Here is a 72,089-nt window from a genome sequence, read left to right as displayed (position 1 = left end):
GCTTCCTAGAATTTATAAATGTATGGCTTCAATTTATGTTTCTTAATTTGTCACCTCAGTGACTTCTATTCCAAATAAGCAACTTTCTATTGCTGTATCTCTCTGCATGTACCTGTCTGTCTAAATTTTGGCTGTTGTTGTTTTTTTTGATCCTGTAACCTCAGTTCTCCAATAGATCTACATAGTCATTGATTTTCAGTTTGCCCAACTTTCTCTTGTTTTAAGGATGGGCAGGAAGAGTTCCAAGCTCTTTACATGTCAGAGCTAAAAGCTGAAAGCCGAAGAGGTATTTTAAATTGGTAATAGCAGAAGCTTTCTCTAAAAGTGTATGCTTGGGGAAAATTTTAATTTTTCTCTCTAGAATTATTCATTTTATGTAACCATCAGTGACAACTTGAGTTTTACTTTATTTCTATTTCAAAGCAGTGCTTCTTCATAATGTGCTGATATGGTTTGGCTGATGGAGCTGGTTATGAAAGATTGATCGTGTGCATATGAGATTAGGAGATGTGCTGGGACCCACGTCTCTGTTTGACAGAAACCTAGATAATACTTAGTTTAGCAATCTTTACTCTCAAACTGGATTATCCCTGAGATGTTTTTATTACTGCACATTCTCTCTTTTATCTAAATATTGGACAGATAATTGTTTGCTATTCTGTGCTGCCTGCTCATAGAGATTTTTATGTCTGCAGTGAAGCTGAGCCACATAATGAGAGTGATATTGTTGGTAATTTTCAATCTCTTCTAGCTATTGTCATTCTTCTTTCCCCAGGCTTGTGCTTGTTTGTACCTTCAGCTGGGGTTTGCTGAGATTTAAGCCTAAGCCCTTCTTTTCTTTCTTACTTCACCTCTTTCTGCTTTCACCAATGCCCCCCTTTTTCCTTTCATACCCAATGCTGTACAACTACACCAAATAAATCATTATTGTGCTTGGCACTCTCCTCTTTCACAACTGCTTGGAGTTTGATTACCCGTCTCTCCCTCTTTCTCACTCATTTTTTTCTAGCAAACCCATGTTCCCCTTTCAAACCTTCCCTCCACCTGGAAGCTGTCCCTGATTCCTGAAGGCAGAGCAGTATGTCCCACCTTGCCCTTTCCCAGCAAGGGCACCACCATCCCACAACTTCATCCTCAGGGCAACTGTTGAAATATTTCCATTATTTCCATGCTACAAAAGAATGTGGGCTCCTCGGCACCAGAGTGGTGTCTCTCATTTTCTTTTCACTGAAGCTTAGCACAGAGTGTGGAGCTTATATGTGCTCAGCTCACATATGTAAAACAGTGAATGACAAATAGTGACATCAAGAATTGGTGCCTTCTTCTCACTTTGTTTCCAGCTCTACTTTCAAGTTTCATATAAATTCCTCCTCTTCGCCCAGCCAGTGTGGCTCATTGGTTGAGTGTCGACCCCTGCACCAAGAGGTTGCTGGTTCGATTCCTGGTCAGGGCACATGCCCAGGTTGTGGGCCTGATCCCCAGTGGGGGGCATACAGGAGGCAGCCAATCTATGTTCTCTCTCATCGATATTTCTATCTCTTTCTCCTTCTCTCTCCCTCTCTCTCTAAAATCAATAAAGAAAAAAAAAAATTAAACTCTTCCTTTTTTTCTTTCTCTTTGTCCTTTAAAGTCCAATTAAAATATTTGCAGTATTAGAAATGTAGGAGTCTTTATTTTATTGTATGTCCCCCACAGACTGCTTATCATAGAATGTAGGCTTAAAGAGTTCGCTTGGCTTAGGTTCAAGGTGGGCGTGGCATCAAGGGCTCTAGCCTCAAATTCCACTTCTATCTCTGCTCTCAGATTAAATGGACATGATGAGAGCTCACTTCATCTATAAAACAATTCCTTCACATTTATTGGGCAGACTCTCTGGACTTTCAGTAAGCAAATACAGTTTTCTTTATTGCACTTAAACCATAGTTTGCAATTTCCGCTTGCAGCGGAAGTTCCTGGCCAGAATCGGAGTGCTGCCTGTTTGCTGCGGGCACTTGTATTCTTAACATCACATCGTAGGAAACAACAGACGTTGCAGGAACAAGACTGGATAATTGAGAAGTGAACTGGTTAATGCCTATATTGATAGCAGGGATAACAACTTCCATTTCTCATATGACAAAGTGTGCTGGGTTCTTTTTTTTTAGGTAAGCACATGTTAACATTTTCTTATTTAATTTTCATATTTTGAAATAGATGGCAGTATGATCCCCAGTTTACTGAGGAGGAAACCCAGCTCTGACTCCAGGAGAGGATGTAAATTGTTCATTTCACAGACTACGATCACCCGCCACCTAAAGATGGCTGCGCAGAAATTCTCTTGGCTTAATTTGTAATTTGTGATCCTGCCTAAACTTCTCTAATGGCACAATTCGTCTCCCTCACCCAAGCTGCAAATGCTGCTGCAGAGACCGCAAATCTCAGCATGGAGTTTTAGACCAGAGACACAGAAAGAAAATTCTTTACTGACAGCAAAAAAACACAATTTTTTTCCCTCACTCTTTGTCAGTATACCCAAATGTACCATAACATGTCTGGATCAATAGTACTGAGATTGAGAACCCAACTGGCCACGAAATCTTTGGGGATGAAGAAATAGCCTTTAAAGATAGGTCTCTGCAAGTGGCCATTCCCAACCACCTGTGACAGAAACAATTTTTCATTTGCAGCACAGAAAGACATGAGTTCTCTGTCAAAAGCGTTATCAGTCAGAAATCCAATTCTCATTTTAAATGAAGGCGTGTCTCTGCCACTCCAGCATGTCTATAAACAATGAGACCTGTGTCTGATTGTAACGTTTATAATTCATTTGTCCTTTGGCGAATTAAAATGTTTGACGTTACCGCATCAGGCTGTAAAACGCAGGAGGGTATTAAGTGGATGGTATAAAACTCTGTGATTCATGACAGAGAGGAGTGAATGTACCGTGTTATCTGATCATCATTGCAGCCAGTGTAGAGCCACTTATCTGCTTTCTTCCTGTCTGGGGTATAGAGATAAACTATCTTCAACATCATATCCTGAAAGTGGTGATGAATTGTTCTCAACGTTTTCTGATTGACAGTTTCTGAGGCTTTGCATTGTAATGTTTTAACATATCCAGTTGGGATTATAACACTGGGGTTTTTCAATGGCCAAATAATTAGATTTCTGGAAATGATCTGACCGTAAAGAATAGAGATTTTTTTCCCCTTATTGATAGCACCTCGGTTATCTTTTAAAAAATCTAAATGCTATTGATTTGGTGGATTAAATTGATGACTGTGCAGCATAATTCTTTGTAAATGAATCTCTGCCTTTCCCAAGGGTGCCAAACATACCAGCTGACAGAAAATCACTTAGTAGGAAAGAGAATGTTTAATATTGCCTTGGGGCACAGCTCAGGTGCTCACTTTCTGCATGATTTTCACGCTGGAAGGAATGATAAGTGATGTCTCCAGAAGTGAAATATTCTGTTGTGAACTGAGCCTGGGATCTCAGAGATAAGAGTTTGTAGGAACAGATAAGGGCTGCTGGAGGTTTTCCCTGAGGGGGGTTTGTATTATTTGGGGAAGTGGAAAATAGGAAAGGGATTTTCCTGATTCACATAATCAGGTTCCCATCGGGCCTTTTGCAGGTGAGCCACAAATAGCTGCCTGAAAGGCTGCTCTCTGGTCAGGCCTCTGCTCCTGCTGGACTCACTCTCCTTCCAATTACATCAGAAATGGTGAAAATCAATGTGAAGCGAGTCCTCTAAAGGTCAAGAGTGAAAAGGAGTTGAGCATTACAATGATTCACAGCCCTTACAGAAGATAGGTCATCGGCTATTAAAAGATCAGTTGAACCATTATTTTTTTAAGGCTGTCCTTGATGAGTCTCAGCGCCGAGGGTGAGAAGGCCCAGCCACTGGGGCAGAAGGAAGGGAGGGTTCTCCAGAAGATTACCCTGACTGGGAGCCAGTGTGGGCGGCAGCGCTGTGGGCTGCAGTTCGGTGAGGAGGAACAATGAGAATTTAACACCTTCCCTAGCCAGATCCTGTCCTCATGCTGCCTCCTCCCTGCAAGGAGTTAGTTTGTGTGTCATGGCAAATTAAAATGCTGTCATCTGCCCTTTTACCTTTATTTATTATTTTTAAATTCTCACCTGAGGATATGTTTTCATTCATTTGAGAGAGAGAGAGAGAGAGACATCTATCGGTTGCCTCCCATACGCACCCCAACTGGGATTGAACCCGTAACCTACGTGTGTACCCTGACAGGGAATCGAACCCACAACCTTTTTGGTGTATAGGTCAACACTGCAACCAGTTGAGCCCCCCAGCCAGGGCTGTTGTCTGCTTTTGATGACTTCCTACTCTCTTATTCCCTTGTAATTATACCAATGTGCATTAGCCAGATAACAGAAAACCCTACACATTTTAATCTATATATTGCCTTTCATTTGTAGACTTAGTCTATTAGAGCAGTAAAGCATAATTCTTTTAATTTTTCTTTCAATTATCACCTCCCACCTGGTATAAAAATGCTTAAAAAATTAATAACTAAAAATTTGGTAGAAAGATTTATTGTCTCCTGTAACTTTGTATAATCTGCTACCTTTAGGTTGATTAGCAGGTAAACTGTAAGAGTAAACACAGTTCTTGAGCAAAAACATTTTCACACTGATACATCCTTGAGAACTAGAATGGTCTTCTAAAATGTCTTTAGTTTTTCACAGGCTCATTTATTCTTTGAAAATCATATGCAAAGAAATGGTTTTATGTTTTTCCTTTGGAAGTGGTTTTATATTTTTCCAATGGGACTGCCCTTTGTCTTCTGCTATGGGCCTATTTCCTCTGTAGGTTTTAGGATATCCTGCTTTCTGTCTTGACCTCACTCTCCATTATCTCCATCACTGTTTTTAGGGTTCTTGGTTTTGAGTATTCTTGGGTGTCAAAGGCTTTGATCTTAATGGAGCAAGCATTGGTGTTTTATTTTGCTATATTGATACCATCAATTTTACTCTTCTAGCTATTCTGAGGCATTTAGAGAAGCTATCACCACACCTCTGGCCTCAAAGGCTTAAAGAAGTGAGAAAAAAGTTGGCAAATTGTGTTCATAAATAATTATGGAAGAACTAAAGGAAAGAAAGACCCTTTTAGTAAGATAACGGCATGTTCTGGTTTGCTTATGCCAGTCCTGTTATAATTATTAATAGCATCCTTATTCACTCTGAAATGTATTGTGATTTGGAAGATTAATTAATTAGACTCCCTAAATTTAAAAATAACATGTTCAAACAGATACTTTGTTAAATTTAGATCAGCCAATGCCTTTTGTAAGCTATTTCAATCAAAACTCAAAACATCTAAATATACCCAGATAATAAGAATACAGCTTACCGAAAAGGATTTACCTGGATGACTAGCACCCGTAACGAAAATTAGAACATGATTACACTCCAGAAGCCTCTTCATGCAATCTCCTAATCTTTCCCTTCCATCAGGGTAACCACCATCCCAACCTCTGGAGAGTAGTTCTTGCAGAATTATTTTCTTTCTTGCATCCTTCACTCAGCATTATGTTTGTGATATTTATCTATGTTGTGCATGAAGCTTGTTTTCATTATACAAATATGCCACAATGTATTTATTTATTCTACAGTTAATAAACTTTTGAATTGTTACTAATTTTTTAAATTTAAATTGGAGATGGTAAACAGCTCACCTTGAACTAACTATAATGATATTGATTAGTCATTCCAAATATTTTGGCTGTGCACCTTTTCACTTTCAGAAACTGTTTAGAGCCTCATGCGCGATTATACTTGATCTTTTAATATACACTACAAGAGCATAATGTCAAAAATTTATAAATTAAGTAATGATTTGGGTAAGCTTGTATCAGTATTAGTTATAACCATATATATTTGGCTCTTGCAATAACTCCAAGCCTGATGGCTTGCACATAGCATCATTAGAACTCAAATGAGGGTGATAGCAGAGCCGTTAAAATGATGTTTTAAATGTTACTTAGAAATATCAATATAGTTTCATGATAAATTAGATGCTGAGGTGATTATAAGTAGATCACTTTAATTGAAACATGTCTTCTTTATAATCTTCTTTAATAGGAAAAAAACAGCATTTTTGGAAAATGATCCAGGAAAAACATATGGATAAAATAACAATGTCAAAAATTTCATTATCTTGCTTTTTATGAAAAATATCTTCTCATATTTCAACATATACAGACTTGTGATTGATGACTAAAGTCAGATTTATAAACTGACATGTCAAAAATTTAAAATATAGTCTTTTGATGAAGTCAGAAAAGAAAAGAGATTTATTTATTTGCTCTATTTTTAGTCATGACCACTAATGCTTAGAACCTTGTGAAATTAACATGGGCTAGCTAGGCTGGGTGAACATAATTCTTTGTTTAGTTTGTTGTGACTCATTTGTGAGTATATGAATCTTTTTCCACTGATTTGGCATCCAAGGAACCTGAGCTATAATTTAAATCCCATCTCTAACCTTGGACAGAGTAAAATAGTATGAAGTCAGACACAGAGTAAAAGACATGCCGTGTAAAGAATTGGGTGATTTGGGATACTTACTTCTCAGAGTCTCAGTTTCTTCACAGAATTGGAACATAGGGGTTTAAATAATATATAATACTTAAAAAAATAGAATGGGGCTATATTAAACCAAAAATACCTAATTAGAAGTTTGAAGGATACACCAAAGGTAACAGCAAGAGAAACTGCACATATCACCCCAGAAGAAAGTGGGGGAGGTAGGTGGGCTATTCTGTACCCCAAGTAAGAGATTTGGAGTGTGCTATCGTCCCATGCCCACTGTTCCATACCCATCAGATCAGCAGTGTCTTGGGATAGTTGGATAATATAGAGAGGGAATGTGTAGATTCTAGGAACTCGGTGGCTACTAGAGAAAAAAACTCACTCAGTAGGTGAAGGAGGGATAAATAAATTTCATCATAAACATGAAAGTTGCTGTTATAGATCAAATGTTTGTGTCCCCCGCAATATTCATATATTCAAATCCTAACTCCAACTGTAATGGCATTAGGAGGTGGGGCCTTGAGGAGACAATTAGGTCATGAAGGTAGAGCCCTGATAAATGGGATAAGTGCTCTTACAAGGAGAGACATGTGAGCTTTTTCCTCTCTCTGCTCTCTGCCATGTGAGGGTACAACAAGAAGTCAGCCTTCTGAATGTCAGAAAGGGAGCTCTCACCAGACACTGAGTCTGCTGGTGCCCTGACCTTGGACTTCCCAGCCTACAGAACTGTGAGAAGTACGTGTTTGTTGTTTATAAGCCACTCAATCTCTGGTATTCCATGATAGCAGCCAAGCTGACTCAACAGTTGGCTTCACTCTGGGCCACCAAAACCTACTTCTGTGGTGGGTCAGAAGGATACACCTCAAATAAAACTCATTACATGAAATGTCTCGTTTCTTTGTATCTTGTTCTGGTTACCCAAAAGGAGAAGCATAAATATTCCTGGAAGGATCTATATGCTAATGTGCACGGTTGTCATGAGGAGTAATAACTAAAATGTTTGTATTTAACATCCTTATTATGATGCTTGATACAGAAGGAGAATTCCCTAGTTTCCAGGTACATGCAATGAGAGGGAGCCTAGCTCTCTTTAGGTCTAAAATGCCATGATTCTGTGTATCATATATTTAGAAGTTAAAAATTGTAATTGAGTATGATACATAATTTCAAAAGAGGAAATGTTTTCTCCCATTCTAATTATTATGCACACAGGAGGTTAAATTTAGAGTGAAATTTATTAGAGCATAATCCCAAATCACATCATTAATGTAATGGGAAATTATTCAAAATGAGAGACAAAGAGCGGTCAGATTACATGAAAGAAAAAACTAAGTCAGAGGAAATTGTTCCCTTTTTATATCCATAGGGTTGGTAGCTAGTAATTAAACCTGCTAGGTAGAATATACTGGTTATTATTCCTTACCATCATAGTACTTTACTTAATACATATAAGATATTCATAAAATAAATTTTCACTGTAATTATGCATTTATCCCCTCCATTAAGTTAAAATACTTTTGACAAAAAAGTCTTATTAATTAATTAATTAATTCATGGATTCTCTCTTTTAACATGTATTTACTTAGTTCCTACTATGTGCAAGAATTTGCTCTAAGGCCTAAAGATACAATAATGAAAAAAGATATAATGCTGCTATCATAAAGAAACATCACATTCTAGTGGGAAATGACCTTATACTTTTGTAGGAATAAAAAACTAACAATATACAAATATATATATATATATATAAACTGGTAATAAGATCTATAAAACAATAAAACAGGCAAAAGAAAATAAAGAATGGTAGAGATATACTTTTATAGATGTTTTTCAGGAAATATACATGTGATAAGTTCAAATTTGAGCAAAAAATGATGACAAAATAGAAAACCATGCAGAATAGCATGAATGAGCTTGGATAAGGTTGCTCTAAGTAGAGGAAACAGCAAATATAAAGGTGTCGGTATTCCTGTTGTTATGTTAGGGCTGCCATAAAAATATAGACTGGGTGGCTTAAAGAGAAATTTATTTTCTCATAATTCTAGAGGTTAGAAGTCTAAGATCAAGGTCTTTGGTTTCTCCCCAGGCCTTGGTCTTTATCTTGCAGATGGCTACCTTCTCTCTGTGTCCTCACATGGCCTTTTCTCAGAGTATATACCTGGTGTATTTCTTTCTCAGAAGGACAGCAGTTTTTTGGATTAGGGCCCTGTCTTTATGACCTCTTTTAGCCTTGATTAGTTAAGCCTTCAACATCTGAATTTTGAAGGGGACAAAATTCAGTCCATAACAGTATGTTTGAGGTATTTCAAAGAAAGGATGTTGCTGGATCAGAGTGAGCAAGGGAGAGATAGAAAGAGATGAGATCAGAGAGGTAGCGAGTTCAACTTATGTGTAGTATGATGCAATATAATAAAGATATTGAATTTTGCTTCTAATAAAATGCAAAACCATTGGACAGTTTCTTAACTGAGGAGAGACATGATCAATTTTTTTAAAGGATAACTCTGGTCTCTGGGAGAAAAAATATGAGAGCAAAGACAGAAATGGGGAACAAATAAAGAAGTTGGTATAGAAAATAGTGATGGTTGCTTGAACCAAGAGACTAAATTTTACCCAGTATTTTGTAAGATTCATTAAAGATGATCTTTTCTTTCTAATTTGTATTAAATTAATGGCTAGTTAAACAAAGAGCATAAATATACTGAAAGAAGTTAATGTCATTAACTATATTTTATTTAAAAACTGATCAATCCATTTATGAATAAAAAATGATGTACCTTTGTCCTTATGAAGAAAATAAATTTGATTAAGTGATTAAATATTTCATTGGTAATTATTTGTCTTGGAATAATTTTGTAAGATGAGTTCCAGAAACATCTATTGAGTGCCTGTTAAGTATGTTAGAAGCTGAGGATAAAAGAGATAAATAGCAAACATTCTCTGAAGAAGTTGGTAATCAGCTTGAAAGTTTGAAAAACCTTGTATATATTGACACCTGAATGAAAATTTAAAGTTTGAGTAGAAGTTATTAAGTGAAATAATAGAAGAGTGACAATTCAAGACAGAGATAACAGTATGGACAAAGGTATAAAAGCATAAATTGTGTGAATATAAAAAATAAGCATCCTGACCTTGGCTGGTGTAGCTCAATAGGCTGGAGTGTCATTCCATACACCAAAGGGCATGTTCAATCCCTGGTCAGGGCATAGGCCCAGGTTGCAGGTTAGATACCTGATCTGGCTCATAAGGGAGGCAACTGATCCATACTTCTCTCTCTTTCTTAACCTCTGTCTCTCTCAAATCAATAAAAAACATATTCTTGAATGAGAATTTAAAAAAATTAAAAATAAGCATTTAGTATATTAGTATACAGAGTGAAGGTACTGAGCACAAGCAATGAGCAGAAGACTCAATTGAAAGTCCTTTTTAATCCTCACCTGAGGACATTTTTCCCCCCATTTTTTGTTCAGATAGAGTGGGAGGGAGAAAAAGAGAGCAAAACATCGACATGAAAGGGACACAATAAGTGGTTGCCACCCGCACAACCAACCAGGGCCGGGGACAAACTGCAACCTAGGTACATGCCCTTAGCAGGAACTGAAACCAGGTCTCTTGGGACTGCAGGCTGATGCTCTAACCGCTGAGCAAAACTGGCCAGGGTGAAAGTCCTTCTTTTGCTATGTAAGATGTTTAGACCATACTTCAAGAATAGTCAGAGAACTAGTGCAGGATTTTCTGTAGGAGAGTGACATGATCAAAATTCTGTTAAGATGTTTTGTCAGTCATACTAGGCTGTTAAGCCAAGGTAACAAATTAATCTCCAAATTTGTGTGGCTTTGGCTGGGGATTCAGACCTAAATATTTACTGAGGAACCCTGGTGAACAGGTCTTTACCACCTTTTTGGTGGACAATTCAGGGGATTAGAGACTGGAAATTCACATATAGACTTTTCTCACCTTTACCTGGAAAAAATCTCTTTCCTACATAAACCATTGTCCAAAGAAGTCTCATGGCCCTACTCAAGTGTAAGAGGTCTGTGAAGGCTGAAGGAGTTTTGTTTTTTAAATCATGGAAGAAAAACTTGAAATGTTTGGGAGCAGTAGTCATTTGATGGGGATTCAATGCAATCCCAATCAAAATACCAATGACATATTTCACAGAACTAGAACAAATACTTAAAAAGTTCATATGGAACTACAAAAGACCCCAAATAGCCACAGCAATCTTAAAAAAGAAGGACAAAGTAGGTGGGATCACAATACCAGATATCAGGTTATACTACAAAGCTACTGTAGTCAAATCAGCCTGGTACTGGCACAAGAACAGGCATATAGACCAGTGGAACAGAACAGAGAACCCAGAAATGAACCCAAGACGTTATGCTAAATTAATATTTGACAAAGGAGGCAAGAGCATACAGTAGAGTAAAGAGAGCCTCTTTAATAAATGGTGTTGGGAAAATTGGACAGCTACATGCAAAAAAACAAAATTAGACCATCAACTTGTATCTTACACAAAAATAAACTTAAAATGGATAGAACACTTAAATGTGACTCATGAATCCATAAAAATCCCAGAAGAAATTGTAGGGAACAAAATTTCAAACACCATACACAGCAGAATTTTCACTAATACATCACCGAAGGCAACAGAAACAAAGGAGCACATGGGACTACATCAAACTCAAAAGCTTCTGCACAGCAAAAGATATAGTCTTCAAAATGGAAAGGCCACCCATTTTATGGGGGAGCATAATTGCCAATGATATATCAGATAAGGGGTTAATTTCCAATTCATATAGAGTACTCATACAAGTCAACAAAAGGAACACAAAAAACCCAATTAAAAAATAGGAAGAGGAGCTAAATAGACACCTCTCCAAACAGGACATACAAATGGCCAAAAGACATGTGTAGAAATGCTCAACATCACTAATCATCAGAGCGATGCAAATTAAAACAACAATGAGGATCACTTCACACCTGTCAGAATGGCCCCCATCAACAAATCATCAAACAACAAGTGTTGGCGAAGGTGTAGAGAAACGGGGACCCTAGTACACTGTTGGTGGGAATGGAGACTGGTGCAGCCACTATGGAAAACAATATGGTGTTACCTCAAAAAATTAAAGATCTAATTGCCATTTGACCCAGTGATCCCGCTTCTAGGAATATACCCTAAGAAACCTGAAACACAAATCAGAAAGAATATATGTACCCCCATGTTTGTAGCAGCACTATTTACAATAGCTAAGATCTGGAAACAGTCCAAATGTCCATCAGTAGACAGATGGATAAAATGTGGTGGTACATATACACAATAGAGTACTATGCAGCTGTAAGGAAGAAAGATCTCTTATCCTTTGAGATGACATGGAGAGACCTGGAAAGTATTATCCCCAGTGAAACAAGCCAAGCAGTGAAAGACAAATATCACATGATCTCACTTATTTTTGGAATGTAATGAACATAACAGTCTGAGGAATTGGGTAGACCCAGAGACATGGAAGTAGGGTACAGACTGACAACCCTCAGAAGAGGGGATGGTGGGGGGAGGGAAGAGATAAACCACAGAATTTATATGCATGTAAGCATAACTGATGGACATGGGCAACAAAGCTGGGGACAGGGTGGGGGTATGGGGAGGAGGGTGACAATGGGGAAAAAAGGAGAAACATCTGTAACAGAAATAAATTAATAATAATAAAAAAAAAAACTAAAGGAGAAAAAGTAAAAAGAGATAAAGTATTAGAATACACATACCTTGAAAGCTAATTTAAATATTAGAACTATGTTCTTTGTTGAGAGGAATATATATTTATTAAAAGAGGACTTTGTGTAATAGAGGCATCAGCGCTTGTTCAGATTGCTTTGGAATGGCCTGCTGCCTGATCTCAAGTCCATAAAAAGAATGATAATTTAGGCCAGAGCAACATGGAGCCAGTATGTGGGTTTGGGTATTTCTAGAAGTAGACCTCAAGCAAGGATTTGAGTTTAATCTGGGAGATAATCCTAGAAGTCATTGATGGGAAGTGGGAAAGTATAACAGAGAGGGTAGGCACCCCCAAAAGATGTGCATTGTTAGGCCAGATATTACTGTGGGCAATTGGAGCTTAACTCCACTAGAAAGTTCTGGGAAATGGTATAGAAAGAAGCCTCATAGATATCTCAGTCCAGGAGTGAGGAAGCTGGAGTGTTTATCCAACAAATCCTTGTCCATTAGTTGTTGAGAGCCCTCCCTGGAGCATTCACTCTTCAGTGCGTTGTGTGTACTCTATTCAGGCTGAGACGGAACCCCCAGTCACAAAGCAAACCCTGACACAAAATCTTAGGTGTCAGCATTCCTGCATAGAGGTGACTCTCAGGAGGCTAAGGGGAGGCACTGACAGCTACAGGTGTGCAGCCCAGGAAATGATTCCAGAAGTACAATAATGGACAAGTGTACCATTTGGGGCCTTAGGCACATTCTTTCACTTTTCTGGATTAATTTATAAAATGAGTGGTTTCTTATTATGCTAGGGCTGCTATAATAAAGTACCACACTCCGGGAAGCTTAAAAAACAGAATCTTATTTTCTCCTAGTTCTGGAGGCGTTAAGTCCATGGTCAAGGTGCTGGCAGCGTAGTTTCTCTCCAGGCCTCCCTCCATTGCACGCAGATGGCCGTCCTCTTGCTGCCTGTTCACATGGTTGCCCCTCTGTGTGTTCAAATTGTCTCTCTTATAAGGATACCAGTCAGATTGGATTAAGGCTCACCCTGAAGGCTCCATTTTAACTTAATCAGAAGAAATTGCAGACCCTATCTGCAAACATAGTCATATTCTGAAGCACTGGGGGTCTGGGCTTCAACATAGAATTTTAATGGGACACAGTAACAGGTGGGTTAGTTTGACAGTCCCTGAAATATGTTATAATATCAGTTTTGCTTTTTGTTGTTGTTCATCCTCACTTGAGGACATTTTTTCCACTGATCTTTGAGAGAGAGAGGGAGGGGGAGAGGGAGAAAACAGAGAAAGAGAACCATTGGTGTGAGAGAGACTCACTGATTGGTTGTGTCCTGCATGCACCCTGATTGGGGCTGGGGACTGGACCTGCAATCCAGGTATATACCCTTGACCAGGAATCACACCCATGACCCTTTGTTTACATGCTGATATGCTAACCACTTAAAAATACTGGCCAGGACTGTTTTCCTTTAAAACAATTCTTAAAATTGATTTTAGAGAGAAGAAGGGAGAGGGAGAGAGAGATAGAAACATCGATGAGAGAGCACATCAATTGGCTGCCTCCTGCATACCCTCCACTGGGGATTGGGCCCATAATCTGGGCATTTGCCCTGACCAGGAGTTGAACCGACAACCTCTTGGTGCATGGGTTGATGCTCAACCACTGAGCCACACCAGCCAGGCTCAGTTTTGCTTTTAAGCTCCTTTTTCATAGCTTTATAGCAAGTTTCTGACTATTTTGATCTTTAGGCCTCCTCTCCCAAATACTGTTTTCTTCTGACTGTGATTAATTTTCTTTTATCTACACTGCAGTTAACTCTTAAATGCACAGCCCCATTGGAGATCAATATTTCTAACTTGAGAGAGTCATCAAGCGCAAACCCTATTGTCAAAAGACATGCTCCCAGCATGCTAACATTTCTCCTTGTATACCTTCAGCTGCCTTGGAGGGGCAGTGCTCTCTCATGTATCAGACAAGAAGCTGCCAGTCAGGGCATTTGGAATTTTCAGCTATCTCTTCCGAAAGCTATCTCTGCCTGAAGCAGGTCACTTAACCTCTCTTTCTCTCAGTATCCACAATTAGAAAATGAGGTAACTAGTATCTATCGGAGAGGTGTGTGATAAGAACAAATTAAAAGACGTTGTATAAAGTTTGAGTATTTACATATTGCAATAAGAAGAGTAGACTATTATATAATGACTTTTCAACTAATGTCCCAATGATTTTTAACTGACACCAAAGATTACATTTTTCAACTTGGACCATATTCTCCTGAGAAATGGCTATGTTGCATCTTCAGATACCTGGAAAAAGCAAGAAGAAATATTCTAAGTACTCAGAGAATTTCTAGGTGGACCACCTTATAAACTACAGATTGAATAAATATGCTTTTCTCTCACATACACTTATATACACATACATTTTTTCAAATATATATAGGTATGTCAAGCAAGTAAAACTTTGAAAAAGGTTATTATATTAATAATAACTTAGTTATTACATATAATTCAATTAGTGTCTAAGAAAACCACAATTATTAGGGTCAGTCAAATTTTTTGACAGTAAGAAGGGCACCCATACATGAGAACCATAGCTGTAAAATTTAATTTTTACTTTAGTAATTAGTTACCACCATCTGAAGCATCTTTTGTTTTGTTCAGAAACTCTTCTAATTGAATATAGGCTATATAATGATTATTCCCTAAAGGGTTTATGGTCACAATCATATGGCAACAAGTTCAAATTCTTATTACTTCTCAGTTTCTGCTAAGGGAGAGTTTTTAAACTACAGATTATTCTGCCCTGCTTCCAGGGATTCTGATTAATAAGCATAGCATCTGGAGTAATTATATCGTCTATCAACGTTTGGTAGCCAATGTGCTGGACTGCTTGCTCATCGGTTAATCAGTAAGTATTCACTTTCTATTTAAATTCTCCTGGTTTGCAAAGAAGACTTGCTTCTTGTCCTAAAGAAGCTGACCTCAGTTTAAGTTACTTGTTATTTTAAACAAAGATTTACTTAGTACTCTCTAATAATAAAATATTGTTATACACTGTAGCAAATAAAGTTAGTCGATTTGTGCTTTTAGCATCAATGAGCCACAGGCATGTTCCAAAAATAAGTTAACCAAGTCAGAGTTGAAGATTGTGAAGCACAAATGCTGAGTATGATTGACGGTTTGTAGGCCTAATCAGCTGTATCCTCCAAGAGCACAGGCTGCTACTTGTAAGTATTGTTGAGAAGATAGAAGAAAGGAAGTCCTTTTTCAATCAACCAGTTAGACTGAAAGTGAGAAACCTGAGCTGGTCAAGGGTAAGAATCATGGTTTTTAATTTACAAAGGGACAGTAGAGCAGGAGCATCATTCTTGATAAAAAGAAGTTGCTGTTCATGGTTATTTTCTGTGTCTGGATGTTTATGGTGTTAGGGCCAAACATGCAGCTAGTTAACTAAGGGTTCTTCGTGGTGATCTGTGAATGGAAACTACTCAGGAATTCCTCTTCTCCGTCTCCGTCTCCGTCTCCGTCTCCGTCTCCGTCTCCGTCTCCTTCTCCTTCTCCTTCTCCTTCTCCTTCTCCTTCTCCTTCTCCTTCTCCTTCTCCTTCTCCTTCTCCTTCTCCTTCTCCTTCTCCTTCTCCTTCTCCTTCTCCTTCTCCTTCTCCTTCTCCTGCAGAATAAGCTTTGGCATAGCAATCTGGTTTGAAGGGTAGTGTTGATATTAAAGTGACTCTTAAGAACTGTGGTGGGCCTGAGAATGTATCCCACCACCCTCTAGTAAGTTAGCTTGCTATAGTGTTTCATGGATGCTGGAAGAGGGAATAAGACACCTAGTGTAAGACAAAGAGTTTTGTTACCCACAGCACAGCCAGCCACATGAAATATGTGTTTGTATGATTTCCTCTTGTCCTCCATGGAAGTGATTGGAAAGGCCCCAGAAAGATGCTGCCTATGTGGTGGATTTCATCACACCTGAGGTGACTCAAGCTTAGGGAACTCAGATATTTTATAATGGACTGTAAGCAAACCTGCCTTTTGTTCTGAAGAGAGATCTGGGCAGTAGACAAGCTTACCTTTTGCCTCCAGCAGGACACTCTCTCTCTCTTTTCCATGGCTGTTCATGACACAAATGCCCTGGAAAGATAGTTTGGAGCAAAGATTGTCGGTGTCTCTGCTCATGGGAAGTGTAAAAGCAAGAGAGAGACCCATAAAGAATTGTCTTCCAACAGCTGTAATTTTAATGAAGCATAATATTTTCACTTAGTCTATGTTTACTTTAGGATGACTTTGAGGGGCTAATGGTATGGGTAGAAGAAAAGTAATCCCCCACCAAGCAAGTACTTAGCACTGAAAATACTAAATACATTCACACTGTTTTGGTAATTTTGTTGATTGAGTTACATATGTGTAATAGAATTTAAATGTTCTAAACAGATTTGCTCCTGTTCAACCTCGTCTATCTTCTTGATAGGTGGAAATTCAGGCCGGCTTAAATGATTGTGGGGCAAGAACACCTTATCTTATATATTCGTTTTTTGAGGGCTTATTTTGAATGGACATTGTATTAAGTGCTGTAGACACATGTATGGAAGAAGAAGGCCTTTTTGTCAAGATTTTTCTTTAATAAAGGAAAAGGAGTAAGCACAGGTTCCAATAAAATCAGATAGAAGAATACCCAGTTTACTGCTATGTTTTAGGAAAATCTTGTTTGGGAGAGGTGGATTTTTAATTGAGTCTTGAAGGATGTGCATTATCAAGGGAGGAGTAGAGAAGATAGTCTAAGAAGAGGGAATAAGTGGGCAGAAAAGTGCACAGGAGAGAGAGAGGTAAATTCAGGGATCGTGTAGTCATTCAGAGCTGCCGCCATGTGGAATGCGTGTGGGTGAGAGGTGGGAGGTGAAAGTGCAGAGCAGGCATCACAATATGGAGACTTGCGTGTCAAGCCAAAAAGTTTCAAAAATCTATGGTTAGGCTTTTTAAAAGTTTGATGATAAAATCAGATCTAAATTTTAGAATGATCCTTCTGATAGCTTTAAAGAGAATTGATTAAGGAAGGGCTAGCTGTTTAGATCAGAAGATTAGAAGCAGGAAAGAAACCTTGGAGTGCTATTGTAGTAATCAAGATCTAAATTAAGGGTGTGTCGATGGGAATGGGGAAAGATGGATTAAAGGGATATTTAGGGAGTAGAATCAATAGGACTTGGTGACAGATTCAATGTGGGGACATAGCAAGTCTAGGATGACTTTATTGTTTGTAACAGGGCGAATGTTCAAGAAAACAATTTTGGGAGAAGAGCTGGTGTGTGTGTGTGTGTGTGTGTGTGTGTGTGATGGTAAAAAAAAGTATGAGTTTATTTTTAACACATTGAGTTTGTGCTGTGTGGAATATACATAAGATCACCACAGAGAAGAGAAACAGAGGGTTACAAATGGAATTCTAGATAACATCAACATTTAAGGGACAGCTACAGTTAAAAATTCTATATTATTTTAACTCATAGAAAATAGATATGTTACATGTATGACTATCATCTTTCCTAGAAATAAAAAGTAAAACAAATAATAAGGCTTTTTAAACAGCAGAAGAACAATGTTTTCTCTTCACTTTTTGAAATAATATCTTTGAGGACATGTCATTGTATGTAAATAATATTGTCACAGTGTGTTTTCTTTAACACATTTTGCCAAAAGTGGATGAAGGCTTGAACATTCTAGAAAAGGAAAAACGAGATGAATTGTTTAAAAGTTTTTTTTCTATTGATTTTAGAGAGAAAGTAAGGGAGAGGGAGAGAGAGATAGAAACATTGATGAGAGAGAACATAGATTGGTCGCCTCCTACATGCCCCCCACTGAGGATTGGGCCCACAACTTGGGCATATGCCCTGACCGGGAATTGAACCCATGACCTCTTGATGCATGGATCAATGCTCAACCACTGAGCCATACCAGCTGGGCTAGGTGAATTGTTTTTACAGTGAAAAGTATTAGAAAAGTATTTACTTTTATGTAATTGCCGTATTAAAAGCAGTGGACTTTAAAGACTATAAAATAGAACTGTTTGTTAAAAGGATATATTAGAAGCATTTATTTTGTGCCCTATGAAAAAAGTAGGTTCTTTTCAAAATATAGCTCTTTGAACTTCAAGGAAATCTACTTTGATAATGATTACTATAGTATTTTTTCTTCATAGATACTCATTTAAGCAGGTTTTATTATTCTGGTAAAAATGATTTAATGTATAAAAAGCATTCTCTTAATAGAGCTATTCCTCTGGAAATGTTAGCGATCTATTAGACTTTATTGTGCTCTGTAGTACATTCTTCTAACTATGTTATTTTAACCAGGTTTTCATTTAAACTATTTAAGCAAATGATAAAAATAAGAATAATTTCTAGAATTGCAATGAGAATTATTGGCCTTTTCAGTGCATCTTAATGCCAATGATATTTCTTGGTCAATAAAATTATAATAAGATGTCCTGTGCCATTATCAAGCAATGACATTAAAAAATATTTATCACTGCTGTTGTTTTCCAACCCTATGAGCACATTAAAAATAAAATTGATGGTAACTGCACTGATGTGGGTATGAGAAACTTAACCCTCTCACTCGTGGTTTATGGGAATGTACCATCTTTTTGGAGGATGATTAATTAACATGTATCAAAAGATCAAATAAATTTATTACCGTTGACTCATAAATTGTACTTCTAGAAAATAGCAAAATCATTGGGATAGTAATACAGTTTGTATATAAAATTGTTTATTGTGTATACTTTTTGAAAATTGGAAACATCTTAAAATTGTGTCAAAAGAGGGGTATTTATCCCTGGCTGGTTTTCTCAGTGGTTAGAGCATTGGCCCGCAGACTGAAGAGTCATGGGTTTGATTCTGGTCAAGGGCACATACCTCAGTTGTGGTTTGTTCCCGGCCCTGGTCAGGGTTGAGAGGGAGGCAACCAGTTGATGTGTCCCTCTCACATCAATGTTTCTCTCTCTCTCTCTCTCTCTCTCCTCCTCCCACTCTATCTGAACAAAGATGGAGAAATGTCCTTGTGTGAGGATTAAAAAAAAAAGAAGATAGGTGTTTAAATAATTTTTAGTATGTGCATAATAGAATACTGTGTATCTTTTATAGATGATAAGGATTATGTTTATTGACAAGGTGTTATGTTATCTAAAAAAGATAACATTTAAAGTAATTTAAATAGACGGGTTTCAATTGATTCTATTTTGAGCCCTGTTGCTTCAAAATACAGAAGTCCAATAGAAGACTTATAATTTAATTACAACATGGAATGCACATTCTCAATGTACAGCAACGTATCTTCAAAGTCCTACCTCAGCACCCTTACTATCCTCCAACTGAATGGTACTTGGTCCCTGGTCCTGGAGGATGACTGGTTTCTCAGTTCCTTTCAGCTTCACATAGGTATTTGGGATTTCCTTGAAGTAAATCACTTGTTTTGTTCTTTCAACTTTGCTTCTCTCTACTCATTTTCCTTTTTCTGTGTCATAAAAGGCTCAAAAAGACTGAGGAAGCTTAGTGTCTATGATAACAAATGTCTTTCGGTTTTGGTGGAGTGTGGAGTGGAGCATGAGTTGTGAACACTCTAGAGCTAATTTTGTATGATCTTATGTAATTTAAATACCACTTATAAATAATCACACATTATGTATAGTGTAAAAGGACATGTATCAGAATATTAAGAGCTCTTGTTGCATAGAGGTAGAATTTCAATTAGTTTCTATTTTTTATATGTTTTTCTCTAAGTTCTGAATTTCTTACAATAAGCAGTATTGCTATTACAATCAAAAGATACAATAATGTTTCAAAACTGTTTACTACAAATATATGAAAGATTATTTATTTTGAAATTGGCTTGGTGTTACCTTTGTTCAATGCTGAGCGTGTGCACTGGGTCTCAAATGTTAGATCAGCAGTTCTGCATTGGCTTCACTGCTAGAAACTGTAACCTTGAGCTCAAGCATTTGACAGTTTCAGCACACAGACAACAGTGTGGTGAAGGCAGGGGGAGGGCAGAACGGGGAGGTGGGGCAATGGGGAAAATGGGGGGACATCTGTAACAGTTTCTACAATAACAATAAATTTAAAAATTATTAAGTGTATTTTTCTAATTAAAAATACTTTAATATAGGAAAAAACCACATCATATTTTCATTTCAAAAATCGATTTTGTAGAATTAAATTAATTTTATTAAAGAAAAGGGGGCTACAGTGATTTTTTGCAAGGAAAAAACTAGGCAGAATGAAGTCCTTAACCTGCTCTGTTTCAATACAAAACAAAAGGCAAATCCTCTTGACCCCTCATTTTGATATGGGACAAAATATGGCAGTTTTTAATGAGGCGATGAAAATTTTCGATGATCTAACTCATTTAAACTACAAGTATCCTGTTTGAAACATGTTTGTGGATGCCAAAAAAGATCTGGGTAACGAGGCTCTTTCATAAATAGACTCAATCACTTATATAGCCTTATATTTGTAGAAAAGTAGAGGAAATTTTACATTTCGTCTGAAAACTTAATGAAGAGTGACAAATGTGCCAATGATAAAATCTGGGAACTAGTTGTAGAAGCGTCTTCTGGTCTAGGAGATTCAGCAAAGATTCAAGTGAAGGATTCTGGTTCCTCTTAGTTGAGGCCACTGTGGTCAGGAGGCAGGGAATGGCGGCTAGTCTTGAAATTTACACTTTCTCAGACACTGGAAACTTAGCTATGGAGTTAGTCCATGGCTTTTTAAAGAAAGGTGCATAAAGTTTAGAGTAAACTACGATTTCTCCTGAAATTGACTGACGGACAGCCTAAAATTAAAACTCATTCCTTGGGTAAAAGCAATACTATTTCTAAAATATATCAATGTGCTTTTTTTTTTTTTTCAATCTTTGTTCCTGATCTTTCTCTCTTCAGCTAAAGGCATATGTTTAACTCAGAGACTGATGGGGATTGTATTAACAAGGATACTAAGTAAAGTCAATATTTAGTTCTTATCATCCAGGGTAGAATTTTGAGTCCTCAAGATGATGAGTTATGAAAATCAACTGAATTGGGGGGAGAGGAGGTTTTTCTAATTTCATTTAGCTTTCCCAAGTATATCAAGAACTATCCCTGAGAGACTCCATCAGAAAATCCTACAATAAACCAGGGATAGAAAAAACTGAGACTATGACTTAGGAATTTTCCCACATAAGGATGAGTGAAGAGCCCACCTAGTCTGGTCCTGGGGGGCTGTGAAAAGAAGGGCAGTGAAGTATGGTGGTAGGATTGGGGGTCAATGGCTCTGCTTTCTCCTCTCAGGATGAATGCTGAGGCCATCTTCCGAGGCACAATCTGGGAGAGACTTCCGGCTTCTAGATCCTCCTGCACATCAAGAGGCCGTAACTTACAACAGGTGCAAGAGTGAGAACAGAGCTTTGGGGAACAGGAACAGAGGTGATAGATAACTGAGGACAGTGGCCCCCAAGCAGAGCTCTCTTCTGCTGTATGACTGTGTGGGTCATGGTGAATTTAGAAGTCTCCTGGTGACCAGGTAGGCCATTCAGGAGCTGGGAGACTCTGCAGTTTCATGCTGCCTAGGGTAAGCATAAAAGTGTCAAAATGTTACAGACCCCTGAACTCAAGGTGGTGACCTCCAGAAGCATAGCTTTAAAATACCAGTTTTAGGAGCAGAACAGCCCCTGTAGTTAAGATGGTTAAGGTCTTCAGAAAACACAGCAAGAACCCCAGCATCTGTGATGGAACAGAGTGTTTTACAGTCCAAATACCATCTTACACCATTTGGGAGAAAGATAGGGGAGAGGAAAGAAAACAACAGAACTACTAATTTACCAAAAAGTGACTGACCAGAGAAGATTCTTTAAACTGCAACAGATGAGATGCTGTTTTCCACCAAATTTAATGGTTAGCTTCCCTCTGTGTGCCCCTGACTCCATTGTGTTGAAGGCTTAGGAGGAAGATTAGATCACTTAGTAAAAAACAATAAGTCAGAGAAAGATAAATACCATATGATTTCACTTATATGTGGAAACTGAAAAAAACATAACAGAAACAGACCTTTAAATACAGAGAGCAAGCTGATGGTTGCCAAGGGGAGAAGGGTGTGGGGCCAGATGAAATAAAAAGAAACATTTTCATCAGACATTAAAGTGTAATGTGTTAAAATTTTCAGACCCTTGTGTTTGTCTACGCTAAGGTTGTCCAGAGTAGAGAGTGTTTTGTAGGATCAAGCCTTATCTTTTTATTTTTATTTTTTGGTAATCCTTACCCAAGCATATTTTTCTACTGATATTAGGTGTGGGAGGGAGTGAGGAAGGGAGGGGGGGGGAGAGAGAGAGAGAGAGAGAGAGAGAGAGAAGCATTGATGTGAGATACACATTGATTGGTTGCCTCCCAAACAGTGCTGGGGATCAAACCTGCAACCCAGGTACGTGCCTTGACCAGGAATCAAATCCATGACCCTTCAGTCCATGGGCTGACACTCTCACCACTGAGCCAAACTGGCCAGGGCTCAAGCTGTGTCTTGATTATTAGAAGTGGGGGCATGGATATTAAGCTCTCTAGGGATCCCTCACAGTATGGGGGTGGGGTCCATGATTCTCTATTGTAAAAATTCTTTCAACATCACAGCCAACAGGAGCAGCTAATGATTAATTTAGAAACCATAGGGTCATTGATAAATAACTGAGTGCCACATTGGATTCTGTACAAAGGCCCATGGAGACCTGAAAATAGTGATTAAATTGACTGTCATCTGCCCTTAGCTCTGAGTTCCAGGATGACCACCAACTTGCTCTAGGACAGAGGTTTTCAATTGTTTCCATCTCATGACACACATTAACTAATTACTAAAATTCTACAGCACACCAAAAAATATATTCTTTGTGATCTGGAAAAAAAAAAAAGTATCATTTTGATTCATTCACACGTAGGGCTGTTGTGTTGGCAATTGTCATTTTTAGAAAATTATTTTTTCTTTATTGATTTTAGAGAGAGAGGAAGGGAGAGGGAGAGAGATAGAAACATCCATCAGAGAGAACATCAGTTGGCTGCCTCCTGCACGCCCTCCACTGGGGGTTGAGCCCACAACCTGGGCATGTGTCCTAACCAGGAATGAAACTATCGACCTCTTGGTGCATGGGTTGATGCTCAACCATTAAGCCACATCAGTTGGGCGGCTATTGTCATTTTTTAATTTAACAATCTAAGGGAAAATAGGTCAGTGTCCCTGCCTAAATAGTCAGGTATTGCATGTTTTAAATATTCTTATGGCACACTGGTTGAAAATTGCTGGTCTAGGACAGTAACAAGCAGCTTAATTTTTCTGAGGCTCTTTGCTCTTTTATACAATGGCTCCAAAATAGATGTTGGTAGGTCTGGACTAGATGATACCTGAGATCATTTTCAACATTCCAATATTTTCTGAGTAGACTTTGTTCTTTAAAAATTATTCAAAACCCTTAGAGCTATCCCTCATTTTTTCCCTTAAGGGAGCATTAGGCGAGCTTAAACAATTCAGCCAATAAGAGAAGAATCAACAACAAGACAGGGTAAGCAGTAGTTAAGAATATAGACTTTGGGGTTGGGCCACCTGAGTTCACATTCTGAATCTTTCACTTAAAGCTGGGTGACTTTACTCACCTTCCACAAGCCTCAGGGTAGTCATATGTAAATTGAATATATTAATAACATTTATCTTCTCAATTTCCTTTCTGTCTCTTAAGAAGTCAATGAAATCTTTCACTCAAGAATGTAACTAATATTTATTGAACACCTACCATAATGGAAACATTCTTCTAGATGCTCCACTTTCTTGTTGAAAACTTAGAGGAGAAAATTTTTTTGTGAAAAAATATACTGCCCGGGACGTGCCCAGGTTTTTGAAGACAGATGGTAATCTGCAATGAGGAGGAGAGACTCTTCTCTTTAACTAGGCTGAATATTGTTGTTCTTGTTATTTATTCCTTATATCAAAAGTATAGCTTTGAGCTATTTTTGTGGTTCTTTTTTAAGTGCTTAACTTAAACATTAAGTGGACATATGAGGCCATATCAGGGCAACAGTTTTCTACATACATGTGGACATACATGTGGAAGACCCCTTAGGATAGGTTTGATCTGGGACAGCTGCAGTTCTCTCCACTCTAACTGCATATCTGCTTTGCTTCTGCAAATAAAGAAAACATATGTAATTGAGACTGCCATTATAATAGAAATAAGATGGAATCTGACATAATATATTTAAGAAGTAAATTATTCATAAAATTCATTCATGCTAGCAGGTTATACTTTTGTACTTAAGAACTATTGCTTTAGGTGTTTAGAAATTTCTAGATCTTGAATTGGGCATTTCCAGTAAAATACAAAGCTGGAAAATCTAGATGTAATTTCCTGTTCTTCCTCTTACTAGCTATGTGCTAATAAGCCAAGTCCCTGATCTCTGTGAGCTTCAGTTTATCATAGATTAAGAAACAAATGTTTCCATCATCACACAACTAGTCAGACTCGAATAGGTCATGTATAAATTCTGCTGCACAAATAGTATTTATAGCTTTTGTTCTTTGGAAATCTGTTTAGATGGTTATTGTCTTTATACTGGGTTTTGGCCCTGCCCCACAAAAGCTTTATTGTTTCCATTTGGGCCAATGCGTGAGAGGGGGCTCCAGGGCATGCCTAGTGGTTTCCAGGAGAGGCTCAGGCAAAAGACACCAGGGGAATGTAGAAGGGCCCCTCAAAGGCCTCTGGGCTCTAAAGGCTCCTGGTCGTGCTTGGGAGTGAGCCTTTCAAAGAGACTTAGAGACACTGGCCCAGCCCAGCCTGGGAGCCACCAGCCTACAGAGGTGAGTCAGGTGGTTGCCCATTTTCTTGATGAGTTTCACCTCTTCACCTCTTCACCCAGGAAACGGTTCTCCAGGAAGTCACAGAGATGAGGGTGGGTCTTTTAAGGATATTATTACCTACTGTTTTTTGCTAATTTAAATGGAATAGTTTTTTCTTTTAACTGCTTTTTATGATCTATTAGATAGAATGTAGGTAGTAGACATCATGGGGCCATTTTAATCCTAGATTTTCTTATAGTCCATGGCTCCACTTTATCTGAAAAACACCATTTTTCACATTGGGGTGGGTACAGAAGGCTGGAAAGTGTCTTTAAAGCAGCATGATGTTCATGGCTGCATCTGCTTTTTCTGAGTATGTTTTCATGGTGACATCAATCAAATTGCCATCTTTTGGGTAGTACACCTAACTGGGCAAGTTCAATACAAAGCCTTTTCATGGTAAGTAAGCAGAATTGTATATAGATTCTTCTACATATTGGAACTTATTTCTCTTTATTCTCTCAGCATTGAGGAGTTTGTAGAGATAGTATAAGCCTCGAAAATTCTGAAAAGTGTCTATTGGCACTTTTCTGCATTAAATCTATATTTACAAATAGCCAGTACCTAAGAGCTGCTCTTCATAAATGTTTCTCAATGTATTTGACATAGACACTCATTTAAAAGGGATTGTTTTAAAATTTTTCTAGACCTACACTTTAGACAACCACATCAAAATCTCTGACTATGGAGCTCAGCAAGCCATATTCTTAACAGGTAACCTCAGTTGATTTTATGGATACTAGGAGTTGTAAAGGATTTGTCTTCATTGAAATACTTGCCAATTAGCTTCAGTCAATAGTCTGCGAGGAAACAAGTATAAAAACATAGGTCAGAGGAGGATACAAATTCTAATTAGGTTTTAATAATGTTCAATCCCTTTAATTCCAGTGAGAAAAATGGTAGGTAGTAAATTTGGGTCAAGGCTAAAACTTAACATTTTGTTTCTGTTAATGATCAGTGGATTACTGATTGTCCCTTTCTTTCCTGTTTCAAACTGTTCTGAGACTCTATGTACAGCCAAATAAATCTTGACTTACATGGCAGATGTTTAATCATTATTATAATTATAAGTAATCACTCTAATAACTCTCTGATTATATTTATTTTACCACAGATAACTGGCTTCATTGCTTTCTTGAGATAAAGTTATGTTAGTTTTATTGGAAATATGTTCTAAAAAATAGTTATTCTTCCTTGCAAATAAAACTATTAAACAAATATGTAAGGGGCAAAGGACAGAGATAGGTTTCCTGGGAGATAAATAAAATATGATCTCTACCTTCTGGAAATTTAATAAAATTAAAGAATTTAGTTTTCATCAAATATTATTCAACTTCCTGACATTTGATATTCACCAATTCTGACCATCTTGCACGGTACTATCTGCCAATCAAAAAATCAGTTAGAGCATTTATGAGGCAATTTATATTCTGATGAATAAACTTGGTATGTCAAATTCCTGTATGTCTTATTTCTGTTGAAGTAAGGCCAGAGCAAGACAATTTTCTAAAGAGAGAATGAGCTATACATTGCTTCCTATGCAATAATAAAGGCATTGCTTCATCTTTTATAATATAAACCTGGGGTAGTATGAAACATTTTATCACCATTGGTAAAAAGAAAAAAAAGAGAGAGCAAGAGAATCAATTACCTTTGGAAAATCATTGTATGTTTCATAATAATATTTGGGAAATCACCTAACTATAATTTTTTTTTACTCATCTTCTTCACATAATGAGATTATTAACACATACTTTTGGTGTTGGTGTCATTTGAACTGACATTAAGATTCTTTTCAGAGCTAAGAACTAATACTTCTCCACATAGCATAAAACATAGCATATGCATAATTTGGATATGAAAAATTACTTTCTATTTTAAGTACTTCTCGAGAACATCTAGCTGCCTAGATTTTACAGTCTTTGCTATAAGTACTTGTTTATATAGTGATTATTACTCACCATGGATGCAGCCTTGACTATCATAAGGAACAATGAGGTGTGATGTCAAGTCCTTGTTTGAAAGCTGTCTCCTGTCACCCAGAATACTTTCCTTGGGGCCCTCGCTCATGCTTTAGAATGGGCTTCCTTTTGTCTTTCGGTGGGTTGAGTAGACAAAGGAAGTAACACAGTTCTGAGCAAGAAGTAGCCCTGGGATGAATCCTGCAAGGGAAGTGTTAATAAAGTGTTCTGGGAGTTCAGAAAAGGGCTCAGAGAGGAAGAAAATTTTCAGAGTCACTTTTATTAGAATCTTTCCAATTTGCAAACCACACTTCCTAGTTTGGAATCAGAATTAAAATGTTACCAAGCCATATCTAGTTAAGAGTATCACCAATAGTCTAATGAAAGTGAATTGGAAGCTATGACCAAAAATATGTTTATGTCTATATAATGATATATGTCTGTTACTGTTAACATATTAAAATAATGTTTATAATAAGTAATGCTAACCAAGTTCTGACATCTAGCTGTTTAGGTAAATTCTAAGTAAAATTTTCTTCTGATTTCAGTAAGAGTGTTTGACCTAATAGACCTGGTTAATCAGTGTTTTACTGTCAATATCTTCATGATCAGTGTGGACAGAACACACATCGTGCAGGGATGATACCTGAGCAACACAGTTACTGGTCAGATACGGGATTTTTCACAGTGATGGATTCAAAACATCCTCATTTCTAGTGACCTCCTCAGTTATTCTTCCAACTTCTCTCAAATAGGTATGTTGCTCGAACACTTAACGACTTTTTTAACTTTGAGGACTTTGAGGTAACATTTTAAATGAAACGCTTCTAAAATTGCTCCACTCTAAATCAGCCCTGCGCCCCCTCTTAAGTTCTCGATACTTGTTCAGGACACATGTTCTATTATCATTCCCAGATCCCTCATTACATTAATATGGTTTTTTTCTTCTTCTAATTTTCCTTTATTAATTTTAGAGAGAAAGAAAGGGAGAGGAAGAGAGAGATAGAAACATCAATGAGAAAGAACATCAATTGGCTGCCTCCTGCATGCCCCCCACTGGGGTTTTGGCCTACAACCTGGTCATGTGCCCTGACCGGGAATTGAACCTGTGACCTGTTGGTGCATGGGTGGACGCTCAACCAGTGGGCCCATTACCTAATCTTTGTGTAATACTCTGTACAGCTGTGGCAGACTGTGACTGTGTTTCTACGTCTGTAGGTATGTACTTATATTTCTACTGGTTTTGTCCATCCCACCTCCTCTTGGCAACCTGATTGTAAAAATGCCAAAGGGCAGAAATAACATTTTTTACTCCCGTTTCTAACTCCATGGAGTGCCCTGCACATGGTGGGAATGCAGTCAAAGGCAAATGCTAACCAGGTGTAAGGCCTTGCCTTTGACGTAGCATATATACAAACCAGAAGGTGTGCACTTTATGGGTCGTTTCAGTAAGTGGCTTGATATTGGCCATGCGGAAGGGGATGGTGGCCTGCTTACTGTTTTGTAAGAAATTAGAGCACTGAGAATAGTTTTGGCAGTGAGCTGGTAGAGAATATGAATTGGCATTACCAAATACAATGTCCACTGAATGAGTATCTTTGGTGAGTTAATTGAATAAAATGAGTAGTGGCTAAGTCTCTGTTTGCTGGCTGTGTTACTGAATTACTGGCAGACTAATCCATTTTATTCAAGTGGCCAGATTTCTTACCTAAGAACATACCATATACTATACTATAGGCAACATGGTAGCACTGAGATGTCCACTTCGTTACGTGAAGAAAGCAACTGTAATAGAAAATTCAATAGCTTTATTTAGCACCGTTCCTTCAAATACAACAAATCACATTTACTGCTCTTATGCTGCAAACGCGGAGAGAAGCTTTATAATATTTATGTGGACCTGTTAGATTAGGGATTCTTAAATTGGGATTTATATCCATGAGTGGTTTAGGGAGTTTGTGAATCCTTTGAAACTCTATTACCAAATTTGGATATATGCGCCTCTTTCTGGAAACAGTGGGCTGCTCTTCGTGGACATAGAAGAAGCAAGGAGCTCTAAAAGGATCAGTGGGAAATGCAGGGAAATAAGTATTAATTTAGCTGCTGCCCAAACAACCAGTGGATTAAATATTAAAAAATTGGTTTCTAAAATTCTGGGATGCTAAGAAAATAAGTAAACATTTCACTCATTGGTTTAACAAAACATGTATATATTTTAAATCTTTTATACAATTTGGCCTCAGCAAAAATTCACAGACAGTTGTTTCTAAGTTTTAAAATGGGTATCAGTTGAATGTATTATTGCCTGATGCTGCAAGCAAAGTGGTTCCTTTCCTTTTTTTCTCCCCATCAGCAACAAATGAACTAACCCTCTATAGCAAAAAAAAGAAAGCTATAGGATCCAGGTAGAAAGTGGCAGATTAGAATTTAAAGGCACAGCTACCATTAACATCTGTGAGAGTCAAGCAGCTAAATTGCATGCACACTGCATTGAAAATATACCCCAGAGAGTTAATACATTTCTGTACTTGCAGAGTTTGTCAGAGCTCCTGTGTCTATGGAAAGCTATCATTTAATTTCAAGTTCCTTCAAGGAAGGTGGGCAGTCCTGAGGTGTTGCCCTGTATACCTGCAGTTTCTCTGATGACCGAGATCACCTGTTCCTCAGAAACTCCCAAGGGGCTGCAGAATAGACATGAGCTTCATTGTTTATCATCATTTACTTATCTATTTATTTTTGCTGAATACTAAATATTTTTTTTCTTCTGATGTTTATAGAAGATCCTTTGCAGTCAGGAGTGTTGAAAGGTGACCAGGCTGTCTTGCTTCTTGCCTCCCAATCCCATTGGGAAGACAATGCATATTTACTGCAAATAAAATAGTGGGGAGAAATTTCTCTCTAGAGAAATCTGTGACTGCGAAACACAAGGGACTTGTCTAAAGAAGTAGTTCAAGTCAGGCTGGATTGAAAAAATCTAATTTTCCCCATTTACCTATTTGTTTGTGTTGATCTGGAATTCCCTGTGTTATATCCAAATGTTTCTGGGCAAAACACATAAAACAGATGCATGTGCCCCCCCCCCCCCCCCCCGCTTTTTGCTTTTTGCTGAGTTAATGTATTTTTCTTTATGTGAGTTTTTAGATGAGAATTGTGTGTGTGTGTGTGTTTGTGTGTGTGTTTCACTTTTAAAACACTCTCCCCCATGAATTTAGTGAGTTTTTCTGACTACAGATGTTATTTTATTTTTTTCCAGCCAACCTTTGTGTTCTTCAAAAATATGCTTTCAAACATTTGATTTAGTTTTACTTTGTGAAATTAAAATCAGCATCAAGCTTGTCTGGTCAGTTGACATGTGGAAAATGTTGGCAACCTGATGGACTTGACTATCATAGTGTCAGGCTATATTGCCTTAAGCCGGAATCAAAGAAGCAAACTTTTCACAACCTCTGACAGGCTGGGCTGCTTTTATCATATCATAGTGTTTTCTCCAATTCATTTTCATTCATTTCTCATTATTAGTGTAACAACCACAGTCTATAGTAAATACCATCATTTTTAAGAAAGGCAACATTTTATATTGACTTTCTTCTGGATTCTTTCGTTTTTCTTGTGAACCTTTGGCATATAATCATGTTATTGAGAATATATTTTAGACATAAAAATAGGCTGTAGAAAGCATCACATTTATTTGTTATTACTCTTTGCTAAGTTTATATCCAAATCCCTATCTTGCCTGACTTGTGGAAAAGTGAACAATGTTCAGCTGGAGTTCCTTTAACTACTGCTACTGGGATTGTGATAGGTTTCTAGCTGTCCATCTAGACATCTTTAATTAAAGTACTTTCTGCTGACCTGCCCCATTGTACCTAATCCTGTAGCTATTTGCATAGCTTCTACCTGTAAAGGATAAATAAGGCAAATTTGGCAGTAAGGCAAAAATTTGATTATATGACCTTCATTGTCATGCTGGGGTTTTTATAAAAAAGGGTTTCCTTTTTTTAAAATTTATTTTTTATTGAATTTATTGGAGTGACATTGGTTAATAAAATTATATTGGTTTCAGGTGTACAATTCTACAATACATCATCTGTGTATTGTAATGTGTGTTTACCACCTCAAGGCAAGTCTCTTTAAAAAGGTTTTTTTCTGATCCTCCAGAGGAAGTATATTTATTTGATTTAGTGGTTCCTATTGAATTGGAACTTTTATAACTTCATAATAATAGATGGTATCTTATAAAATTTCCAGTAAGATGAAATATTCTATTGTAAAGAGAGACAAATTATTTCTGTTTCATAAAGAAGGTAGTTCTAAAGATTGCTTTTCATTGTCCTGAAAGAAAACACTAAGTGGTTTTGTAATTCAGCGATTTTATTCTGGAACTCTGTTTCTTTTGCATTGTCCTGATAGAAAGCACTATGTGGTTTTGTAATTCAGCGATTTTATTCTGGAACTCTCTGTTTCTTTTTCGTTGGCTATGTGTGCATGAGTCTCTTTATCATCCTTTATCATTCTGATGATAACCTCATTAATGAGCTGATGCATGTTCCCTATTTATTTGTGTGAAATTTATGTTTCTTAACATTTTTAAAATTATATTTTGACATACTTTACATTGATGAATACTTGGTGATATTGAGACTTTTCCCCTTAAATCTGACTCTCATGTACATCACACAGTCATTTCCTCTGACTTCTGTCCTTTATCAGTGTGCTGTCAAAACCTGGTGCTATTGGGTCCTCCTTACTCTTGCATTACCACCCACATCCTAGGGCCATTCCCTCTCCTCCTTGTACTCATACACACACACGCATTCTCTCTCTCTCTCTCTCTCTCTCTCTCTCTCGCTCTCTCTCTCTCTCTCTCACACACACACTTAATTTTATTCTTGTCAAAGGCTAAGGAAATTTTAAAACATAGCAATGACCTTGACTCCAGGTTCTTTGAGCTCTTCCCTCACTTCACACCATATGTCTGAGGCCAAGAGTTACAAAGTGGAAATGGGTGGGGTGGGAGAGTGAGGGCAAAAGATTTCCATTTCACTAAATGTTTCCAACACAGCACTCTAGTTTACAACGGGTCTGTAAAGGGAGTGCTACATTTCAAAACAATCCTCTGAGTCCTTTTACTGCTCAAGATATTTCTGTGCTCGAATTTTTATTTTGCTTATTTTTCAGAATGAGTTTATAACAAATGCCCAGGGCAGAGTTCAAATCTTTTTAACAGATCTTTCTTTATGTTAATGGCAGTATATGGGGCATTGTTGCTATTTCAAGTGATTGGGTTAATGCCATATATAGTCACCTACTAATAAGTCAGGTTTTCATTTGTAAATGTCACATGGTATATATACATTGGTTTTTCTACTTTTATTGAAAAGAGTTACTTAAAAATAATAGTATGTCTTAGTGAACGTGAATGAGGGAATTGACACATGTGAGGAGATCCTTCCCTATTGTGTTTGTAAACTGTACTGTTGGTATAAGGAGAGAGTATGCTGAAATATCAATCTTTGAGTTTTTCTTTTCCATACCTCTTTGCAAATACCTTTGCCTTCAACAGGCGCAGACAGTACACTGCCTTGAGAAGAATTCATGGAGTTGCAGGAGCGAGAAAAAAAGAAGTATGCCCTGGCCGGTTTTGTTCAGTGGTTAGAGCGTCAGCCCGCGGACCAGAGAGTCCCAGGTTCGGTTCCCGCTAAGGGCATGTACCTCAGTTGCAGTTTGTTCCTGGCTCTGGTTGGGGTCGTGTGGGTGGCCGTTAGTTGATGTGTCTCTCTCACATCGATGATTCTCTCTCTCTCTTTCTTCCTCTCTCTATCCCTCTCGCTCTATCTGAAGATACATGCAAAAAAATGTCCTCGGGTAAGGATAAAAAAAAAAACAAGTATAGCAATTTTTTAGCTTAAAAAAAAATCTAAAATATCCTTATCTTGGAGTTTATGTCAATGAAAATAGTTCTGAAAGCAAAACTTTGGTATACCACCCGCCCTGCCCTCCTCCACTTCTAGCCAGCTTACACTCTATTTTATTTAAAAAAAAATTTTTTTGTATTAAAATTTCATCTTCTTTATTTTACATACTTTAATTTCAGAACAAAATAAGAAAAAAAATACCACAATACACAACATCCAAACCTGATGTCAAACATGAGAAGGCTTGAGGCCCTTGTAACCTGTCTAAAGCAAAGACAGGAGAGGGGAAAAAACCACTAAACATCACCAGAGGAAACCAGGTGGGTTAGGGCCACTCAGGGCTGCTGGGGAAACATGAAGACACTACACAGAGGACACAAGGTCTGCAGGTAGAAACTACTAATCTACTTTTTCCATGCGAGAGGTGTCCTCATCACCCTCAAGAGGGGGGATCTTATCAGGAACAGCAGCACTGGGCTCTTCTGCTGTCACTTCATCTTCGTCAATGCCTAGGCCGAGCTTGATCATGCGGTAGATGCAGTTGGAGTGGATCTGGGGATCCTCAAGTGAGAAGCCAGAAGAGAGCAGCGCAGTTTCAAACAGCAACACCACAAGGTCCTTGACAACCTTGTTATTCTTGTCTGCTTCCACCTTCTGCCACAGAGTCTCCACAATGGGGTGGTCGGGGTTGATCTCTAGGTGCTTTTTGGCCATCATGTAGCCCATTGTTGAGTTATCCCGAAGTGCCTAGACTTTCATGACATGCTCCATGTTAGCTATCCAACCATAGGTGCTAGTCACAGTGCAGCAGGGTAAAGACACAAGCCTATTGGAGATTGTCACCTTCTCAACCTTTTTATCCAAGATTTCTTTCATGAGTTTGCAGAGGTTCTCAAACTTGGCCTTGCTCTCTTCCATTTTCTTCTTCTCCTCTTTATCCTCAGGTAGCTCCAGGTCCTCCTTGGTAACTGACACCAAGCTTTTCCCATCAAACTCCTCGAGCTGCTGCACACAGTACTCATCAATAGGCTCCGTCATATGTACTACTTCAAATCCCCGCTCCGCAAAAGCAGAGTTGGCAACTTGCTCTTTGTTCTCACTAGTGATGTAATAGATGGACTTCTGGGTCTCCATGCGAGAGACATACTCAGAAAGAAGTCATTTCATCTCCAGACCGGGAGGTGTGATAGCGCAGAAGCTCAGAAAGGCGTTGCCGAGTAGAGAGTCCTTATGGATTCCAAGCGCTAGGATTTTAGAGAAAGCCTCATAGAATTTCTTACAGTTCTCCTTGTCTTCCGCCAGCTCAGAGGAGAGCTCAAGGCACTTCTTAACAATGTTTTTATGAATGACCTTCAAGATTTTGCTCTGCTGGAGCATTTCTCGGGAGATGTTCAGGGGCAGGTCCTCAGAGTCAACCACACCGTGGATGAAGTTGAGATACTCTGGTATCAATTCATCGCAGCTATCCATTATGAATGAACACACGGTGGACATAGAGTTTGATGTTGTTGTCTTCTTGTTCTCAAAGAGATGAAAGGGAGCCCGACGGGGGATGAAAAGCAGTGCCCTGAATTCCAACTGACCTTCTACGGAGAAGTGCTTGACTGCCAAGTGGTCTTCCCGGTCATGGGTAAGGCTCTTATGGAACTCTCCGTATTCCTCCTGGGTGATGTCATCAGGGTTTCTGGTCCAAATGGGCTTGGTCTTGTTCAGTTCTTCATGATCAATATACTTCTCCTTAATGTTCTTTGTTTTCTTTTTCTTATCCATAGCACTATCATCCTCCTCATCTGAGCTCACATCTTCAATCTTGGGTTTTTCCTCATCATCTTTATCTTCCTCTTCTTTCTCCCCTTTCTCTTCCTCTGCTTCATCATCACTAATTTCTTTCTCTTGTTCCTTCTCCAAATAAAGGGTGATGGGATAACCTATAAATTGTGAGTGCTTCTTCACCACTTCTTTGACCTGCCTCTCCTCTAAGTACCCTGTCTGGTCTTTTTTAAGGTGGAGGATCACTTTGGTTCCCTGGCCAATGGGCTCACCATGGTCAGCTCACACAGTGAAGGACCTCCCAGCAGAAGACTCCCAGGCATACTGCTCATCATCATTGTGCTTTGTGATCACAACCACTTTCTCTGCCACCAGGTAGGCAGAATAAAAGCCAACACCAAATTGTCCAATCATGGAGATGTCTGCACCAGCCTGAAGAGCCTCCATAAATGCTTTGTACCAGACTTTGCAATTGTTCCCAGATTATTTATGAAATCAGCTTTGGTCCTGCCAATACCTGTGTCCACCAGAGTCAGGGTGCATTCCTGGGGGTTGGGGATGATATCAATTTTCAGTTCTTTACCACTGTCTAACTTGGAAGGGTCAGTCAGGCTCTCATAGCATATCTTGTCCAAGGCATTGGAAGAATTACTGATCAACCCCTGAAGAAAAATTTCCTTGTTGGAATAGAAAGTATTGATAATGAGAGACATGAGTTGGGCAATTTCTGCCTGGAAGGCAAAATTTCCACCTCCTTGCTCCATGGTACACCACTTCCTCAGGCACCTTGAAGGTGAAGAGATCCAAGTATAGACAGAGCAAGGACTGTATTTGGCTCACAAACCACAAGCGGTCTGCGTGGGGGTGACACAAGACTACACTCTATTTTATATTTTATCCACAGCATTTGACACTATATCATTTACTGTTTCATTATATTAATTGTAGAATGACAAGAGCAGGGATATTTATTTGTTTTGTTCATTTACATGTCACAAATATATAGAGTAGTGCTTGGTATACAGATGGCAATTAATATGTATTTGTTTAATGAATGAAAAGGCTCTCAACTATCAAAAGCAAAGTCACTAAGTAAAGTAAGTAGAGCATAGAGTTGATTTTATAAAATGGAAAAGAGAATTTTAAAGGTACAGATTATTTCATTCTGAGAATTTAAGTTCTAGGCTTAGAGAAGAGGGTATATGTGGGAGATGGAAATTGGTTGGGTCTAAGCATAGGGAACACAGAACCATCTGGAAATGGAGAAATTAATTTTGAGAGAACACACAACACAGTGTGTTTCCCTGTGTAGGGAAGCACACTGAGTGGACTCAGTAACTGAAAACTATTCTGAGCCATTGGAGTAAGTTCCTGAGATTACCTGAACATCTTTTCTTTGCTCTCTGGTGAAGATATTCTATTAAACAAAAACCTGTGTGTTGCTCATGAACTATCTGACCGAAGTGACATGCATCCATGTCTTAGAACTTTGACATGGAACTTCCTCTTACAGACACCCTACTTTTCAATGACCCTGGATATTGCTATAAAGCCTCCAAACCACAGGATTAGGACTTTGACATTCAGAAAAATATTGGTTGTTTAGAAAGGAAAGTTGAATCTGGATGTATGCTAAACCCATTGTTACATTGGTGATAATTGTTTTCTCAGCTTACAAATATATTGGAAAATTTTTAATAGAAAAATATAGACTCTTGCCTTTACATTGAATATTAAGTATCCACACTGACAGAGGGAGTGATTCAAGGAAGCATTAGCTATTAGCCTGAATAAAAATGTATAAGGTGTGTATGGGGGGGGGTAGGTTGCAACCTGTCCCTGAGTCCTTTGACACTCCTCCCATCAGAGGACACATGCCTTGAGAGTCTTTTTTTTTTTTTTTAATTTTTTTTGTTGTTGTTACAGATGTGTCTTCTTTTTCACCCCATTGACACCATCCTCCCTACCCCACCCCCACCCCATCCCCAGATTTATTATCCATGTCCATTGGTTATGCATACGTGCATATAAATTCTGTGGTTTATCTCTCCCCCCCCCTCACCACCTCTTCTTCTGAGGGTTGTCAGTCTGTACCCTACTTCCATGTTTCTGGGTCTACCCTATTCCTCAGACTGTTATGTTCATTATATTCCACAAATAAGTGAGATCATGTGGTATTTGTCTTTCTCTGTTTGGCCTATTTCACTTAGGATAATACTTTCCAGGTCCCTCCATGTTGTCTCAAAGGATAAGAGATCTTTCTTTCTTACAGCTGCATAGTACTCCATTATGTATATGTACCACTGCTTTTTTATCCATTCGTCTACTGATGGTCACTTGGGCTGTTTCCAGATCTTAGCTATTGTAAATAGTGCTGTTATGAACATGGGGGTACATATATTCTTTCTAATTGGTATTTCAGGCTTCTTAGGGTATATTCCTAGAAGCGGGATCATTGGGTCAAATGGAAGTTCAATTTTTAATTTTTTGAGGTAACACCATATTGTTTTACATAGTGGCTGCACCAGTCTGCATTCTCACCAGCAGTGTACTAGAGTCCCCTTTTCTCTACACTCTCGCCACCACTTGTTATTTGATGATTTGTTGATGGCGGCCATTCTGACAGGTGTGAGGTGATACCTCATTGTTGTTTTAATTTGCATCTCTCTGATGATTAGTGGTGTTGAGCATTTCTTCATATGTCTTTTAGCCATTTGTATGTCCTGTTTGGAGAGGTGTTTATTCAGCTCCTCTGCCCATTTGTTAATTGGGTTCTTTGTCTTCCTTTTGTTGAGTTGTATGAGTACTCTATATATTTTGGAAATTAACCCCTTATCTGATGTATCATTGGCAGTGATGTTCTCCCATACAGTGGGTTGCCTTTGCATTTTGATGGTTGTTTCTTTTGCTGTGCAGAAGCTTTTGAGTTTGATGTAGTCCCATGTGTTCATTTTTTCCTTTATTTCTGTTGCCTTAAGTGATGTATCAGCGAAAATTCTGCTGTGTATGATGTCCGAAATTTTGTTGCCTACATTTTCTTCTAGAATGTTTATAGATTCACGGGTCACATTTAAGTCTTTTATCCATTTTGGTTTATTTTTGTGTATGGTGTAAGTTGATGGTCTAGTTTCATTTTTTTGCATGCAGCTGTCCAATTTTCCCAACGTCATTTCTTAAAGAGGCTGTCTTTACTACATTGCAAGCTCTTGCCTCCTTTGTCAAATATTAATTAGGCATTAGGTCCATTTCTTGGTTCTCTATTCCACTGGTTTATATGCCTTGTCTTGTGCCAGTACCAGGCTGTTTTGATTACAGTCACTTTGTAGTATAATCTGATATCTGGTATTGTGATTCCACCTACTTTGTCATTCTTTTTCAAGTTTGTTGTGGCTATTCAGGGTGCCTTGAGAGTCTTGAGCCCACATTCAGAAGTGTAGTTACATGGAAGCCATCATTTTAGAGAGATCCATAAGGAGACACTTCAAGATATAGAGAGAAGATGCTCAAGGAGCTCCATGTGTCCCAACCCATGACACAGTTCCAGACAAAGGAATGAAGAAATCTTTAAGAAGACGTCAGCCTCAGCCACTATCTGACTCTGACATTATGAGAGACTCCCAAGACAGAACTACCAGTTGAGCTGCTCATTAATTCCTGAACCACAAAAACAATGAGAGATACTGAGTACTTTTGGTTTTAGTCACTATGTTTTGGAGTAATTTTTTATGCACCCATAATAACTAGAAGAAAGTACCTGACAGAAGGCAGGGATAGCCAAGAGTTTCATTAGTTCATTTATTCAAAATGTGTTGTACCAACTACATGTCACTTACTGTACTTTTCACTGTCAATACCAGTATTGATAAGATACAATTCTTACTCTCAAATAACTATGCTCTTGAGAAAATCATAGCCTCTTCAGTAATATGTATTTATATATGAGTGAATGCAAGTATGAGAATGGGAACACAGATATGGTGAATTAACATTTGAGCCTCTTTTAGGTTAAATAATTTGATTATTTAAACATTTTTTTTTATGTTTCTGGACATGTTCTTCTCTAGTAAGGCATTAGAAAGAGGAAAATATAAAACATGCACTTGTTTCTTATATCAGTTATATCATATAAATTTAATATAATATTATATATAAAACACAATTGTTTACTATACTTTAATCACAAGGGCAAATATTTAAAAAAAATAGAATTTAAGAGTATAAAATGATAGCATTTGATATCATATAAATAGTCAGAATTACCTTTGGTCTCAATTTATTTTTATGTTACTAGTATATAGAGTATTATAAAGGTTCTCCAGAAGTTATTTAGTATTTGAATATAAATGTAGATGGTCTTTGTCTGAAAGGATAGCAGATTTTATTCTAAAATCTTTGCAAATAAAGATAAAATTGCCATAATCTACACCTATTGATTTCTAATGTGATAAAATTGATAGATGTATGCAAATAATATAGTGTCTGGCATCAGAAATCCATTGCATCAGTTAGGACCCAGTTAGGGAAGCAGAATCATGATGGGTGATATATAATAAGATATTTATTATACAATGTAGAAAGTATTGAGGAATACAGTTCTAACGGAGAAGCTGGAAGATCAGAGGGAAGTTACTGACTTACCTCTTAAAGCCCTGAACTGGGTTGATAAGTAGGAACCTTTAGGGTATCTGACAAGCAAGCTGCTGTATGGAGGCATCAGAAGGCATGGGTCTGTGGAGAGCTCTGAGCAGTTCACAGTTCTGCGGGTGCACGACAAGCAGCTGGTGGTGAGCTGAAGCTGTTGTTGGTCCGCACGGCCAAAAGTTGGGGAGAAAAAGCTAGACACAGTGATGGAAAGGGAGGGTGAGCTGGATCCAGGTGGACATCTCTGTGTCTGTCCATTACAATACAGGATGGGGTGAAGGCAGGTTTACAGTTGCAAGTATGCAAAACACAGAGTTTCTCCTTGTGTTATTATTTATTATTGTATTATTTTCCATATGAATGACTGTAAACCTACTTTTGCCCCACATGTATTAATCCCTGAAATCCTTGGGAGATTGATGGCCAATGCTACATTGTTGCCTCTCAGATTTGATGCAGTTTCTTCTGCTGCCCAACGGGAATCCTGGAACACTCAGTTCCATCCTTGTGGAGTTGACAACACAATGATCCAGCACATCCACATTTGCCTATTACTTTATTTTGTGCACATTATCTACACCTGTAACACATTTCAATAGTCTGTTATATTTTTAATCTAAAGGGTATTTGTGTATGTATACCGATCAGGCATATTTTTAATAGTCTCTAGATGTGAGAAATAAATTTCTAGATCATGGTGTTTTGTTATGGCAGCCCAGGCTGACTAAGGCAGTCAGAGTGGTCGAAGTGAGGATGTCGGAGAACCAATTCACTGACCATGGGCTAAGCCATGTATGCAGGTCTTGCTACCATTTAAGGCCTGGACTTATGACTTTGGGTAGATAGCTAGAGACTCTCATATTTTCTCTCTTTCTCCAGAACCAGAACAAGGAAGAAAGGAAAAACATTGTTCGTATTACAAGCTTTCATCATGGCCTAGAAAGATCTCTGTACAATTTGTGAACAGACACTCAATTCTCTTAATTAATGTAATTCAGTTCAGTTAAGTTCAATTTATTTCATCACTAAAAATATTCCCTCAGCCCTTGCTCTGTGCCACGTACCATCCTAAGTACTATGAATGGAGATTATAAAATTAATTAAGCCTGGAGACCATTAGACTGAGGTGGCTCTGATGCTATGGCCACCTATGTAAGCAAACGAAAATCCAGGCCCATCAATGCCTCAAGGTTATAAAATTGAAACCAAAGGACAACCAATTAAACAGGCAATTAAGCATTAAGCTATAGCCAATCAATAATTTCCTTACTTTGCTTCCTCCTTTTTTTTTCTATAAAAGACTCTCAGAGCTCCTGGAGGTTGAGAACTCCTAACCACTTTTGATTTCATGCTGCCTCATTGAAAGAGATCTTTGCTCAAATAAACCCTTAAAGTCCTTACTATGCCTCAGGTTATCTTTGAACAAGGTGAACGAGATAGCACAGTGTCTGCCTTCATGGAGCTTTCAGTCTGACAGGGAAGAGAGCCGTTAATTATGTGCAGTGAGGTGTAATAAACATTCTTTCTGGAAGGTGCTTTCATAGATTCTTACTTTATCAATTATTCTTGAGAATTGGGTGAAATGTTCTAAGTTCAGAAGTTTCTAGCTATTGGTGGAGTCTATATATTGTTAATGTTTCAGTGTAGTTAACTAAAAATGTCACCCAATTTTCAGAATTCTTACTTTTTTCATGTATTTTTGATGAAATGTTCATCTATCATGATAATAGCCACATTTGACCTAGTTATTAAAATTTATGTTTCTCTTGGGTGTATAGTTGGTAACATGTTTGATGTAATCATTACTCGCTCTTCAGATTTGAATCTAACTCTTTTCTGAACTTGTGCATCTTTTCGTCTTGATTCTGAATACTCCTGGTACCACTTTCATCCTTGCTTGTACACAGGACAGCAGGAAGGAAGGCAGTGTTTGCTCATGTGGTGGGCAGTGGGCAGGGAAGGAGACCCTCCTACTCAGTCTGGTTTGACCTGATGGATGTGATCTTGATTTAGGGGTTTGTCTATATTCTGTTGGCGGCTTTGCCTTGGCCCTCTGCATTACAGAAATATAAAGAGCCAGCTATGTCTTCATTTGGATCCTGCCAGCAACATGCCCTTAAAAATCTCTGAGTTGGTCTTGATGTGTTTGGCTTTGTAGCCACCTGGGCAGCACTATGTTCTCTGCTACCTTCCAGGGAATAATATATTGTCAGCTGTCGGAAATCACCAGAGGGGAAGAAGACCCCGGTTTCTATGTTCCACTTCACCCTGCCCATCAGGAGATACATATCTGATACTGTTTCCCATTCTCCAGAGAGAGGGAACAAGGCAAGAGAGGACTAAGAGCTTTCCTCCTTGCCCCTACTAGAATACTTTCTGTTCAAAACCTTTCCTTCTTCCCCTCCACTTGTTTCATGGTATTAAAAATAAAATCTACTTTAGCCTCTACAGAATCCAGAAGCATGCTGAGTCTCATAGAAATCAGTGGGCTTCCTCAAACTCATCGTCGGGAATATAGTCACTCTGTTATGGTCAGTTTTCTGTCCCTGCACAAAGCAGTATAATTCCTGTTCTATTGGGTGAGAATTTCTGGGAAGGCTGGGAAGGCTGGGAGGAGAGGGTTGAGCAAAAAAATGATTTCATCAGTATTTTACAATATTTTATTACATGTGATTTTTAAGTTGTTTCAGTCCTTTAGCAAATAGGAACAATACTGACAAGTATAAAAAATAATAACCATTTATTTGTGCTCTGTGAAACTTCCTATTTTCATTTTCCTTTACTTAGACATATTGCAAATTTGAGTCAATTTTTAAATATTTGAAATAATAAAAACAATTTTGCAGTAGTTTTATCATTTTTACTTTATACATATGTATAAAGTAATTTTGGCTTTGAGTCCCATATCTCTGTGAACTGACCATATATATTACTCCATAAAAAAGTACATTCTTTTCCTCTCTTTATATTTTGGACATCAATAGTGTATTAAAAGAGGACTGACTCATAATATTTTCCTAGATTATATTTTAGTTATACAATATTTTGTTATAGTTTTTCTAAAAAAATTTCATTACACTTTCCCTCCTCTAAACATATCCTTCTTTTGTAGGACATTTTCCAACCTCACAAGGTCATTTTAATTTTACTCCTATTCTAGATCCTTCTTCGGAAGAATTACTCAGGTTATTTATTTATTCACTGTGTACACTGGTTATACTTTAAAGCTGAACCGATTTTTGTATTGAGAGTTTATTCTCTGGAACATAAAAGTTTAGCGCCAAAATCTGGCATGTTAATCTCAATGTAATTTTCCTTTTATTTGTCAATTTAACAGTAACTTTTCCAGTAAAAATGATTAGTAGAAAAAGGCCACCTTTGTGAATTCTGATGTGGAGGATCTTTGTGAAATCCATCCAATTGTAAGAAACTCCCTGGCTTATAAACTGCTATTATAAATCACAGGGTCATGTGGTTAATCTTCTGAATGCTCCAATAAAAATGATCCAACTTTGTAGCCTCCCATGGCTTTCGCTGTCAGTCATATCTGAGTCACGCCTTAAAAACAGGGTCGATAAACAGATTAGAAATAAATAGAAGAGAAATTTGGTTAAAAATAAAGTGAAACACCGAGGAAAGATTAGCTAATTCAGGAAAAAACAAAAGTCTGAGCATTGTGGACGATTTAGAGGCAGAACCCACAGATCTGTGTGCTGAGGCTGGGCCAGCAATGTCCATTTGAAATCCTGCATTGAGTAATTGTTGATTGATCTTTGTAACTCGGTCTTCACCTCTAATGAGCACATCAATTGGATATATATTGACTTTCCGATGCATTGGTTTTATTAAAGAGGGAGCCATTTCCAGTTTAATAAGTGGAGAACATTTATAACAATTCCTACATTTCAATTCTAAGCATTACTTATGAAAGTCATTTAGAAGGGCTTTTTCAAAACCATTATGTTTTTATTTAATTCTTTATGTGCCATAAATTTTTAAAATGTAATATTAAAAACACACTGTTGTTAGAAGGGCTCTTGGGAAGAAACGAAACACCCAGTGCCTTAGTTTTCTTTCTGATGTTAATTAGCTCTGTGAGTTTGGACAAATCACTTATTCTTCATGAACATAATGTCATAATTTTTCAAGGAAGAGCTAAGAGAGTAGATCAAGAAGACAGAGAAAGCACACCCAGTTTCTCCTTTCTCATCCCAAATGCATTGAATCAACAGAGAAAATCCCTGTGACTTTCATATGTATACCTAGGATGAACATATTTTTATCTGCCTGTATTCCTTTCCATCTAGAATGCACCCATATCATGGCACCAGAAAAAAGATAGGGCACCATTAATAGACCAGAACATTTTGAGACATTTTAGATCTTAGCAGAGAGATTAGATTGAGCAACCAGAGCACAGAATATAGATCTAGGCAGGATCCATTCTTCTGGCTAAACTCTTAAAAATTATCCCACCTTGAAGACATATGCTGTTTATTAGAACACACCTAAGATAAGTACTTTTTGATGGAAAAGGATGATGTGCTAGATAAATGCTGACAAATAAGATATGAGAAATAATATTAAAATCAGAAAAAATAGAATGTTAAGACTAAAACATTAAATGGGACAAAGGTTATATTATATATACTAAAAGTTTCAATCCCCAGTATGTAGGGTCATACACCTTTTGGCTGCAGCAGCCTACAGGGGAGTTTCCATATTGGTAAAGCAAGGGCGGGAAAGAAGAATACAGGTCTTGGTTCAACTACCACATACTCTCACAATTCTTATCAACTTCGAGTGAATTTTCTTGAACTTTTTTTTTCATTTGCTGTGTATTGTACTATTTCAAAGGATTTCAGGTAGTTGATTTTAAAATAATTTTCATCAGTTTTATTGGAAACCAGATCCCTGGAGTTTCTTGCACTCTCGTGTAAGAAGCAGAACTTCCTCAGAGCCTTTTGAAGTCAGAAAGGACTCCTGACATATAGGAAGAGGAAATGCTTTCAGTATAGCAAATAGGTCAGGCAGGCATGGAGATAAAGACAGATAGTTAACAAAGTCAACCAGCCTCAGGTCAGAGATAGTGTCAAAGTTTTCTTAAAACTTCAGTGTTTACAAGTTTGCTTTATAATAACCTAGTTGAAGAAGTAATGACCTGGAAAATGTTCCCCTCCACCCACAAATGAAATATGTTTGGAGTCTATACATATCAGCTGATGCATGAGATTTTCTCCTGAATTATGCATATTTTTTCAGTGCTGCTGGGGGAAAAAAAACAAACCAAAAAAATAACAACTCAAAATAGGGCATTAAAAAAAAATGACACTTAAGATTTTGGCTGGAGCCAGACTCTTCCACTCCATCCCTGATCTTTCTGGGCCAGAGCAGGAAAGACAGGTTATCCCATTATGAGCTCAAATGGGTTGGACTTGAAGCCATGATCAAAAGCACTTGAAATAGGATAATCGGGCCTCCTTGGAAGAGTGCACATAGCCATGAACTCCAAACATTCCTAAGTTAGAAAGAGATATCCTATATGTGATCCCATGAGGGTCTCACAATCGACTCTTCTACTTTAAAAATTTCCTTGATCCAGGTGAAAAATAGGGTGTTGTAAATCAAGTAAACATACCCATCTTTGGTTGACCAGCAGGAAGTTGAAGCTATGTGTTTATCTAATATTACTTGGGCCACAGAATTGAGGATGGACTTTTGTGCCCTCAAAGCTGAAGTAGTACCATTAATTATCTCAGTGAAGGTCAGGGATATGTTTTATAAAACCTTTTTAATTGAAGGTCCCTGACAATGGGGATAACCATATAAAGCACATGTGTGATCAAAGAGTTGGTCATGTCACCTGTCAATTCCCTCAAGTAATTGGATCTGCCCAGTTTTGGAGTTCCCACCTACTTCAGAATAATGGAGGACTTGTTTTGAATACTTGGATGTCTCCTATTAATGCCTCACCTGTACCTGTTACATTGGTAAGAGGAAGACAGGTGAAGGTCTGGTTTTTGCAAACAAAATAATATCCCAAGAGGGAACACAAAGGGTTGAGAGGGTAGAATCACTGACTACTATGAGGATAAACCAGCTAAAAGTCCCCCTGGTGGGCAGAATTCTTGAGTGGACTTGAAGTGTCTGTGTGAGGCTGGAGTGAGTATAGGAGAAGACTGCCATGCTCTGTGCCTATATAACCTCAACAGTGAATCATATGCTCCCTTTCCTAGATGTTCCCGTTGTTCCTGCTTCTGATAGGAACAACTTGATATTAGGGGTATTTAGGGATGCATTTCACTTGTGCATTGTCAGAGTCCAGTTGTGGCAAAGCATCAGTGCAACTTAATAAGGTTGGTGTACCTGAAGTATCAGGTCTGTGGTTAGAGAAATATCTGTTTCTGGTGCTCAGTGGCACAGCAATCAAGTGTTTATCTGTGTGGTTGAGCAGTGGATGACATATCCAATGGCTTATCAGATTCAGGGCAGTGACAACTAGCTGGGGCAGATTTATCAACAAATTCAGCAAGGCAGGAATTATACAGGCTATTTTGTAGTAGAAAGAGAAGAGAGATTCTATCCTCTACCCCTCCCTCTTCTGTACACAGACGCTTAGGTTTGAAGGTGCTCACAAATATTGTTTAATAGCCATAGTAATATTCCATTGATTTGAATCTTCAGGTGGGGGACAGAGAGGATGAAGGGCTCTTGAGGCTTCCCTACATTCAAGGAGGCTCTCCCCACTGACTGTGGTGTGGACAGTCTTTTCTATACCATGAACAAGGATAGCACTTTGAATCTAACCTCTGGGGTGATGGCTCTAAATTTTATGGCTTGGATCCTTTTGAGGTTCAGTAAATATTTCTATTTTATATACTGATATTGATCTCATGGGGCTATATGAAGCAAATGTCAGGGACACTTTAAGAAAAATGTGGAACTAGAGACCTCAAATTGATGGTCATTATTTTTGAAGTTGTTGTTGGCAAAAATTTATCCTCTGCAGCTGGGTGATAAATGGAGTAGGAGGTTACTGTCTTACACTCCTCAATGTTTAATAGCCATTGTAATATCCCATTGATTTGAATCTTCAGGTAGGGGTCGAAGGGGATGAAGGGCTCTTGCAGGCTCCCTTATTGAGACTAAGCTGCCAATAATTATAAAAGTAGGATGTACAGTTGAAGGAAGAGGTCAGACAACCTGATAAATTATATAGTGCAAATGAGAAGTACCCTTTCAGGGAACTGGTGCACTGAGACCCCAGACTGATTGCCTGAGATTTGTAGTCCAGGCTGGAATTATCCTTACCCCTCCCAACAGCCACTTAAGCCTCTCTTTTAATTGTCCATTAAAATGCTCAGTCACCCCTGCAGCTTGGGGGTGATATAGAACATGAAGAATTGATTGTATGCCCTGTGATTGGGCCCACTGATGTGTAACTTGCACTACAATTTGGGGCCATTATGAGATACAGTGTGCTCAGGAAACCTGAACAAGAAACAAATAGGATCTTGTGTGACCTGAACAGGGTGACTCAGGTCATTGGAATGCACACAATGTCTAGGCAAAACCTGGAGAAAGTGTCAACTATAGTTAAGATCTACTGGAATGCTCTGGATGGAATAAAGCCCAATGTGATCTATTTGTTAAAAACTCCCTGGCCCATTGATTCAAGAGATTTGTCCCTGGTCAGTATTTTTAACTTTGGCCACAGAGGGACAGCTTTTTGATGATGCTTTGACATATTCAGGCCACAGGGATAGTCCACACATGCAGGTCAGTCTAGGGTGGTATCTAAATTTCTGTGAACTCTCATGGATCTAAGAGGTAATAGGTCACATATCTGCTTGTTCTAGGTTAAAGTGTCTGTGTTTAGTGGACAAACATGGTCTGCACATTGGTTATGTTGCTTTTAGACAGAGCTTCTCTGTTGAACAGGTAACATAAAGCTTATTGGAAATAGAGCTAACTTTTTTTTTTTTGATTGATTAATTTTTGTTACAAATGATTCTCCTTTTTTCCCCCACTGATTCCTCCCTCCCCCTTCCCTCCCTGCCCCTTTCCCAGATTGTTGTCCATGTCCACTGTTCATGCATACATGCATATAAGTTCTGTGGGTCATCCCTCTCTCACCTCCCCACTCCTTAGGGGATTGTCCTCAAACTGTTATGTTCATTATATTCCACAAATCAGTGAGATCATATGAAATTTGTCTTTCTCTGTTTGGCTTGTTTCACTTAGGATGATACTTTCCAGGTCCCTCCATGTAGTCTCAAAGGATAAGAGATCTTTCTTTCTTACCGCTGCATAGTACTCCATTGTGTATATGTACCACAGCTTTTTAATCCATTCGTCTACTGATGGGCACTTGGGCTGTTTCCAGATCTTAGCGATTGTAAATAGTGCTGCTACAAAGATGGGGGTACATATATTCTTTCTGATTGGTGTTTTATGCTTCGTAGGGTATATTCCTAGAAGTGGGATCACTGGGTCAAATGGGAGATCAATTTTTAATTTTTTGAGGTGACACCATATTGTTTTCCATAGTGGCTGCACCAGTCTGCATTCCCACCAACAGTGTACTAGAGTCCCCTTTTCTCCACACCCTCGCCAACACTTGTTGTTTGATGATTTGTTGATGGCGGCCATTCTGACAGGTGTGAGGTGATACCTCATTGTTGTTTTGATTTGCATCTCTCTGATGATTAGTGATGTTGAGCATTTCTTCATATGTCTTTTGGCCATTTGTATGTCCTGTTTGGAGAGGTGTCTATTTAGTTCCTCTGCCCATTTTTAAATTGGGTTCTTTGTCTTCCTTTTGTGGAGTTGTATGAGCACTCTATATGTATTGGAAATTAACCCCTTATCTGATATATCATTGGCAATTATGCTCTCCAATACAGTGGGTAGCCTTTCCGTTTTGATGATTGTATCTTTCGCTGTGCAGAAGCTTTTGAGTTTGATGTAGTCCCATGTGTTCATTTTCTCCTTTGTTTCTATTGCCTTAGGTGATGTGTCAGTAAAAATTATGCTGCGTATGATGTCTGAGATTTTGTTGCCCACAGTCTCCTGTAGGATTTTTATGGATTCATGAGTTACATTTAAGTCTTTTATCCATTTTGAGTTTATTTTGGTGTAGGGTGTAAGTTGATGGTCTAGTTTCATTTTTCGGCAAGTAGCTGTCCAATTTTCCCAGCACCATTTATTAAAGAGGCTGTCCTTACTCCACTGTATGCTCTTGCCACCTTTGTCAAATATTAATTGAGCATATTGCCTAGGGTCCATTTCTGGGTTCTCTATTCTGTTCCACTGGTCTATATACCTGTTCTTGTGCCAGTACCAGGCTGTTTTGATTATGGTGGCTTTGTAGTATAACCTGAAATCTGGTATTGTGATCCCTCCAACTTTGTTCTTCCTTTTCAAGATTGCTGTGGCTATTCGAGGCCTTTTTTGGTTCCATATGAACTTTTGAAGTAATTGTTCTAATTCTTTGAAGTATGCCGTTGGTATTTTGATGGGGATTGCGTTGAATCTATAGATTGCTTTGGGTAATATGGACATTTTAATGATGTTAATTCTCCCAATCCATGAACAGGGTATGTTCTTCCACTTTTTTACATCTTGCTCTATTTCTTTTTTCAAAGACCTGTAGTTTTCTGCGAATAGGTCCTTTATCTCTTTGGTTAAGTTTATTCCTAGGTATCTTAATTTTTTTGCCGCAATGGTAAATGGGATTGTTTGCTTAGTTTCTCTTTCTGTGAGTTCATCATTGGTGTATAAGAATGCCATCGATTTCTTGACGTTAATTTTGTATCCTGCTACTTTGCCAAATTCATTTATTAAGTCTAGTAAGCTTTTGGTGGAGTCTTTGGGGTTTTCTATGTACAGTATCATGTCATCTGCAAATAATGACAATTTCACTTCCTCCTTTCCAGTTTGGATCCCTTTTATTTTTTCTTCCTGTCTGATTGCTGTGGCTAAGACTTCCAGTACTATGTTAAATAGGAGTGGCGAAAGTGGGCATCCTTGCCTTGTTCCTGTTCTTAAGGGAAATGCTTTTAGTTTTTGCCCATTGAGTATGATGTTGGCTGTAGGTCTTTCATATATGGCCTTTATTATGTCTAGGTATGATCCCTCAATTTCCACACTGCTGAGCGTTTTTATCAGAAATGGATGCTGGATTTTGTCAAAGGCTTTTTCAGCATCTATTGATATGATCATGTGGTTTTTATTCTTCAATTTATTTATGTGGTGTATCACATTTATGGATTTGCGAATATTGTACCAGCCTTGCATCCCTGGGATGAATCCCACCTGGTCATGGTGGATAATTTTTCTGGTGTATTGCTGGATTCGATTTGCTAGTATTTTGTTCAGGATTTTGGCATCTATGTTCATCAGGGATATTGGCCTGTAGTTTTCTTTCTTTGTTGTATCTTTTTCTGGTTTTGGAATTAGAGTTATGCTGGCTTCATAAAACGAGTTTGGAAGTCTTCCTTCTTCTTGAATTTTTTGAAATAGTTTGAGGAGAATGGGTATTAGTTCTTCTTTGAATGTTCGGTAAAACTCCCCTGTGAAGCCATCCGGGCCTGGGCTTTTGTTTGCTGGAAGAGTCTTGATTACATCTTCAATTTCTTCTGTTGTTATTGGTCTGTTCAAGTTTTCAATCTCTATCTGATCCAGTTTTGGGAGACTATGTGTTTCTAGAAATTTGTCCATTTCGCTTAGATTTTCGAATTTGTTGCCGTATAATTTTTCATAGTAGTTGTTAACGATCTTTTGTATTTCTGTAGGGTCAGTTGTTATCTCTCCTGTTTCATTTCTGATTTTATGTATTTGGGTTCTCTCTCTTTGTTTCTTGGTGAGTCTAGCCAAGGGTCCATCAATCTTGTTTATCTTTTTGAAAAACCAGTAGAGCTAACTTTTATCCAAATATCTTATCCCCACAGGGAGTTGGACAGCTTGTTTCTATAGCAGTCTGAGACTTGACAGTGGCTTGACCAAACAGCTAGTCTATTAGCCACAATCCTAAGAGTCACTGAAATATAGCACATCTCAATTATTAGGATGGCTTGGATAGCCAACCATCCCTCATGAGGCTCTGACCATTGTGCCAAGCATTTTTTACTGTTCTCAGTAAGGGACAGGTCTTGCTCAGGTTGGTTGGCACTTTTATCATTTTTCATTCTAGTAGAAGTTAACCATGAAGAGACATAAACAAATTAGACCAATATGTGGCCCAGAGAGTTTCTACTGAGCCAGGGAGTGTATAGCTTCTTGAGCAATATGCCTTGGGAGCAAAGGAACATTCCTGTGACCTTCATATTGTATTGTGAGACCCCAGCCCAGCCTGATTTTACCCAGTTATATATGTACAGACTTCATTTTACTAGCGAGAACTCCTTAGATGCCCTACCAGGTATTTGAGGACTCTGTTTGGACCTAAAAATGATTGGGATTTCTGGTTGCTGGAATAGTTCATAGCCATGTGTCATGAACTTAGTATCCACCAAGGAACAATAATAGGCCAAGAATGGTCTATCAAAGAATATGTTCCTTTAAGCAGACGCTGAAAATATACAACTTCCAATGCCCATGGGCACCTCTGTCTAACCTGTGGCAGTGTCCTTCTGTCATGAACTCCAACTGGCAAACTGACAGGTTACTGAAACCTGTAACTCAAATAGAAAATGATAATTGATAGGGCCTGGGCAGGTAGAGCAATTTAGACAAAAAGGCTCTTCTCCTTTTATTTTGTGGGGCAGGGAGAGCCAAATGCATGGTAATTGTCTTCTCTAGGCCAAGACATCGTGCTTCTTCCCAGATTATGCCCAAGAATTTCACGTGGAGACTAGTAGGTCCTTGTAACTCATCTGTAGTAATGACCTAGTCATATTGTCACATGCGGGTAAAGAGGGCATCCATTCCTTAGTAGGTGATAGCTTTGAATAGGCCCACCAGGAGATGTCAACAATGTAGTGGAAGGATACTGGTCTCTGTAGAAGTGGGACTTTCTCTGGGTTATTGCCTATTTATTGATGACAGAAAATCAGTGGGTTTAGGAAGTTTATTGGAAGATATTAAAGTATATTGCATATTATAAGCCATTCCACATAAATACAAATTGATCCTGAGAATTGAGGTGGAGACAGATGATAAAAATTTTATTTGTGGTATCAACTGTAGTATACTAAGTTTCCTCCACCTAAGCAATAGCCTCTATGACAATAACAATATTTGGTACTCCATGTGTCAAGAGTGGGACTATGGAATTGAGTTATTAGTAGTCAAAAGTGAGTCTATAGGTACCTGAAATTTGTGTACAGACCAGATGTGGCTACTGAGGGGAGAAATGGTCTCATGAAGGACTTTGGCTTCCTAAAGTTTGGCGCTGAGGGTGGTTAATTTTGAGGGCACCGTGGTACTATATGCCAGTAGCAGGGTAAGTTCATTGTCTTCCCTGTGCCCCAGTAATATGGCCTTAACTGTATCAATTCATGTCAGGTCTATGGGCAGAGGACAGTAGGGATGAACAAACACAATACATCTATACTGATAATACATTCAGGCGTGTGTGGGGCGGGGGGCATAACAATGGAGCTTGTAGGGCCTGAAGTGATTTGTATATAGTCGGACCTGGGTAGGTGTTCTGATGATAGTGGCCTCAGATCCAGCACTGGAAGGTGTTGTTCGTTTTCCCTTCATTCTGACATCAGAAGTTGTGAGAATCATAGTCACCTATTCACTGGTTTCCGAAAGGGCCAAGAAAAACAATTTTCTCCTGTTTCTCCATTGAACCATGACTTTGGAATAGAACTTTTGCTTACTTCAGGAGACAAAGGAACATATATAACTCTTTGTATTCTTTATTTTTTAAAGCTTAGAAGTCTGAATGGGTCCTTCAACCCATCTGCAGGACCACCAAGAGAAGTGGTGGGAACAGAGGCTTCCACCATGGGAACCCCCCGTGGAATTGCCTGTTGGGTTTTCCATGATCATAGTAACTGGCCATGAACTCCTTGGTGGGGAGTACATCAATCTCCTCATTCGAGACCCCATTATTGAGTGACCAGATTCAACAGTCTTTTCAGCAGAGGGTACCTAGTTAACTACTTGGTATAAAAAGAAAAGTAGCCTTTGGAATGACAGAGAAAATGGTAGATGGCTTTGTTGGTTGGTCAGTGGAATGGAGAATTAATAAGATTAAAAGATGGAGGTCAAAGAGGTCTGAGGAAGAGGCATGAGGACTGACCTAGTGAAGAAGGTATAATATATGAAGATATTTGTACATATGTTAATATTCATCAAAAAACGTTCACCATAAAAGAAGCTCTAAAAATATAGGTAGACAAAATAGTTCACCCATTTGGCATCAGAAATCATCTGTCATTGGCTACTCCAGTGTTGTCATGAGAGCAGAGATAAAGGCTATGTATGTGCCTTAAAATATGGGTTTCCGTTCACCATGTTTGATCAAGCCTTGGTCTAAATTTCCAACATAAGACCAACTTTGAGCCCCAATATGACACCATTACTCAAGAAATTTAAACAGCCATGTGATTTCATGTTGGTATCATTGATAATTTTTGTCCTAGAATGGGCAGAAATTCATTTTGTCTAGAATTAGTATATATTTTTATTATGGGTTTGCCTTTCCTGCTTGTGGGGCTGTAGCAAGAAGTACTATTTGAGGGTTTATAGAATATTTGATAGACACCAATCTAGGATCCACTTTCAGAGCAAAGGTGGTATAGAAATACATGATCAGGGATCTACTAGTTTAATTACATTCTACACCATTCAGAAACTGATCTATAAAGCTCTGATGAAGGTGCAGCTGTAGTACCAGTTTGCAGATGATACCCTAAGAATGTGGGTTTCATATTCTGTAATGCTGTGTAAACTCCAAACCAATGACCAGCATGTGGTACTGTATCTCCAACAGGCAGAACACATGAGTCAGAAACAAAGGGATAGGTAAAGGGTGACTATTGACTATCACTCCCAGTGACCCACTCTAGAATTAATATATATTTTGATTATGGATTTTCTTTGCTCTCAAATTTTAAAAGTTAATGTTTTTATTTGAAGACTAGAGCTCTTTGATACCTCATGGATGAAGGTTCTGAGTCACTCTATCAGGTAAGTTATCTTGGTCAATGGAGGTGCTTATGAAAGGTGAAGAGTATCCAGAAGAAAGTTAAAGAGGGAGATAATAAGGATAATTTGTGACTTGAGGAACTGTAATCCATTCTACTGATCTTTATCTAATAAATTTTCCTGAACAAAAGGGGAATATTAGATTAGAAATTGCTACCAGAATTTACACAAGAGAGGTGGATATAGTCAACACAAAGGGGTGTACAGTAGTGGATATTTTGATTCACTGGCCACATCCCTGCTGCCCCAAGAGCTGAAACACTCATTATCTGAGCTGCTGAGATTTGGCAGCTGACACATTAAAGCTGGATGACTTTATGGGGATTGAAGGAACCCACATTGCCAAGATTATGCTCTTTTCCTGACCCATCCAATGACTGGTTGATGTAAGGCTATACAACTCAGCTCCAGAGCTGAGATGGTTTCACTAAAGTCTATTTTGCAATTTTATTGCAATTTATCTTCTGTCACTCACTCATAAGTATTAATCCTTAGAATATCTCCCACTGAGTTTCATAAACACAATCTTAGTGTCTGTTTTCCACATTTACAACAGCAGCCTAATAAGATAAAATGTTAATATACATATCCTTGTAATAACAAAATTTATGCTGAGAAATCCATGTTGTACAAATATTTGAACATGTTTCTAAAATATATGCAAGAATGTTTATCACAGTATTGATTTTCATTGGGTAAAATTGGGAATCTTAAACTATCAGTTTGGGAGGGGTTAAACAGATTATGGGATATCCATATCATTTAATTCCATTTGGACATTAAAATGAGTGGGATTTAAATATACTAACATAAAAAAAAAATCTCTAAGATCTAATGCTAAATGAACACACAAAAATATGAAAAATGTTTAGCAAAATTCCATTTGTATATCTCCTCTAATTTTGTAGGTTAATTATTTATATAACATAGGCTTGTGAAATTTAAGATTATCAAACATGAAGATGAAATCCCCTAAATTTTCAGAGATTAAAAAGAAGTCACTTATAAAAAACAGAAATTTATCATTAGACTTTTCATTAGTAACACTGCATTAGAAAACCATGGAACACTGCCTTCAAATCTTGAGGAAAAAAATTAAATTCACAGAATTTTATACACAGGCAGTTTTTAACAATTTTAGGAAAGTTCTGGTGATGTTAAATTAGATGTGCACTATTATAGATAATATACACAGCATGAAGAAAACTGTATAATTTTGCACACACACACCCCTAGAATTCATTGTACTGATTTTTTTTTTAATCCTCACCCGAGGACATTTTTAAAATTTTTTGTTCAGATAGAGTGGGAGGGAGAGAGAGGAAGGGAGAGAGAGAAACATCAATATGAAAGGGACACATCGAGTGGTTGCCACCCGCACAACCCAACCAGGGCCGGGGACAAACTGCAACTGAGGTATGTGCCCTTAGTGGGAACCGAACCCAGGTCTCTCTGAACCGCAGGCCGATGCTCTAGCCGCTGAGCCAAACTGGCCAGGGCCATTGTACTGATTTTTAAAAATTATTTTTAAAATTTTAAATTACAGTTGACATTCAAAATTATATTAGTTCCAGGTGTAAAGCACACTGGTTAGATATTTATATAACTTATGAAGTGATGCCCCTGATAAGTCCAGTACCCACTCGGCACCATACATAGTTATTACAATATTATCGACTCTATTCTCTATGCTGTACTTTACAACCCTGTGACTATTTTGTCACTATCAATTTGTACTTCTAAATTCCTTCACCTTTTTCACCTAGCCCCCACAACCCTCCTCTCACCTGGCAACTATCAGTTTGTGCTCTGTGTCTATGAGACTGTTTCTATATAGCTTGCTTGTTTATTTCATTTTTTAGATTCCACATATAAATAAAATTGTATGGTATTTGTCTTTCTCTGTCTGACTTATTTCATTTAGCATAATGCCCTCTAGGTCCATCCATCTTGTTGCAAATCGTAAGATTTCATTATTTTATCTGGCTGAGTAATAGTCCATTGTTTATATGTACCACATTTTCTTTATCCACTTGTCTACTGATGGACACTTAGGTTGTGTCCATGTCTCAGATCTTGCAAATAATGCTGTAATTGACTTAAGGAAGCACATGTCTTTTTAAATTAACGTTTTGGATTTCTTTGGATAAATACTAAGATGTGGAATTGTTGGGTCATAAGGTAGTTCTCTTTTTAATTTTCTGAGGACCCTCTGTAGTGTTTTCTATAGTGGCTGCACCAATCTGCATCTCTAACAACGGTGTACAAGGGTTTCCTTTGCTGTACATTCTTACCAGCCCTGTTGTTTGTTGATCCATTGATGATAGCTATTCTGACAGGTGTGAGGTGATATCTCACTGTGGTTTTAATTTGCGTTGCTCTGATGATTAGTGATGTTGAGCATCTTTCCATAAGTCTATTGGCCATCTGTGTGTCCTCCTTAGATAAATGTCTAGTCAGGTCCTCTGGCCATTGCCATTGTACTGATATAACTGTAGCTATGTCCAGTGGTGGGACTATGAGTGATTACATTTTCTTCTCAGAATTTTTTCTGTTGTATTTTCCAAATTTTATATTAAAGTATATATGCAGGAAAAAAATCTGTATAGGTCCATGTTTTGTCATGGTCATCAGACAACTTGCTTTAGAATCACATGGGCAAATAAAGTTTTTGAAGCCTTCTCCCTGGAGCATTGAAGTAGTAGCTTTGGAATGAGGCTTGAGATTCCACACTTTAAATTAGCACCATTTGGTGGTACTTATGAACATTAAACTTCAAGAATCACTAAGATAGAAAACAAGAATTCAAATTACAATGCTTTGGGCTGTCATATCAAAGTTAGCATTTTCATTGAGTTCATGCTGCTTCTTTTTCTCCCCATTTGCTGCCTGTTGGTGATTCTTTCTATGTATTAGGTAGATCTGCTATGTCTCTCAGTCTTGGTAGGGTAGCCTTATGTAGTAGGTGGCCTGTGGGACCCAGTGGCACAGTCTCCCTGATCACCTGAGCTGGGTGCTCTAGGAATGTCCTTTGAATGCATCGTGTGGGCCCTCCTGTTGTAGTTAGTCTTGACTGCAATTGACCCGATCATGTGTGAGCTCAACTCTCAGGTGGCTGACAGTGAGGCTCAACCCCCAGCATATTATGCAGGCTGCTGTGCAGGTACCGATCACATGAAGCCAAATTTGCCTCAGCAAGGTTTGGTACCTGCCAATATCTATCTGTGATATGCTGCTTGTGAAGCTTATTGGATCCTGCTCTGTTGCTGTCTGAAGCTGGCCACGGGATGTATTGGTTCTGGGCCACTTTGGAGGAACTCTTGGTAGAGTCCAATGTCAGACACTGTCTGACTGGACCTGAGCAACCTGTTTGGAGCTATCAGCAATCCATGGCCTGTGGCTTCCTCTGCTTGGCCTGGGTACATGTGGAAAGGACCAAGCTGCGCACCAAGGTCTGCTTTTAGTAGCCTGGCCCAGGAGAAGGTCAGGCAAAGACTCAAAGAACCCAGAGATTTGCCCCTGCCTGCAGGCTATCTGTTAGGCTCAATTAACGAGCCTCTTGGCTGTACCCCTCAGCAGGGCATACTCTCCACAGAGTGGGGTGAGAGGGACTCCAACTGGTGGAGCTCTTGCTTCCCCCCAGGCTAATGCTGCATAGATGGGAAAGCTCTGCCTGAAAATGATGCCTTTGCAGTATGGTGAGTGACTCAGCATAGGAATCCTGGTGGCTACCCTCTCAGCTCTCTCTCCAGAGCCACCAACCCAGGCTCTCCTCATGCAGCTCAAGTCTACTCTGTCCTCACTCTGCTAGAGCCCAGGGAGACAGATAGCAAACACAATTTTGCATGCTGGCCCTTTAAGGGGATGCCTGTATTTCTAGTTGTCCCTCCCTAGTGGACAGAAACCCCGCTGCTTTTTACGGCCAGAGGTTATGTGGGCATCTTTGCCAGTTCTGATGTTCTAGGCCGGGGAGCCCAAGTTGGGGTTTAGACTGCAGATGTCTCAGGGGGAAACCCCCACAGCTGAGATATCCCTCTGGCACTTCCGCTGCTGCTGTGGGAGTCCAGTCAGTCCTTCTGTGCCTCCATACCCCCTGCGAGCCTCAACGTGGCCTCCTTAAGTCCTTGGTTATAGAGCTGCTCTCCAGCTGGTCTTCAGTTGGCTATTCAGGATGTTTTTTCTATATTTTAGTTGTAATTCCAGTTTGGTCCTGGGAGAAGGTCATTGTAAGGTTTCCACCTAATCTGCTGCCATCTTGGAATCCCCCCTGTCAATTTTTTAAAAGAGATTTTTCTCACCCAATTTTGTGGACTCATGTCATGTTTGTTCAGGCACTCTGTGCCCTGAGCTAAGATAAAAAATAGATGGTGAATGAGAAGCTGAAGCCACAGATACATGTGCCTTTGGTTCCCACGTTGCTCTGGTCCACAGCAGCTGCTTTGTTCCTTATTGGGCTGTGCTCCCCTGGGACAGAGGACCGAAGTTGAAATAAGTTCTGTTCTCACATATGCTTGCCCCAGGGAAAGGTTTGAGGTGATTTGCTTTTACCAGAAGTTTTATTTATGAGCTATTAATTTTCCATTTTGAATAAGATGCAATATGGACTCACGAATCCAACTTTTTAGTCACTTTAAACTTTAAAACCTAATGGGCTGAAATATTTAATACTGCTCTTTAGCCTAGAGTGGGTAGGTAAAAATCACCTAGGATCTTGTGAAGAAAATTTATTTTTTTTTAATTAAAGTCACATTAATTAAATGCTGTTTTACTCATTAGTGGTTCCTTTAAAATGCATTTATTCATCTTTCTTATTTAAGGACAAATGAAGCAATTATAAGTCAGACATTTCTTTAATGTCAGGTGTGACTAGGAAAATGTATGATTCATAATTTGAGAGAATGCTGGTCAAAATAAATTTGCATTTAAATCATTAGCGTAAATGACATTGAGTTCCGTAAAGGTAGACTGATTATGAGCTGAACTGTGAAATAGACAAATTAAAGTTGTGACCGCATTCTTGTCTCCTTTCGGTGGCTTCCATCCGTTTCGGTAGTTTCATTTTACTCTTGTCATCCCTTTCACCTCCATCTGTACTCACTGAGACCAATTTCCAGAGAAATGACACAAGTTGGCTTGGGGAGCTGAGTGATTTCCTCAGTTCTGAAAGGGACATAGCTTTGAACAAAATGTCAGGGAGGAAAATGCAGGAGTGTTGAAGAGTTAGTTACAAATGAAGGCCCAGTCTTCATGACCTCCCCCTCAATCAGATTAACTACCTGTATATCTGTGTTACAGCTGAGTTTCTCCACGAGATTTTCCCTGCTGGTAACAATCAAAACAAAGCAAAACCAAAAATGAATACAAAAACTTCACAAAGTTTGTTACAGTGACAGGAACGTGAACCGTGGATGTGTTTGGATTCCTGACTCCAGAAGTCATTACCTAAGCAACTTCACACTTCTGAACTTAATTTTCCCCACCTGAAAACTTGAAATAAGTAAAGAAAATATCTTGCAGGACTTTTATAAAAATGAAAAGAGGAACATTAGTCAAATAACTATCATAGTGCTTGGCATATAGGAGGGATATAAAAGTATGTTAGTGTGGCCCTTTCTGAATTCCAGTCCTACTTCAGTGTATTTCTTTGCTGTTTGTCCCTTGTCCTTTGCTATGTTGAGGTTGCATATAATCATTCATTTGGGAGTGGATAGAGAGGCAAACACAATGATGCTAATCAGTATGGAATGTAAGGTGAGGTAGATAGGACATGATGGGCTCCTGAAGGCATGCCTCTACTACTAAGGGCACAATGTCACTCACAAATTGTAATCAATGTCATTGTACTTGAAACTTCTCAGCTAAGAGAGAAGCTTGCCTATTAAGATGATGCCTTGAAACAGAGATCCATAAGTAATACTGAATAAAGATCTCTGTCGGTGTAATTGTCCTGCCCACGGCGGGCCACTTTTACTTCGGGGTTTGGAGGATGAAGCAACCTGGGACTTCCATTTTCTAAGGTGAAACGGCTTGAAAACTGCATCTAAACGGCTTTCCCATCTGTTCTCTCTTTATTGTCCAGAGTGGCCCTGCCCATTGAATGCTGCATGAGAGAAAACAGGACAACGGCTCCCATACCCTTGGTCATGCTGCCAGTGACTGCCTCATTGTGTTAATCTGACCTGGAGATAGAGCAGATCACCTGAAAATGTGGGTTTTCCTAACTGGATTGATTATTCAACCCTCTGGCTTCTCTTGTTTTCACACTGCTATGCGCTTCTTATTAGTTCTGAATAATATTCACTCTACAAAGTAATAAGAATACCTTATATTTTTATAGCATCTCCTACTTTTCAGTGTTTTTATGTTTCTTATTTCATGTGATCCTGCAAAAACCTTGCAATATTGTATCTTGCTTTTCTTTACTAAAGAGGAGACAAAGGTTCAGAAAGAGGTTCATATAGTGCAATTCTCTACATGACCCAAATGCTAAAAATGTAGAATGGCCATTTTCCTCATTCCTAATATCCTGATATTTAAATTGTGGTTCTTGGCGAGGGCTGTATTTTAAACCTTTCTTGCCGCGTAACATTGCATATGCTCAAGTTTGGCTGTTGCTACTTGTCAGTTCAGCTGGAGGCTGATGAGCTTTTATTGCCTTTTGTGCTTATTTTGACAAGGGTGCAGAAACAAGTGCCCTTTTCTTTTGCTTTGATACTTGACTAAAATTTTTCTAAATTCACCTGAATAATGTCCTTTTCTTTTTGAAAGTCCTATAACCATTTTTAATAAAACCAGTGCCTTTCATGGATACCTAATTAACACAAATTCAATAAGTGTAAAAGATTTACAGCTCCCCATGGATCTGAGCAAAGTAAACTTTCCTCTACTTAATTATACAACACCATTTGTCTTGAGGTGATGTAGGTGACTAGAAAAGAAAATTGATCATTGATGTTTTTCTAGTTAGTTTTAAAATATCACATTCTGGTTATTGTTTTTGAGATAATTACTCTGCTTTTTATTTCACTCATGCTCCTGGTTTGTGAATTTGTGAGAGTTTTGATATTTGAATATGCGATACCAATTCCCTTCAAGATTCATAAACATTACATGCTATAGAAAAATTTACATACAGAAACTAAGCTTCAAATAGCAGTTTAAATTTTAAATAACAGTTTAATTTAAGTTCCTGAGATTATTTATAATTACTTGCTGGAAGGTACCATACCTTGTACTTTCCTTTGAAAATGTCTTACCATCATCATAATAATCAGAACACATTAAAGCCCTTTTCTGCAATTATTTTTATGTGGAGTAGAGTTTAGAATGTATTTAAAAGATTTATTCAGTAAGCCTAAAAATAAGGTAATTATATAAATATGATTATATAGAAGGAATACTACCCCAACAGCCTTAACTGTTTATCTATCTATCTATCTATCTATCTATCTATCTATCTATCTATCATCTATCGTTTAATTTTCCCAGCATTCACAGGTGTTTGTGTGTACACATTCATTCATTTGGCTTTCTGTGTTACTAACAGGAAGATTCAGAAAAATACATTTTGTTCATCATTAGGGGTAGCATAAGTTTAAATATTAGCTCTATCACTTTCAATAGCTATACAATGAAAAAGCTTACTTTTTTGATTTTCAGTTTCCTCCTCTGTAAAATGGGAAACAGTTCGTACTTTATAAAGATTTTTAAATGTTTTTATTAATTTTTTTTTTAGAGAGAAATGAAGGGAGAGAGAGATAGAAACATGGATGTGAGAGAGAAACATTGATCAGCTGCCTCCTGCACAACCCCCTCTGGGGACCGAGCCTGCAACCCGGGCATGTGTCCTGACCTGAAATTAAACCGGGACCTCTCAGTCCATGGGATAATGTTCAGTCCACTGAGCCACAGCAGCCGGGTTATAAAGGTTTTTCATTTTTAAGGATTAAAGCGACATTATATGTATTGACTATGGTGCAATGCCTGACATAGATACTCAATAGATTTAAAAATTTTTTTTTTTTTTATCCTCACCCGAGGACATTTTCCCATTTTTTGTTCAGATAGAGTGGGAGGGAGAGAGAGGAAGAGAGAGAGAGAGAGAGGGAGAAACATCAATGTGAAAGGGACACATCAAGTGGCTGCCACCTGCATGGCCAACCAGGGCTGGGGAAAAACTGCAGCTGAGGTATGTTCCCTTAGCGGGAACCGAACCTGGGTCTCTCTGGACCGCAGGCTGATGCTCTAACCACTGAGCCAAACTGGCCAGGGCTAGATTTTTTAAATTTGATGAATTAACATCATTGGCTAATCTAACAATCCAAATCATGCTTTTGAATTCCTAGTACCCCTGAACTTATCAAATCAGCAAGTCAACCTGTGAGTCTTTCGAATAATCTACTTTAGTTAGTCATCAAGATATTTTTTCACTGAGTTCATTTTTTCAGAGTTGGGTAGAACAACTGGGGGTTGTTGTAGTAAAGACAGAGTCAGGACTTCCATCTGAAGCTATTTATAAATGAATACAGAGATCCAGAAAACACAGATTGTGGCTAATCAGAGAAGATCCAGAAAATTGTTATTTTACATATATGAATGTTACAAGTGTGAAGACTAGAAGCACCTTCTTGTAATTTCCTATGTACATAGAAGCCAATAAAATTAGAAATCCACAGAAGAGAATGATTACATCATAAAATAGGGGGAGGGAATGGGAGAAAGCACAGTCTGAATTTTCAGTGTTAGTCAACTATGGTTATGTATATTTTACAGATCAAATTTTAATTTCTTTATTTCTAAAAATATCTACATGCCTTCTAAAAACATCAGGCTTCCTCTTGTGCCAAGGTCAGAGTTTCTCCCTGCCAATTATTCTGATTCAGAAAGCTCCATGTGGTACATTCATTAAGGCAGATGAGAAAAAGCAGAGTGCTACAGTCTGTTACAATTTTGTATTTTGATTCTGTGAAATATTTCAAGTAAAGTACTAATATGATTTGTATATTTGATAACAAGCCAACAAGTGTGTTCAATTCTGTTTATTTCTTTAGATAAGCAATGCTAAAAAACTCCTAGGCAGTGAGCCTCGGCAAGTACCTTCATTACTTTTTGTTACTGCTTTCTATAGTCTTTTGACATAGATTATTATTTTTTGTTGCTTTTGAAATAGAAATGGTAAAGTAACAGATTTCTGATAGTGTTCCTCTGCTCAAACCTTCTCATTCACCCACCCCATGTCTGCATTTGATCCCGCTTGTGTACATCAATTATTTCTGGGTATTTTTTTGTTCAAACTGTTGCTGTATGTACCATATTATACTACCTTCCTTTACTATCATAATAGTAATTTTATTATCCCCTACCTAAAGTAATATGTGTCATTGATCTTTTTCTTCTTCTTCTTCTTTTTTTTTTCCATCAGGAAAAGCATAGTAGCTGGTGCATAGAGGATGCTGCTTAACACATGTTTATTGATTCAATGAATGGTTTGCAAGTCAGCAAAAATGCTCCCTAAGATGGGGTGGGGTACTGGCTACTTTACTCTTGTAAAAATCTGCCAGCCCTTAGCTTTAAAGTTTCCATTTTCATCAATCATTCCCTTCTAGTTAATCATCTTGAGATGAAAAGATAATGAGAAAAAAGCCTTATATTACTTATAATCAATATTTACATATATGCTCTGACTTTATAATTAATATTTTAGATTTCTGTTTGTGGATGTGGGCCAAAACTGTCCTCATAACTTTGCTATAGATGATAGATAGATTATATAGATTAGGTGATAGATAGATATCACTAAAAAAAATACGATGTAGGAACTTGACTACAATTTTGTGTTTGGAATTGCCTTTTAACATTACAGGACGAGATTGTTTTCATCCCATATTTTATGAAGGGTAATAGTTAAATTAATGGCTCATTCACTGTGCGCTAACTGGAAAGAGCTGATAGTCGTATCACACTCACATGAGTCTGAGCTCTTGATCAGTGTTAAGGACACAAGCAGTCAACACAGCAGGGAGAGGTCTTAGATATCTCACGAGGCTCTTTAGGTTCCCCTTTCCTGTATGAGACACACAGTAATAGAAAGGCCTCTGAGGTATGCACGTCATAAATGCAGTGTGAGCATTCAAGTTATGGAACATCTCTATTTTATATGCAGACTATTACGGCCTTTCATGACATTTTCCAAGAGCGTGTGCCTCATAATTTCATAGATTCTAGATTTTTTTAACCATAAAGAATCCTAAATCAGGGGCATCCTTTAAAGAGCACTCCTCAGAGAAGCATTGTCCTACTAGTGAATATTATTAGTCTATTACCCTAAGGTGAGTTATGATCATATTTGCAAAGAAATTCAACTGGAACTCCTGCCTTCCCCCCACCCCCAGGAAGGTTCCTCTATTATTGATAGGGAAAAGGCTCCAGGCCAGTTTCTCTAACCCTTCCTGCTCTGCCTGTCCTCTGACCTCAGTCAACATATCCTTGTTACATATTTCTCAGGTATTTTAAAATTATTTGTCATAAAACATTTTCTGTAAAATTGAATATTTCAGAAGATTAAGCATGCGAATACCCTGAAGGCCATCAGAATTTAAACCATTCAGTGGGGGTAGAGATGGCCTCTATAAAACATGTTAATTATGTATATATCTTTTTAGGGATCTCTTATATTCTTTTGCCATCTCAGTTTCTCTTTTTGTTCCACCACTCACAGTTATTTGAAACTTTTAATATGTGTTGCTAGAGAGGCTTAATTTAGTGTTTAACTTTTCTACGAGCACATTCACTTCGTTTTCTGGCCTGTGTCCATTAGGAGATTCAACTCTGTTTTCCCAAATATTCTCTTACACTAAATGTTATTATCTACATATGTTTGGTTTTCATTCACTTTTATCAATCATCTTTCAAACCCTTTGTGCATTTATCAAGTGGAGGAAGAGATTAAAGTATATTTAACATCGGTTGGTGTTCAAAGTGTCATTTCCATTCCCACTGGGGGCCACATGAACTATGCAAAGTTTACCGTATAGATAACATAAATATCGACATAGAGGCAACTAGAAATTACTTTTTTTTTTTTTAATGTTTTTTTTCTTTATTGATTTTATAGAGAGAAGAAAGGAGAGGGAAAGAGATAGAAACATGCATGAGAAAGAACATTAATTGGCTGCCTCCTGCATGCCCCCCACTGGGGATTGGAATGCCCACAACCTGGGCATGTGCCCTGTCTGGGAATTGAACTGGCGACCTCTTGATGTACGGGTCAATGCTCAGCCACTGAGCCACACCAGCCTGGCAGAAATTACTTTTTTTGTATTCATTACTTATTCTGAGATGAGCCACTTCTACAAAATATTTGAATTTCTGTTGTTTCCATATAATTTATATCTAACGATGTGTTTGTTAAAATTCAGCCTTGAAGTTAGACTATCACAAACTATATAACTATCCCTGTACTTACTTTTTTTTGTTTCTGATTTTCATCTGGATTATTCTTTCCTTATTCCTTAAAAGGTCTTTTCTCTGTTCACCCCTTATATTGCACTGTCATTTTGCCTTGTTTTATCGACTATGATAAAACATTTTCATTTTTGTGACATTTTTGCTGCTTTTTCATGGTATTACATATATATTATATTACATATTATGTTATATATTATATATTATTATACATATTACATATACATTACATGTTATATATTATATATATTCTTACATATGTAATGTATATATTACATATATATCTTTGGTGTGAAGTGTTGTAGCATAGATAGCATTTTGTTTCCTGATGACTTAAAGTTGCATCATAAGCATTAACTTGTTGCTATGTTGTATATATTACTATACATTTTAATTTATATTATTAAAATATTTGGAAAGCAAGTATTATAATTTACATAAAGATTTCTTCATTGACTGATATGTAGGTCACTCCATATATTTTTTCTATTGAAAATAAATATATAATCAGCAATTTTACTACTAGATATACCCTAAAGAGAAATGAGTTTATCTGTATGTCACAAGACATGTAAAAGATTGTTTCATAGCAGTTTCATTTATAATATCTAAAAATTGGAAATAAACGTCTATCAGAGAGTGGATAAGTTGTAGACTATTAATGCAATGGAATATCACAAAGAGAAGAAAAATGTACCTATTACCTGTAACAGACCTTGCAGATCTTACAGAAATAATAGAGAGTAAAAGGAACATACATAAAAACACAAAAACTACATATTACTCAAATTACATACAATTCTGGAACTCACAAAACTAATCTATGGTGATAGAAATGAGAACAGTGGTTACCTGGTGTTTGGGGACACAGCTGGAATCTCAGTGTTACTGGTGTTGAAGACAAAGGAGCCTGCTGGGAATGTTCTATATCTTGATCAGAGTGGTGATTGCATAGGTCTATACATAGGTAAGAATTTACTGAACTGTACACTTAAGATATGTTTCCTTTGTGGTGTATATATTATACCTCATATAAAAATTAAAATAATACAATGCTGCAATAAACACTTTCATCCATAAGATATTTTACTTCTTCTTTCTGGGTAATTCCTTAATCTGAGTCAAAAGAAATACATGTTGTGTTTTAAAAAAATATATATATATATATATATATATATATATATATATATATAGTGGTTATTAATTTATCAGATCTTATAAGGCACAATGTTTTATTTGAGTCTTTTCAATACAGATCTCTTGCTGCTTTATAATACTTCTGAAAAAACAAACGAACAATGAAAACTGTACTATTAGTGGAGGCTTGTATTGTTTTGTGGGGGGATATAGTTTTAACAGTTTTTGTGTAATAATAGCTGTCCAAGACTGCTATCATTCTGGACTTCTGGCTTCTTGTTCTCACCTACATATCCTGCTATGTTTTCAAAGTGTTTCTGATGATCTCCCCTCACTTCTAGAACATGAAGCAGAGAGAGTTGAGTCTTTCTAATTACCTACGAAGCTGACTGAGTGGTACGATCACTCAAAATAGTGAGCATGACTGATATCTCAGATGTTCCCACTGATTCTTGACTGAAGGGTTTTAAGTCTATACACGTTTCTCTTTTTAACAAAATAAATAATACCCTTGTCAGTCTTTTAAAATCCACATTGTGTTAAATCTTTGACTGAGTCTCTTGAAGTATTTCCATGTCATTATGCATCATTTGTACTAACTCCACTAATGTAATTGGCATGTTACATGGCAGCATTGACAGGTGTCATGATTATCTTTTGCTGGCTTTGGAAGTTTCTCTGTGCATTACCAAGACCTTATTTTAAAGTGTATAAATTAAGGAGATGATGTAATTCTGGAAAAGGCGGTGACTGGAAGTCCAACAAAATATCTGAGTTCTACTGCTGGCTCTACACTGAAAGTTAGAATTAGATGGTTGATAGATACATCTTCTTTACTACAGTAAGAAATTTAAAAAGAATTGGACCAGGTACATTTCATTTTTGTTCCAATTTGGCTCAGTAAATAGTCTTCAAATTGAGATTAGTAGTATAGATTATTGTAAATAGAATGATAGACTATACTGCCCACAGCTCCACACTTGGTTTTGGCAGAGATCGTGGAAATGTTATTGATAACACATGGTCATACGAGACCTTTTATTTCATGGTCTTAAACTTGACATTCAGGAGATACAGGGCTATCAATCTCTTTCTGTAGCTATCACTGCTACTTCCAATGCTAATGTTGGTTCCATTTATAGAAACTCTTCCTACTGTTTTATCTCTGACAACTTGAACATATCCATTGGGGGAAAAAAATGGTAATAGGAGACAAAAAACCAACAACTCTAGTTAAGGAGAAAGAGAAAGTTTTTTACTTTCTAAGATTAAATAAACTGAGATCAAACTGTCCTGAGTATTGACCCTTTCCAAGGAAGATATTTTTGACCCAAATATATTTTGTCCTCCATTTTCCATCTTGAAAACTAATTGGATTATTGGCCATATGCAGTGGTTCTGAATGAAACGTCCAGTGCTGCCTGGAATCCGTGCCCTGGAAGTTGGCCAATGTGGGAAACACATTGAAAGATGACAGAATTCACTGTTCTGAACCCTGCCCCAGGGGAGTTTGGAGGCACTAATATTACACATTGCACACCCTCTCTGCCAGGTACTGCATAATCACAGCATTGAAATAGACATTTTTGTCACAGACAATCACATAGGAAACTTTGTGAAGCTATAAATAACAGCTAGGGCACCTATAATGTTTGGCAGATGCAGAGACAAGACACTTTATCATGATGTAACCTGCACAGGGCAGAGCCCGGGGGCATTAGGACTGAGTGCTCTCGCCTGCCTGGGTTATTACATGGTACTCAGAGCTTGCCAAACTCAACAAGTCTCTTTGGGTTAGATGAAATCTTACAAGACTGTCTGGCACGGCTCCACTGCCTTCGAGAGCAATAGTCCTGGTGAGATGATGATATACACTCCTAGAAGAGATTTTCCGAGAGAACTATTTATGTATTCCACATATTTACTATCAATAATTAACAATTAACATTTGTTGGCCATATATCCTACATGCCAGACACTGTTCCAAATATATATATATATATATATATATATATTATATATATATATGTATATATAGAGATATATATATATATATAATTTTAGTTAATCTTAAAACATCTTTATTAGAGAGAAACTGATTTGCACCCTTATTTTATGGATAAGAAAACTGTGCCACAAGAAAGTTACGGGCTGGTATTAACTAATGTGCTATAAAAGGTAGTACATTTAATGGTTATGTGTGTGGTTTTTCAGGCCCTATTTGTTTTTAATAAAATCCCATTTCTTCTATTTATTGATTCTGTGACATTAGGCAATATATCTAAGTTCCCTTGGCATCAGCTTTCCCATTGGTAAATGTGTATAGTAATTATAGCTACCCCAAGGGTCAGGAGGATTATGTGAATTGAGGTAAGCATTAGAATTGTATCTGACTCATAATATAGGTTCAATAATTGTTAATGCTACACTCTTCTGTTTTCTGTGTTAAGAATGTTTTATGTTCAAACACTGTACTGAAATGAGGAACTTTTTATTTCTCTCTTCCCTATTAGGCTATTATAGGGACATAGTTTAACTCATGCTAAGTACCTAGCAAGATAGATGTTACATATAACTTCCCTGAGTTAATGCATGAATAAGGTATGCCGCCTCTTTTTAAAGTCATGATACGGTGAAGGAACCAGAGCTAGAATACAAAGCAGTGTGTGAAACATGATGATAGCAGAGCTACTCGTACCTTTTCCTGGTCCCTGTGGTATTTGGGGCAATAATTGTTTCATAGTATTCACAGTAGATTATAATGTTTCTGCTTACTGCTTTTTCTCTCTGAGAGAAATACTGAGATATCCTAAGCTGTTCTGGGGCAGTGCAGCAGCCACTCCATCATCTTTTAAACTTCAGTGCCTGGCTTACTGCTTGTGTGTATGTCATGAATTTGTGTGCATGCATGAACCTGTGTGTGTATTTGGGTGTGCATATGGTGTGTGTGTGTGCATGCATGTGTATAGGTGAGGTGAAAAGGTAGCCTCAACACTGCTCTGGTAGCTGTGTTATAGCTAAACTGAACCAGAGGTGAGGGATCTGATCTAAGGGCCCTGGTCTGCCCATTACTTACTGCTTAGCCTTGTGCAGAGCACATAGTATGGGCTGTGGATGTCCAATAGGACCACCAAGCCCTTGAATTACCTTCTCCATGGCTCCTTAGTAACTGAAATCCTTGGAAGAAACTATTGTAAACCGCTATTGTAAAGGCTATGTTTGACTCTTGCATGGGTTTCTCCAGGACAAATCATGAACTAAATTTTTAGGTATATATAGTAATATATCCCAGAATTGAAGGGAATCTAATATATACTTCCAGTAAGGCTCTAGGCTTCAGGAATCTGTTTTGCAAGGAAGAAAAGGGGACACACTTGAGTGACTGTTGGAGTTCTATAGGTAGGTAATCCGTTTTGCAAATTCCCCTAGTGTACATGAACAACACAAGGCCAGGGCTTTGCACATCTGCTTTCAAAAATAAGCAAACCATGGCAAGCTTGCATTCAGTAGGAACCTTACCCCCTGCCTCTGGTTTCTTGCAGACTTGAAGATATGGTACCCATGTATTGCTAAAGGAAAGAGATCAAGAAGGCATTCAGACCTTATTAGCACAACATGACACCGAAGACACTGCCACACAGGCTGTTTGCCATCACGTACTCCTCTTTAGTGTGCAGCCTGTGGTTTGATTCTGTTTCTTTGCTACTACAGTGGATGAAAACCTTCAGTCTGAGATCAGTGAGGTTAAAAGAGTTGTCACTTTGACAGTTGCCAAACAATCTGTTCAGAGGATCGCAAGGCCTTTTTCTTTTATCAAAGGCAAAACTCATTTTCAGAAGGTCTTAGGTAAGAGTCTATTTTCAAATATAGTGTCTTTTAATCGACAGATATCTATTGGAACTAAACATGTTTTAAACGGTACCGTTTTCTAAGACTTTTTAATAACAACAAAACAAAAGTGTCTTTTCACAGGAAATCAGGATCCCGGGCAATGAAATTGGCAGGAAATCACCAAAGGCCATATCACATATACTCTGAGAGTCAGAAAAGTGCTTTGAGGAAGAGAGGATCTCAGACATAAGTTTTTCTATTATTCAAGAATTGTGTTACTCAACACTAAAAAAAAAAATTCTACTGAAAGTTTATTTTTTGTCTTAGGAGTTCAGTGGTAAAGGGAAAGGCCAAACACATGGAAAATAAATACAATTGAATATAGCACTGGCTGGTGTTCTCAGTGGTTAGAGCATCGGCCAGGGGACCAAAGGGTCACAGGTTTGAGTCCCGGTCAAGGGCACGTACCTGGGTTGCAGGTTTGATCCCCAGTCTCAGTAGGGGGTGTGGAGGCGTGCAGGAGGCAAGTGATCAATGTGACTCTCTCACATTGATGTTTCTCTCTCTCTCTCGCTCTCTCCCCTCTCTTCCTCCCTCCCTCCCTTCTACTCTCTAAAAATCAATGGGGAAAAAAACATATCCTTGGGTGAGGATTAACAAAAAAATCCCACAAACAATTGAATAGAAAACCTCAAATATTTAATCGATTCATTAGACCACCTTCAGCTGTTCAGGATTCAGGTATAGGCATTTAACTATGAGAGCTTACTACTATAAATACAATGATTATCATACTTTGTACATGGCACTGTAGCTTTTTACAGGCTCTTGCACCATAGGTCTGGATTCATGTCTTCAAAGGTAACATGTGTGTCTTACTCCTTTCCACATCCCTGTGGCTAGCTTAGTGACTGTCATATAATAGATATTCCATACATTTCAATAGAAGTCTATTTATAGAATGAGACAATTGCTTATAGGTAAGGATGCTGCATATTTCTTGATGTATCCTTTGCAGCAATCTGTTTTCCAACCTTTATTGAGAGATAAATCTCTGTAGGACAGATAGATCCTCTTAAAACCTGTATTTTGTATAAAGTCCTCAAATTGCAGGGGATAAGGCCTCTGCCCCATTTTCTATTTTTTTCTCTCTCTGTCTTGCATACTTACCAGTCTTGCTTTGCATCACAAAGTTATTCTTCTTTTTTCTGCTTTGGGTTAAGCTTACTTTATATATCTAGTTTTTATTACACATTACTAACTTGTTAAAATCAGCCTCTTGTCTTCACTGTATGTCCTCCGTAGCACTTAGCACAGTGCCTCACAGATATGAGAAAGCTTGTTAAATTGAATTACATTGATAGTGATCACAAGGTTGAAAAAATAGGATGCTTTAGAAAAGATTAAAAGAACACAGATTGTTTATCTTAAACAAAAGATCAAGTGCTATTCTAAGAGTCTACAAATCAATAAAGATTTTATATCCTCAGTGGGGGAAATGCAGGGTGGTAACTGACTTCTCTCAAATATTTCTTTATGGTTTGGGGCAGAATGGCCAAGGACACAACTCCTTTGTGTGCTTTCTGGTTATATGAGCCTAGCATTTTTGGACAGCCAACCTCATTGCCTTTACCAGTCTCTAAATAATTTAGTCATAACCTCTACCTACATTTATAATTGAGGAGTTATGGGTTTGAAAATAGAATACTTTATTACAAATAACTATTCTGCTTTTATGGCCATATTATCCTTATGAGCTTAACTTATTTACTGTATTGCACTGAAACATATACAATATTTTATCAATCTTATCTTATTCAACAAATATTTACCAGAAATCTAAAAATGAATAAAATATAGTCACTGCCCATAAAAGGCTAACAGTCTTGTCAGGGAATATGCAAGCAGAAGAAAATTATATAACAACATATTGTGCGATGATAGGGAAAAGGAATCTTTCAGTTATGTGAGAGCATGCAGAAGAGAAGGAAATGCGTTGTCCAGATTAGCACTGTCTGATAGAATTATAATGCTAGCTACAGATGTAATTTTAGGT

At 37.9% G+C, this 72,089-nt stretch overlaps 1 protein-coding gene across 1 annotated transcript; it reads right to left on the bottom strand.

The window, feature by feature from the left end:
* Positions 1 to 33,427: 33,427 nt before the first annotated feature.
* LOC118627838 (heat shock protein HSP 90-beta-like) lies at positions 33,428 to 59,642 on the bottom strand. Its single transcript, XM_036258282.1, is given in 6 exon segments — positions 33,428 to 34,184; positions 34,186 to 34,249; positions 34,252 to 35,250; positions 35,253 to 35,557; positions 35,559 to 35,584; positions 59,520 to 59,642. Coding segments are annotated over 6 exon segments (2,274 nt in total).
* Positions 59,643 to 72,089: the final 12,447 nt, after the last annotated feature.

This window comes from Molossus molossus, unplaced genomic scaffold (assembly GCF_014108415.1).
Source record: "Molossus molossus isolate mMolMol1 unplaced genomic scaffold, mMolMol1.p scaffold_m16_p_13, whole genome shotgun sequence".
NCBI lineage: Eukaryota > Metazoa > Chordata > Mammalia > Chiroptera > Molossidae > Molossus > Molossus molossus.
The sequence above is the reverse complement of the archived record's forward strand: the minus strand, read 5'-3'. Positions and strand labels throughout refer to the sequence as shown.